We start from the raw sequence: 72,089 nt of genomic DNA on the forward strand, positions 1-72,089 counted from the left end.
AAATACACAGCCGCGCAAAAACTAAGGCATTTGTACAGCTCCTTATGGGTATCGCAATTAGTGAAGTGCTTTCCTCCGTGGTGAAACGATCAGCACTGAACTACGGAGGAAAGCGGCAGAATGTCACCTGGAGATAAAGAGAGCGGGGCTGCGTTGCTTGCATGGCTTCCTTCTGCAGGTAACGGGGAGACGCGCTCTGGCGGCGGTCTCGTTCAAGATCCGAAAATACAATTTAAATATTTTTGCACACTTATTCCACTTATTCCTAGTGTGCCGCTGGCACGCGTGCCAGGGGTTGCCGACCCCTGGTCTAAAGCATTTGTTATTTTCATTTTCCCCCTCTCATATTCAGTGTGGACGGATTGAGACAGCGTGGTGTCCAGAAAGCTGCAGAGACTTCAGGGAGAAACCTCCGTGTGATGGACGTCCCGTCTGTTGGTTTGGAGAGGACTGAGGGTCTGTGAGGAGGTCCAGGCCTGATGGAGGAGCCCATGCTGGGCCAAGCTGATACCAACTGCACAGGCCTAGTCTGTCACTTTATTTGACTAAATGTGTTTACTTATACATTTAATAGTTTTACACCTTCTGTCCATATGTGCTTTTTATTTAAAACATGTTTGATTAAGTTTTGGTTCACATTTCAATAAAATTGTATTTGCACTCCTTTTTTTTCATTATTCTTACTGAAGATTGGCCCCATTTATTTGTGACGTTGCAAACTCTGCGGTACAAGGCACAAGTGATGTGAAGTTCATAGACAGGGTATATGCAGGGATCCTGAAGTCAAATTTAATACCTTTTAAGACCCTTTCCATACGTTTTAAGACCTCATCGCAACTTCGAGTTCTAACCGGTTACATTGGCAACACACTTTACCTCACATTGACTATATTGATTGTAATATAGCACAACTAAACAGAGTGCAGACAGACTACTGAAGCCTCCTCTCCACATGAACTTCAACCTCTCTGTGAAGGTCAGGTTTAATGCAGTATGCTGCTTTGTTGCTTCTGTAGACTGTGCTCTTTCATTCCAGTAAAACTCCTCAGAAAACCAGTATTTGACCAATAAACAAAACAATTGACAAAACTTTGAACTATGAAATATATTAAACTTTGGTGAGCTTCAGCGGGGTAATGCCATCGGAGCTCCCTCACAAATACCCAGGGGTTAAATTGGGCCGGGCTGTCCGGGGCATAGGACGATGCTCTGACGTCATCACCCTCACACATTTGTCAGACGTTTAAAAAAACCGATATATATGTTAAGACTTTTCTCGTTCTTAATATAGACTATATTTAGGGTCGATATGTGTTGACTTTACTTTAAAATAGAAGATCTCTGACCGGATATAGTTTGGCTTAGTGAACATGTGTCTCTTCCTTGGAGGAGCAGCATCACCCGGACTCCGCTGCTCCTCCGCGGCTCCTCCGTGCAGAGAGCCTGCACTGCAGCGGTGTGTGTCAGCGACGTGCAGTCAGGGGAGGCACGGATTGGCCATCGGGAGAGTCGGGACTTAAACGCCGCGGCTTTCTGGCTAGCACTTAGCATGTGGGACCGGACAGCTTTGATCCTCATCGACAGACTCTCTCCCCTCCCCCCCCACAGAGCGGAGCAAGGCAACGTAACTTAAAATAAGAAGCAGCATTTTACGGCGCGCTATGCATGGGCCGCCTTGAGGGGGTTTCCGACATGTCGTTTCAGTAAATTAAAGGGTGTTTAATGTTGTCGTTGCTGTGGACCTTCTTAATACCTTGGAAAATGCCGTTTAATACTTTTTAATAGCCTTAATTTTCGCTAAATTGATTTATAAACTTTTAATACTTTTTAAGACCCCGCGGACACCCTGATAAAGCGAGGCAAATGGAAATAATCAGCTGATGGAGTGTAGATGTGGAAATCGGTGCATTCGATCAGCTGACTGTTTTTACAATAAAAGTAGTGTACTGCTCTTAAAATCTCATAGCATCAGCTTTTCATTTTCCCCTGATGTTCTTCTTGACCCTCAGAGAAGGAGAAAATGTCGTGTCTTTCAGGCATGTCCTTTCCTAACAAAAATTACAGGAAACATAAAATTGCAGAACAAGTGTGTTATTTATGAAAGCGGTGTGTTTGTGTGTTTAGGGGCTGTAGATATTATTTTGTAATTGTAATGTTTTTTGTTTATTTCAACAGTGAGCGACAAAGACAATCAGATTATGAATGAACAGTATGACATTCATCAACATTGAAATATATGTTATTATTAAAATTATATTTAACTGTTATCAAAACGTAGTGCAACTGTAGAAGCTTGCTCTGTTGTATCACTGAAAGAATAACTTTTACCACGTTTCTTTACATACAATATTGAGAGATAAATAGTAGCAGTTCTCACTATGTGTTAAATATATTTGCCTTCAATACATTAAATTAGAAAGCTGACAAAATCATATTGCTTGTTAACATCTAAATGTAACTTTTTGCACAGAAAAAACCCCTCAACTTCACTGGTGTGTAGGTGATCTAGTATTGTTTAATGGAATGTATATCAGTGTATTAAAGTCAATACTTTCTTGATTCTTTGTACAGTATGAAAAAAATATTATTTGTACCTGTGCTGAAGTTCACTGCTGTGAGGAGTCCAGTTCTGTCTCTCACTCTCTGGTCCAGCCTGTCTGCATCACCTGGATACCTGAAACAAAAAGATATGTAAAGTACCATGTGTACAAACCAGGGCAGGAATTTCACGAGGGCCACGAGGGCCGTGGCCTTCAACACCAGCATATTTTGAAGGAGGAAAAAAAATCAGCGGTGCGCTTGATTTGAGCCTGGAATGCACCGCTCGAACGGTCTATGATGACAGTTGACATCAGTCTATGACCTATCTCCGCCCACCCCCTCACGCGTCCGTGTGCGTAGGACGGTCTAGGACCAAGCTAGCTGATTCTCCGCTCAAGAAAAGGCTGAGGTGAGGTAAGGTTTTGTGATGATCCTGTTTGCCGTTAAGTTTTTCATTTGTCCAGCTTTAAGTGTAATTTTATGGATAACATTACTATTTCTTGCTCGTATGGTAATGCATAATTATAATATTTTGAAGTGTTTTTGTTACTACTTGGATAAGTTATCAGGGCTCGTACGGGTGCTTGAAATCCTTGAAAATGCTTGAATTTTTACGAGGTGTTTTCATGACTTGAAAAGTGCTTGAATTTTGGGAATGGTGCTTGGATTTGAGATAAAGTGCTTGAAATTGTAAATGCTTTACTTTTACAATAAATTGCTGTCTGACTGAATAGTTCGCTTTTTAGATTAAAAGAAAATAAAGAAGTCGGAGCGCGCTTAGTTGCTTCGCTTCTACATAAAACAGCTCCGCTCCGGCCTTCCCGCGCTATGCGCGCGACCTGCAAGTGTTTTATTTTGTGTGACCTGGGCATTCTAATGAGAGAATGACAGTATGCCAGGAGGTTGCTGTTTTAACGAGCGTTGGCTATCCGAAAAGAAATACAAGCTGTGGCTAAAACGAGGATCAACCCAACGATTCGCCTTCTGCACAGTTTGCCACAAAGAATTTCAATTATTTGCGATGGGAGAGTCTGCGCTGACGAGCAATATGAAAGGTAAGCCGTAGTAGAGCATTTTGGATTAGGCTAACGTTGCATGTTACGTTTGTTTAAGCTAGTAACGTTAGCGAACTCGATGTGGATTATTGCTTATGCAGGTGACAATAATAAAAAGGAGCGTACCTATGTCAGTATGTGCGACAGTCGCCATCCTGTGGTTTTCAGAGGATGAAGCACATAAAAGCAATGTATTTCTACTGGTAGTATTTTTCGTGCCTAAACTTGCTCCATCGAAATCAGTCACATTGACCCGAAGACACATTTTGAGTTATACACTGTTGGAAAGAGGATATTCCTAGCTTTCTAACGGAGGAAACATATTTTAGTTTGTATTAATGGTCTGGGGGAAGCTCGCGAGTGTGTGTTTGTGTATTTTTGCGTTTGTGTGTATTGTGTTAGTTTCCCGGGGAAAACACTCACGAGAAACACCGGCTGTTGTTATGCCTGCTTTGACGTAAAGTTACTCCGTTCTCCGCTTGTAATTATGCCGTTACAAGCTTCAAAGTTGTATTTATCATCTGAATTTGCCGAAACAAGTTTAATATTCTGAAAGCCAAGACTTTGTTTATTTGAAATCAGATGAAAACAAACTGTAACGGACCCTGCCGTGTTATCTATGATTACTATACGCCAGGGGTCGGCAACCCCTGGCACGCGTGCCAGCATTGGCATAACCAGTGGCACACTAGGAATAAGTGGAATAAGTGTGCAAAATATTTAAATTAATTTTCGGATCCTGAACGCGAGACCGCCGCCAGAGGTCGTCTCCCCGTTACCTGCAGAAGGAAGCCATGCACGCAACGCAGCCCCGCTCTCTTTAACTCCAGGTGACTTTCTGCCGCTTTCCTCCGTGGTGCAGTGCTGATCGTTTCACCACGGAGGAAAGCACTTCACTAATTGCAGTAACCATAAGGAGCTGTACAAATGCCGCAGATTTTGCGTGGCTGTGCATTTAGTTGAAAGCCAGTGGCGATCTGCTCATCTCTCATCGAAATAATATGCTACAAAGGGGCGGACTGGCCATCTGTGTGTTGAACTTTCCTGTCGGCTCCCAGACCGTAGTCGAGGAGGGCAGAAGCAACAAGCTTCAGGTTCAATAACCCACTTTAGCTTAAATGACTGGAGAGAGGCGAGTTCTTCTTGGGAGGACGTTGCATTTATTTAGCTGTTCTTCTGTTTCACAAAATACATCAAAGACCTCTGTTTTTCTGCTTTCCCGTTTCACTTCCAGAAACATATACACGTTCCCTTACTGTCGCTCTACCATTCACAAACACACATGCACAAGCCGCACCCCTCTCTCTCTCTCTTAAAGGGACAGCGATCTCATCTCACTCTGCATGACCCTAATATCATAACATTTGTGCTCTGGAGAATCACAGAACGGACGATCGTCCTTATTATTATGCCGTTTAAACCAACTATTTAAATGTGTTTGTTAAATTCGGCATCATGTAAGTTGCGCTGACAGGTCCACACACTGCTTCCCCGCAGCGAGGCTCCCCCGCCCTCCAGCTGATAGTTGACGAGCGTCAAGCTCCTCAACCCCCCCCCCCGTTGATAATTATCGATCGTTGGCACGCTGATAACATTTTTAAAATGGCACTTCACATCAAAAAGGTTGCCGACCCCTGCTATACGCCATACATTCATAATGTCAGCGGGAGGGAGGGGGGAGCATCGCTACGTAAAAGCATTAGTGCGAGGGAGAGCTGTCATCTTCCCTTTACAAGCTTCAAACATGTATTTTTCGGGAGATTTTGGCAATAAAAGTTTCATATTCTGCAAAAAATTCCCTGGAAACCTCCAAAACCCTTACACAGAAAGAGGATCTCTGCACACGCAGCTTTGTGTTTCAATGGTTTTGTCCTAACCTTGGAGAGCCGTATGTTTACTGCCACCCTAAAAAGGACCTCAAAAATGTTAAAAATGTTAATGAAGAATTTATTGAAAAGTTAGTTGGCTGATTGTTTTATATTGGCTCAGCCAGGTTATATGGGATGCCCAGTCTACTATATATGATATGGGTAACTCATTTTACAATATTAAACTTTGTTTTCTTATCTTTAATTTGTCATCCTTATGTAGAATGCTATTACGAAACACACATTTGGTTGTTTATAGCATAAAGAACATCGGATTTAATGTGAGGTAGGGAAATAATCATTTGAGTATAAATATGTGCATTTAAATATGTAATTTACAACAGCTGTACGCTGCTTGAAAAGCTTGAAAATGCACCTTGAAAATGCTTGAATTTGACTTTGGAAAAGGTGTAAGAACCCTGAGTTATGTTGCAGTTGTGTTCTTTTTTTATTATTATCTAGTGCTAGGCAGTTAGCGCTGTGTTGTTAGCTGTCAAAGACCTCTGTGCAGACTTATTTGACTACCGGCGATCGCAGACGGAAGTTCAAAGTTTGCTGCTCGTTTATATCGCCCAATTTTCAAAACGCGATCAAAATACCCATTCACATGTCTTGTGGCATGCCTGAACTGTCTACATACGACATTGTGCGTCACCATAGTAGGGAAACTTTCCTCCCATTATGGTCCAGATTCTTGTTGGAGAAGGGAAGAATGTACCCCAATCTGCTGCACCTAATACAAATAGTCCTAGTTTTTCCTGTCTCTACCTCTCAAGTTGAACGGCAGTTCTCAGTAATGAAGAGATTGCAGGGCGATTGACGTTTAAGCCTGCACACTTCAACAATTGAAGATCTACTCCTCATCAAATCCCAGGGTTGTGCTCCTGCTGAATATCAAAGTGATGAAGCTGTGGCAAGATGGTGGGCAGCTGGCATCAACAAAAGGAGTCCCAATATTCATCCCTATGGTCAAAGGAACCCCAAAAGTCCAAATCTCCCTGACTCGTCATCATCTCCATCTTCAAGTGACTCAGAATAAGGACGCACCTTGACGTAGGCCCACTACCACAGTCTCACAGTGAGCCAAACATGTCTGTGCTATAAGAATCCTTGGTAGTTTTAATAAAGAATTTGTTTAATTGCAATTTGGTGTCCATTGAATGCTTAATAAATATATATAAAAGTATTGTAAATGCATATACAATCGTAGTCACTTCATATCGTATGTTAAATCATTGTTTTAATTTATGGCCTTGGTGCCCTGGCTTTTGGCCTTTGTGCCCTTAAAAAATTGACAACTCAAAAGGCCAAGTGGCCTTGCCCCTAAAATGACGAAATTCCAGGCCTGGTACAAACAATATAAATGATTCTCTTCTGTTGAACATGTTGGATTGTGTATTGTCCGGGTCAGGGTCCTTTTTATTTTACTGTAACTTTGGAAGTTGTGTTACCAATGCTTGCTGTTTATTTGATACCAATTTGGTAATGCAATTCATAAAAACAACAAGGTTTGGGTTTGTTCTTCAGATGACTGTGATGTTAACGTGTAAGCTCAATAATGAACTCCAGCTCAACCAACCATATTTTAATATGCAAGTAATCATCTTGAAATATGACATTAATAATTGTAATATACACACATCTTGTTGTGAGGTTGATTTCACATACACTACTTCAACATTAGCTTGTCCACATACTTGAGCATAGCCAATTTAAATTAACCTTAGCGATGCATACATTTCCTTCCTAAATAATAATCATCTCTCTAAGTTACAAGGATGACCTTATTTTATCAACCTCAAACAGAAGCCGTTTGTTGTACAGTATTATCCCACTTAACTATTTCGTTTTAACCTTTATAAATATAGTCTATGATTTTAACTTGGAGGCTACTATTAGCATCGTTAGCACCGATGTAGCTACCACTCGCTTACACGCTAACCCAAGCCGTAACATTAATTACGTAGCTGATTAAAATCATTAACACATAAATAAGTACTCAAATTTCACTTACCGCAAAACCGCATTCATGCACCGTCTGTTTCAACCGCAGAGCGAGTCACAATAGTCCGATATATAAGCATGAACAAACAAACACGGCCGGGGGCAAGTTGTGTTCCCTGGCTGAGCTGAACAGGCAGAGTGCCCGTAGCTTCACGGAGCAGATAGCAGAGAGACAAGAAGCTAACAGCAGCAGTCACTTCACAGAGCCGTCACTCAATGTGACCACGCCCTAATTTATGCAAAAACTTTAAGACCTAATATAAATAAAAGGGTCGTGTTAGAAAACAATTCACTCACAGATCCATAACCATGAAGGTGGAATCTAACTATATTCAAAATAATATTTATTGCATCCATGGGAAGAAACATGTTTTTTTCTGCTGTAAAGTTGGGCATTTTAACATGGGGGTCTATGGAAATTGCTCCTTTCTGCAGTCAGTCCCTATCGGCCAATATATGAACTGCAGTATGTGCCACTTCCGTATTGGCGTCCCGGCTCTTCCACAGAGTTTGCTGCTTGTCCTCAACCTGTATGTATATGAGGTTTTTGTTTTCTTCCTGTAAAATCCTTGTTACTTTGTGTTTTTTCAGCATGTTGGCTGTCAATAAAAGTACCTAAGGATACATTTTTTGTGACTCTAGCCATCTTTCCTAGTTTTGTCATCGAACCTTTTTTTTTTAAAATTCCCCCAAGGGAGGGGGGGCCAGTCCATGTAAACATTTATTAAAAAAACACATACTTTTAAAAGACTTAAAATTGTCAAAACTTAAGAAATTGTGTTTTTCAATGATGGTACAGTGGTGGTATGAATAAGGCTTTCTTTCAAACACCTTGATAGCTCTCTTGTACAGCTGTTCTATCGGTTTAAGGTTTGTCGCACAAGCAAACGACCAGTTTGTAAAATAGTATTCAATGTGGGATAGAATCATACAGTCAGTGGCGTTTTTATATGTACAAAAGTGGTGGGGCACAAAAAACGTAGACGTCTATATATATATAAGCTTCTGCAGTGACGTGCAGTGAGGTTCATGGCTGGTGAGGCACTGGCACTGACTCTTCAGGTTTACAAATATTATATTTTGACCTAAATCAAAACATAATATTATTTTCAAAAGCTTTTTTTGTCTGACGTTTTGAATTAATTTTAAACAGACAGTTCAACAAAAGGATACCCAAAAAATGTAATTTAACATTTACATATTGAATTGTTCTCTCTTAATAAGATCACATTTTCGATAAAATTGCGGTCTTACCTTGACTTGAAGATGAAGTCCATTTGCCTATCCTTCTGGACTAAATTCTCTTACTTTTTTGTAAAAGTCCTCCTTATCTTCTTGTAGTTTCAAAAGTCTATCATACATCTAATCGATAGATTTATGATTTGAAAATTATAAAAGTAGGGTAGACATGTGGATATTATCCGTGTCACGGCTAGGCAAACCAGTATGGACCCAAAAGCACGACTCGACAAACAAAGTACAAATAAAAAGTCTTTACTGAAAAAATAGTGACACTGTGAGCTCTCCGTAGAGGTAACAGGTTTTGATAACAAAAAACACTCTTATGAAGAAAAGGTTAACATAGTATGAGTATCAAAAGTCAAAAAGTAAATTCCAAAACCTCGGTTCTTAGCTCTAAGCAGATAACAAGGACTTCACGCTGGCAGTCAGGCACATGGGACGAAACGAACTGGCAACAAGACAAGGGAGACAGAAACTATATATAGGCAGGCTAAGGGGGAACAGGTGCAGACAATTAGGGCGGAGTCGACAATCACAGTGGAGGGAAAACACACAAAGGGAGGAAGTGAGGTAATCTGCAACAAGAAGGAAAGGTTACTACACAATAAAACAGGATACAAGACTGAACTTAAAACATTAACTTAACAGATTTTACGAAAAATATAACAATCCGGCTGAACAAAACGTGCATTTATCTAACAGGTACGTTTCCCACAGATCTTATTTGGAGCTATTTTCTAAAATCCTATGGAGAAATCTCATTGCTTTTTTGTGGAGGGAACCCATGCACAGCTTACTTTCGGGTTTTATGACGCGTCTCAGGTCTGCTCTTCATATACCACACTTTTCACGGCACACGTGAAATGTTTACATTGTACATTAATGTAATGTATTACATACACATTACAGCCAATCAGCTCTGAATCATGTGAGATGACGTATGGTGGGGATGGCAGCTCAGTGCCCCTATGGTCATAATTGTTTTGCCACACACATTAAATCGGACAATACTCTGAGCATGCGCAGTGTAGTTTTTACAGTCACCATTCACTTAGACAGTGAGAGGGAGGGGCATGATCGGGTTTTGTCTCACATGGCTCTAAACAGCTCAATAGGCACACACTGTAGACACTAGAACACAGACTAAAACAGCAATGTACAGACGAATCAGATGATTAAACATGATCTTAAAATATATTCTATATATTTATTTTTTGCATTTTGTTTTAATCATTATTTGTAATACTTTCTGCTGACACTAGGTGGGGCTGTGCCTGTAATGACCAGTCGCCACTGCATACAGTGGAGGTATGACTTTGCAGCATTGACAGTTAAGAAAGGTCTAATTTGTTTAAAATGTTGCAAGTTGAATTTGATGGTATTTGATTCTTTCTTAATATGTTTCTTAACCTGTTAAGCCCTGAGCCTGTTTTTCAGGTCTCAGCTAGCTTTGTGTTTAAAAAAAAAAAAAGTACACCCTGTAGTGTTAGAAATTAAAATCAATGTTTTGATGGTATAATGTAGCTTAAACCTACCGTCAGTTTAAATGCTGTTTTATACTGAAAAAAACAGAAATTCTCGTGCACAACCAGTTGTTAAGCTTTTATTCTGAAAATCCTTCATCTCCGGTTAGCATTTAGCATGTGGCTAATATACTATTTCCTAAAGAGGTGAATTTAGTAGCGAAATGACATGGAGTGATGCACACCAAAACCTACTGATTTAACAGTACAACTATAGATGTCGAGATACTACCATGCTGAATATTAAATGAAGGTACAGTTTATTTGAATACATTATTGTTTACAGGCGTGGGTAGCATGTGACAACTTCCGGAACTCCACCGGAAACCAAAATGCCGTGAAGTATTTCCAGTATTTTTAAAGTATGAATTACAGTGTTTAGAATGTGTTAAATGGAAAAAGTGATGAAAGAGAATATGAGGAGAAGAGGCGTGTCAAGCATATATTGAATGTGAAATGTATCAATCCTCTGTTTAATGCAATAACGGACATTAGAGACGAGGCGAGCCGGCTCGCAGGGAGTAGCCAGAAGAGGATATATAACAGCTGGAGACGAGGAGTTCGCTCTCTGAGGATAAGGATTTAATATGAACATGTAATAACTCAACAGTAGGTGGCGATAGTGATGGCAAAATGAAGCTTTGAATGAAGCGTCGAACCACTTGGACAATTGTGTCGGAAATAGGTTCATTTCTCGAAGCTCCAGTTACAGCGACCTCTCCTGGCGAAGTGCAAGGCTGCAGTGGGTTTAACGCATCTTTGCCTTGAAAAATATTCGATACACACACACACACAAAGACTGAATATCATGTTCTATTTGCAATTACAGATTGATAATAGTGTGTATTGGGTTATTGAGAAGAGACTCGAGAGTGCTTGACGTTTTTTTGGGTGGAGAGGGCCTTTTATCAGTTATTAAAGTATTAAAGTTGAAAAGCAATGATTAAAAGTTGAACTATTCCAAGCTTTGAACCAGCGGACCAGGAGGATATCGCCGCATCCTAGCCGCCGGCTCTATCCACTGGGCTATCAATTCCTTAGACCATCAAAGTGTTTTTATTTTACTCATTGTCTTTTTGTTCACAACTTCTCCACATTTCGAAGTGTTTCACGAGCCAGAACGACCTATTTATCTTCCTGGCTTGCTCTATAATGATCCAATTAAAATACAATGCCAACAACAACTCAACAGCAACAATGCAAACTACGACAACAACCCACACATTGCGCATTGTTTAGAGCGGTTATAAAATGTTGAAGCGCTCAAATGTGAAACAGTTTCAACCTGTCAGAATCGAGACGAGGCAGTGCATTGAATCACCTGATTGGACGGCGAACCAGTGAGTTGATTCATTCAGGAAATGAAGCAGTTGCTGGTTCGGACGTCACATGTCACGTGATTTGAAGCAAGCTTCGAAGCACTGCTTCTATGGAATAGGAAGTCCAGGGTTGAAGCTCCGTTCGAAGCTTCAGTGTCAAACTGCCATCACTAGGTGGCGATATATGCTCCAAGTGGAAGCGATTCGCCATTAAGGACCAGGGTCTTGCTCTTGCTTGGTTGGAGCAGCGGACACACGTGCTGAGACTGAGTAGACGGAGATAGGAGTGAACGTTGAAGTGAGTGCGAGATTGAGAGCAGCTGGTGGAATGGCTTCTTTGAGTCCTGGAGAGGAGGATATGGAAAGTGCATCTGAAGGAGGATGGAATGAAGTAAGGAAAAAGACTTCAAGAAAGAAGATAGACATGTCAAGTGACAGTCTTAGTGAATCTGATTCACAGAATGAATTGAAGAAAGTAAAGAAAAGGATTGAGAATGAAGAGTGGAAAGTGATTGTGGAGTTTGGTGAACAATCCGCAGCTAAGCTACATCCAGTGGCCCTGACTAAAGCAATTCACAAAGAAATTGGATCGATAAAACAAGCAAGATTTCTGAGCAAAGGACGGATGTTGGTTGAGTTGATTAATGCAAGACAACAGGAAAAGTTACTGAAAATGAAGACCCTGAATGAAGTTCGAATTAAATGCCATGTTCCTGGAGCAAATCGGAAAATACTTGGAGTTATCAGTGGAGTTCCCATAGAAATAGGCATAGAAGAACTCAAGAAGGAAATTAAAGGGGGGAAAGTGACTGTAGTAAAGTGTCTTCCTACTAGGTACCAAGGTAAGATAGTGGATAGTTTGTCTGTTCTTCTTCAGTTTGAAGAAACAATACAACAGAAGATAATGATCGGTTGCATGAGCTTTCCAGTAAGAATTCATCCCTAAACCTCTGCGGTGCTTTAAGTGCCAAAGGTTTGGGCATGTGGCAGACAAGTGCAAAGCAACTAAGCCCAGGTGTCCAACATGTGCGGGGGAACATGAATATGGTAGTTGTACTGCAGGTGCTAAGGTGAAATGTTGTAACTGTGGTGGGGAACATAGTGCTGCGTATCAGGGCTGTGAAATGCAGAAAAAGGCCAAGGAGGTGCAGAGATACAAAGTGCAAAATAAAGTCTCATATGCTGAAGCAACAGAAAAGGTTTCACTAAACATAGCTACGAAATCCCAAGTAGTATCAAGAAACATGGCTGAAGACTGATTTGGACTTCATAATTGGGGGATGTACTGCTATAAGACAAGATAGAAATGATGGCCAGGGAGGGGGATGCGCAATCTTTATCAGAGAAGTCATGTCTTATAGTAAGCTAACATTTAAGAACAGTCATGATTTAGAAATAGTGGGTGTAGAAGTTTGGATTAATAAAAGGAAAATTAGTGTCCTGAATTTTTATAATCCATGTAATAAACTCAAAATAGAGGAATTAGACAGTCTTGGCCAAGGAAATAAAATAATATGGTGTGGTGATTTTAATGCACATAATACAATGTGGGGAGGGAGATCAACAGATTACAATGGACAGGTGGTGGAGGATTCAATGGAGGCAAAGGAATTAGTTTGTTTAAATAATGGGCAAGGTACAAGGATCAATTTTAGAGATGGAACAGAGTCTGCGATTGACCTAACTCTTGTAACAAGTAAATTAGCTTCTGGTAGCAGTTGGGAAGTATTGGCAAATAACAGTATTGGGAGTGATCATCTTCCGATTATAATCAAGTTTGATATAAATCATGTGGTTGAGCTAGACGGTATCATGAGATGGACTTTTTCTAAAGCAAATTGGGAGATGTTTGCTAAATTGTGCGATAATGAATTGGATCAGATTGATATGGCAGAAAGTATTGATGAAATAAATTAGCAATTTACTTCAAATATAATTAAAAGCGCTAATCAAACTACTGGGAATAAAACTGGGAAACTTAGTAAATGTGTTAAGATGGTACCGTGGTGGAATAAAGAAAGTAATGATGCAATCCGAAACAAAATCAGGCTGTTTGGAAAGCTAAGAAAGACACATTCATTACATAATTTATTAGAATATAAAAAGGCACAGGCTCACGTAAGGAACATTGTTAAAAGAGCAAAAAGGGAGTGTTGGAGAGGATTCTGTTCAAGTATTGGGAGAACTACACCATTAGATAAAGTACGGGGAATGATTAAGAAGATGAGGGGAATAAGACATCAGAGTAACCTGCCAGTATTAGAGATTGGAGGGGAAGTTGCCACTGGTGCTTTGGAGAAGGCAGAAATTGTAGCTGAAAATGTTGTCAAAGTTCATTCTTCGGAAAATTTGACAGAAGAAGGTAAGATCAGGAGGCAGAAAGTGTTAGATGAGCATCCTAATGTATATGAAGAAAGACATTCGTCGCAGTGTTGTAAATATACCTTTCTCTATTCAAGAGTTGAGAAGAGCATTAAGTAAGTGTAAATTGACTGCTCCTGGGAAAGATAATGTATGTTATATAATGTTGACCAAATTAAGTGATTTTGCATTAGGAAAGTTGCTGGAGATGTACAATAAGATCTGGGAGAAAGGGAAGCTGCCAATAATATGGAAAGAGTCAGTCATTATTCCTATTAGGAAACCTGGGAAAGATCCAACCAGTCCAGGCAGTTATAAACCTATAGCTCTGACATCACACTTGTGTAAAGTTATGGAAAGAATGATAACAGAAAGGCTAACATACTCATTGAGAAAAATGAACTAATGACTCCTTATCAGAGTGGGTTTAGAAGAGGGCGGAGTACTTTAGATCCACTGCTGTGCCTGGAGTCTGAAGTCAGGAAAGCCCAAGCGAACAAGGAGTGTGTTGTAGCTGTATTCTTTGATGTGGAAAAAGCTTACGATATGATGTGGAAGGAAGGATTATTAATAAAACTGGACATTATGGGTCTGGGAGGTAATGTATATAATTGGATTATGGATTTTTTGTTTGGCCATGCCATCAGAGTCCGAGTTGGCAAGTCATATTCTCGCAGGCATGAAGTTGAAAATGGAACCCCGCAGGGGAGTGTCATCAGTCCTCTTTTATTTTCTATCATGATCAATGATACACAAGTAGGATCTGATATTGGTAAGTCACTTTTTGCAGATGATGGAGCTATTCGGAAAAGGGGCAGAAATGTAAAATATATTGTAGCTAAGATTCAGGAAGCCATTACGGAAATTGAAAGCTGGTCTCTGACACGGGGGTTTAGATTGTCGGTGGAAAAAACTGAAACTTTATTTTTTACGAGGAAAAGGATAGGTGAGGAGGTTAGGTTAAAACTTTATGAACAAGATCTAAAGAAAGTGAAGACATTTACATTTCTGGGAATATGGTTGGACGAGAGAGTCACATGGAGAACTCACATTGATAAAGTAGTAAATAAATGTAAAAGGGTTTTAAATGTTATGAGGTGCTTGGCAGGCACTAAGTGGGGGGCTGATAAAGCTGCTTTGAGGAACGTATACACAGCCTTAATAAGATCAGCCATAGAATACGGACTAATAGTGTATGGGTCAGCTGCATATTCTTCTCTTCAAAAATTAGATAGAGTCCAGGCACAAGCACTAAGGATATGCTGTGGGGCAGTAAGATCTACACCAGTGTCGGCACTTCAGGTAGAGGTCGGAGAAGTACCTATTTCTTTGAGGAGAAAGCAGTTAATTGTTCATTACTGGGCAAATCTACAGGGTCATAAAGATACTCACCCTACTAAACAAACTGTACAAACAAGTTGGGAAAGTAACAAAATAAAAAAAGAACGTTTTTGTTTTTGTGTTTCGGAAATATGTAAGGAATTCAAAGTTAAAGAATGGAATATTAGTCCGACGGTGTTGTTATCAGCTGTTCCACCATGGTTGCTACCTCAACCTATAGTAGATTTGTCACTAGTGAAAAGGGTACATTCAATGAAAAACAAATTCAATGTTCAGGCTTATGTGAACACTGTTCTACATGAACAATATGGGCAGTTTATAAAAATATTTACTGATGGATCCAAAAATCCAGAAAATGGTCTAACTAGTTGTGCATTTTATGTTCCTGAGTTAAAAGTCAAAGTGGGAAAGCGTACAAGTGATCACATTGCAGTATATACAGTAGAGATGATGGCTATCTCTCTAGCACTTCAGTGGGTAGAGGAAATACAGCCAATGCGAGTGGTCGTGTGCTCTGACTCCAGTGCAGCTCTGGAGAGTATAAACAACTTCTCTTCAGAATGTCGTCAGGATATTTTACATGAAATTTTACTAAACATGTTTAGGTTAGTTAATCTGGGAATTGTTGTTCAATTTGTGTGGGTTCCAGCGCATGTGGGTATTAGAGGGAATGAAGTAGTGGATCAACTGGCAAAATGTGGTTTGAAAGCAAACCAGATTGATATTATGGTACCCATCAGTAGAGCAGAAGTCAAATCTTTTACAAAAGTGGTTATCAAGCAACTATGGGACAGTAACACCAAAGGAAGACATTTATATCAGATACAAAGGGAAGTAGGAACAGGAAGCACGTGGGGGAGTAGTAGAAGAGAACAGAGCATTAACAGCAGGATACAATTGGGACACTCTGGACTAAACTCATCACTGCATCTGATTGGAAAACAACCAAATGGCAATTGTGATGGTTGCCAACAACCAGAGACAATACATCATGTATTTTTTAGCTGCCCGGATTATAACAGACAAAGATTCATTCTGAAAACTGCACTGGAACAACTCAACATCAAGGACATGGATTTCAAGGCAATATATGAAAGTAAATCAAGAAATGAAGCAAACAAGCTGATCTTCAAATTCCTCAAAAGCACTGGTCTGAGGATAAGGATTTAATATGAACATGTAATAACTCAACAGTAGGTGGCGATATATGCTCCAAGTGGAAGCGATTCGCCATTAAAGAAAAGAAGAAGAAGAAGAAGAAGTTCGCTCTCTCTTCTTCGCTCACGAGGACCAGAACACAGCTGTTTTTCTGACTGAACAATATCCTGCTTGTAACATACCCGCGCCTTTTTTAATTAAAGTACCCAATTGAACCTTTTCAGAGACTCCATTTAGTCTCTTTTTTAAAGCTTCTCTCCTGGACGGGAGAAAAACGAACACAGTTTACAATCTGGTGTTTCCCTGACTTGATCTTCATTGGACCGGGAGAGACTAACAACCAGCTGTTTTCCGGGGACGCGGCATCCGTTCGACACAGAAGCGAGCTCGGATAACTTCGGTAAGAGAAAACCTGTTATATCGAATTCCTCATAGTTTATGTAGGACAATGTTAGATTTGGGTGTTTGACGGCTGCCGGCGGATCCTGAAAATAGCTGTGCATTTAATCTCAGAACAACCAAATGTATAACAATTCTATAAAACGTGGCGCTGCTCTGTTGCAGGCAGGGTGAGTTCACACTTTATTTTGTTCTTCTATTTAACCCTGCATGCTATTAACCAAGTGTGTGTGTTGTATTTTAAATATAAATGTTTGTGGACAATGTACTTCGGATAGGTGTCTTCACGTAGGTGTCTCTTGTTACGTTAGTAGTTAGTTAGCCTATGACGTAAGGGTATATATGCCCATTTGACGATTTTTGTTAAGATCTGAAGACATAGCGAGTCGGTTGAGCACAGAGTAAGTGAAAACCAACAAGGCATAGAGCTCCTGCGGATGATGTCACATATGCTGGTCACGTGACGAGAAACGAAGGGGGCAGCCATTTTGGCAGTAATCGCGTCAGTAAATTCATTGGCAGGCACTGGCAGACTGTCGAGGATGGTGGATAACTGCTGTGCACCAGGTTGCACAAATAGGCGTGGGAAGAAGAAAGGTGTATCTTATTATCGCATTCCAAAAGACGCGGAGAGGAGGGAAAAGTGGATCGCAGCGATTAAAAGAGCCAGGAGCCGTCTGAACAAGACTGAAAGATGGGACCCCCCGGCCGTTTGCTTTCGCTTATGCAGTGATCACTTCATATCAGGTGGGTGAAGGAATACAGTACAATGCTACAAAAAGTTTCTGGTCAGTTTAATTTTTACCGAAGTAGAATCTAGCACCCAGTTATTATAGCTAACGGACTCTGTGATGTCCCTTTTTAACTCAACAAGTGTGGCTCTGGTGCAGCCTAGCCAGTTAGCTTGTAGCAAGCTAGTGGTAAACAAACCCGTGTTGAAAATATTCCTCGGGACTCGGGGAGAGCAGCTCTCCCCGAGTCCCGCTGTGCAGTTGCAGTGGGCTCCCAGCACAACCCCGTCGTTCCTGACCACCACCCATGGCTTTAGTTGACTTTCATTAAGCCTTTGGGAGTGATTAACCTATATATGAAATTCAAAAATAGATAAATAAAGGTTAAAAACGCCAGCCACTTTGGTTGAGTACGTTCAAAAATAAAAACTAGTTTCAGACGCACTGCAGTAGCTATCCAAGCTAATAAACAAACATGCTAACGTGACACTGCCGTAGCTAGACAAGCTAATAAACAAACAATGCTAACGTGACACTGCCTATCAAACTGGAATAATTTAATACTTACCCTTGCAGTGATGATGCTGAAGTTTTTGGATGTAAGACTCCACAGTTGAATGTTGTTTACGAAGCCGGACTGACACCATTTGTAAGCCTCCAAGCTTTTGTAAGCTCTGAGGGAGTCTCCTGAGTACACTGATGGAAAGCTTACAAGATAGCTGTGGATGTCCGCGTAGCGCAAGTCGGGTACATCGTCTTCAGAGCAGGAGGTTATGCTCTTGAAAAGCACACCGGGTGCATTATATGGGTCGCTTATATTTAATCTTTCTAATTTTGTACTATAAAGCCGAATTTCACTTGAATTAAAATGAGATGTATACTCGCACGGTAGGAAAACGCTGGCGCCGGTCGTCATGTTTACTGCCAAAATGGTGGCTGATAACCAAAAGTCACGTGACCGCAGGAGCTCTATAGCGAGTTAACTCAGGGTTAAGTAACTGAAGTCAGTGCTAGTCGAAAACAGTTGAGAACTGTTTTAGAAAAAGTCCTTTTAGAGGAAAAGGCTTGGTTAAGGTCTAAGCCTTTATCAGTGGTTAAACTGTTCTTTTTTCAACCAAGATATTGCAGGTGGGTTACGGTAATCGGAGTTACAACAGCAGTGCATTAATATGACGACGGTCTGTTAATAGTTGCTGACAGGTCTCCATATTGGTCCCATCTAACGTGTCTAAATAGCAACAGTTAACCAATAGTGGATTATAAAGTCAAATATTACGTAGATAGGTTTATTGCTTATGCGTAAGGGTTCCTAACTCCAAGTGATGATATCAATAAGATAAAGCTCATTTTTTTTGTAATCTAGATAGAAATGTTATTATTTTAAACCAAGTGTTGTTCTGGCTTGTATTTCAGGTTTTATAATACCACACCAGTGGTTTACTTTGTTGGTTTGTTTAAAGATCAACTCGCCATTGTTTAAACTCCTCTCTGAGAGCCACATGGGCTATTTTCAAATCTCTTTGTCTACAGGTCAGAGTTCGAAATAAACGGGTGCCATCTTGTTTACACCTCACATGTTGATTAACAAACACAGGGCAGTCGCCATTTTGTGAAATGCAAATTCAAAGAACTCCTTTGTTTGTGCTTATGCAGTTGGTGGCAGGAGATGAGGCATTTTACTAGGCATACCATTTTGTAAAGAACAGCATACTTCTTGTCAGAGTTGAAACTAGAAAATAGTCAGGCTACCTTACTGTTGGAAGTTTGGTAATTGGAGGGAAGGAATATTGTATCTGATTTTGGAAGTATTTCTGCTTGCAAGTGTGTATTGGCGGTTTTTGAGATATTCTTGTTTGCAACTGTGTATTGGCGGTTTTTTTAATATTCTTGTTTGCAAATGTGTTTTGGCGGTTATGTGCTGTGTTGTTTAACACAGTGTGCTGTGTAATTTTCTTCCCATTTTTAAGATATTTTTAAGGAAAATAAGATTCTTCTTGTTAAAAAAAAAGTCAGTTTTGCAACATCTATTCCCTAGTGGATTGAACTGGAAATTACAACAGCATACTCTGCTGGTAATACAGAATTATTACACAGATAGAGGGAACACCTCCTAGGGAAAGATACATTAACATTCTGAAGTTTAATTCTAAAGTGTATAAACAAACAGGTATTGCCAGAATAGAATTGCAAAGTGGTTTCTAATTATAAGATGAGAAACTTTACATAAATAACATAACCTAGACTGTAGAATATTCAAACACCACTTTATTGAAGCTAACACAAGTTGAGACATTAGCATAATTTCATACAGTTCACAGGAAATATTGTTGAGTATTTTTTCCAGAGTAATTACTAGGGCCGGGACTTTAACGCGTTAATTAAGATTAATTAATTACACAAAAATTAACGCATTTTAATCGCACTTATTTTTGCACCGCGGAACGTTTCTCACTGGATGAGTTTCAGGGGTACCGATTATACTGGAGCACCAACTAACGTTCATGACTTCAAACAACAACAAACCACAGTGAACAATAGTCAAACATGAACGAACAAGCTGATGAGACCGCTTTGGTTGGCCCCGTGGATGGGACATTTTGTTTTACAAAACGGACGGATGGAAGCATCCATAAGAGCACGGTTGTTTGCAAATTATGCAAAAAGGAATTTGCATATCACCGCAGCACATCAAGCCTCAAGTATCACCTCAATGCAAAACCTATAGCAGCTAGCGTGGAAGCTAGCGTGGACGTTAGCCCGACTCGGAGTACAAGGACCCACACCCAATTCGCGTTGATCAAACAGTGGCCTATGCAACAGAGACATTTTATTTTTCATCAGGATATTGGAAGAATAGGAGGGATTGAGGTCAATCACTGGCACTTTTTTATTTTATTTTAAATGGTACAGTACACTTTATGTTGAACTAATTATTATGTTGTTGGTGCAACTGGCACTTTATGTTGAACTGTTTATTGTTTTGGCCAAGGTTATTGAGAGAGTTGGACTGAAATGTATTAGATTTTTTTAAATCAACTGTTGGTAAATCAACAAAGTCTGTTATGGCCTCTGAAGCAACAGAGAGATGTTTTCTAATAGTCAGGGTTTCCAATGTTCTGAATGTACTTGAAAGTATTGTGTTATACTTAAAAAACAAAGTGTTATAGTTTACAGAAGGTCTACCTACCTATAGGCTACCTGAATCTCTGAAATGTACTATATTCCTAAATATGCTATTGCTACACTTTTTGGCAAAAATTGCACTTTTCTGTTGGTCTTGGTTAAGGACCACCTTGAAAAAAATAAACAATGTTTTGTTGCTTAAGCTTATGTATTCAGTCATTATTCAATGGTATACTAAAATCCATGTGAAAAAAATTGCTTCTCACTGTTCTCAGGTCAAATATTTATATGTGATTAAAAATGCAATTAATTGCGATTAATTAATTACAAAGCCTGTAATTAATTAGATACATTTTTTTAATCGAGTCCCGGCCCTAATAATTACTATTTTGTTCTGAAATAGTGATATTTAATCATTTTGGAGTGTATTTATTACTCATAGGTTCTAGAGTGCGATTAAAAATGCAGAGACAATTCTATAGAGAACCGCAGTGACGCGTCATAAAACCCGGAAGTAAACTTCTTCCGGTTCCTTTGTCAAAAACCAATGCAAATTCTCCATAGAATTTTGGAAAATAGCTCGAAATAAGGTCTGTGGTTGACACACATTTAAGAGAGGGATCACGTTTTGTTCAGCCGGATAATCTCCACATGTCAACCCTACTTTTATAATTTTGGAATCATAAATCTAATCGCCAGAAGCAAAATGCTAACGTTATGCTATAAACTAACTACAAGCCAGTACAGCAGCAGGATCGCACGACTTCAACGTCACGCCAACTTAAGATCGTTTCAACTGACTTGCACTGAAACTGCACTTTGAACACTTTAAATATATTAACATTTTAAACTGTATACCCTGGTTATCTAGACCCTTTTTGTTTTGTTTAATGTGTACCACGTTTATCTAGGCCCTTTTTGTTTTGTTTTATGTATACATGTCACACTGTGGGAAACGATATTTCGAGATATCTGGATGTATAACACATGTCGAATTTTTGACAATAAAGCTGAATTTGACTTTCGCGTGCTTGCATATTTTAACAAAGCTTTTCATTTTAGCCACACTGAATTTAACTAGAAGTCATGGCTGTGTCAATTACCAGTCTGATATCGTTTTACAAAGATGACAAGAAGATCTTAAAATCTCAGATCTGCTCTAGTCCAGCAGCTGTAACTCAGGTCTCAGTGAGTCACGCCCCTCAAGTGTGCATTCCAAGAGGTTGGAAGACTCTGCTGATTGCGTGAAGTGCATAACGCTTCCCAGCCGAAAAACATTTTAAATAGCGCATTTCAAATCAGAATAACTGAGTGTGCATCCAGACTCGGTGAGGATACTATCGATACTGACTCAGCAATCACTGTAAGTTATATTCTTGTTTAAATAGACTTCTCTGTTTCATTTATTCTACTCTGTATAATTGTTCTGTAGTTATTGTAGCTAAAACGGCGATTTCTGAGAGATTTTAAAATCTCAGATCTGCTCTAGTCCAGCAGCTGTAACTCAGGTCTCAGTGAGTCACGCCCCTCAAGTGTGCATTCCAAGAGGTTGGAAGACTCTGCTGTCGCCCATCAGCAGAAAATAGTTAACTAATTACAGCGGCGTGCCCCCAAAGCTGTGAGAACTGAGCAATCAGGTATCCATCTTAGGTTGCGTTTTCCTGCAGCGTCAGCTTCAGCGTCAGCCAGACGAAGACTGACAAAGACATTAAGAGTCCTGTGGGAGTAAGACTGACAAAGACATTAAGAGTCCTGTGGGAGTCACGTGGGAGGCAAAGAGGAGGCAAATCCTACTCTGATTGCGCCAAGTATCGCTGGTGTTATTTAGTTTTATTCAATTCTCTTGGGTTCTCTAGCCCCTCATGCTATAATCATGTGTATTTTCTGCATTCCTGTTCATGTGTCTTCTCGCAATTATCACTGGCCCCGTGTTTCTCCTAATCGATTTCACCGGCCTGCTCTCGTCTATCCCACATGCTCCACTGAGATCCAACATCTCGTTTCAGGGGGCCTGTGGAACTGCCAGTCAGCTGTCCCTAAGGCTGACTTCATCTCTGGCTACGCTTCCCTGCAGTCTCTGGATTTCCTTGCTCTCACGGAGACCTGGATCACTCCATCCAACACATCCACCCCAGCAGCTCTCTCCACAGCATATTCCTTCTCCCATACACCCAGACCCTCTGGCAGAGGAGGTGGCACTGGTCTCCTGCTCTCTCCCAAATGGAGCTTTTCCCTCTTCAAGCTACCTATTTTCACTCCTTCCACCTTTGAATTCCATGCCGTCACAGTAACCCATCCTATACAATTAACCATTGTTGTTCTCTACCGTCCACCAGGCGCCTTGGGGGACTTCTTGGAGGAGTTAGATAATCTCCTCTCACACATCCCTGAAACTGGCCCTCCCGCTGTACTTCTCGGAGATTTCAACCTCCAGACAGGGAAGATATCTGAACTAACATCTCTGTTAACCACCTTTGCTTTCTCACTGTCTCCATCCCCACCAACTCATAAAGCTGGCAATGTCCTTGATCTCATATTCTCAAGGAACTGCTCTACTTCTAACCTCTCTGTAAACCCGCTCCACACATCCGATCACTTCTTCATTTCATTCTCTCTACCCCTTTCCAAACATAACAACCTAATCTCTTCTAACTCTGCTCCTGTCCGCCGTAACCTCCGTTCCCTCTCCCCCTCTACCTTTGCCTCATCGGTGCTCTCAGCCCTCCCTTCCTCTGACTCATTCCAACTCCTGCCTCCAAACGCTGCTGCAAAAACTCTCCTCTCTACTCTCTCATCCTCTCTGGACTCTCTCTGTCCTCTCACATCGCGGCCGGCTCGTCAGTCCCCTCCTGCTCCCTGGCTAAATGACGCACTGCGTGCTAATAGAACCATCCTTCGGGCAGCAGAGCGGAAATGGTGGAAATCCAAACACCATGACGACCTCCTAACCTATCAGGCTCTCCTCTCCTCTTTCTCTGCTTCCATCTCTCAGGCAAAAAGCACTTTCTTTCAAGATAAGATCCAATCTTCCTATTCCAATCCCAAAAAACTATTTTCTATCTTCTCCACCCTCTTGGACCCTCCCAAAGCACCTCCCCCCTCCTCCCTTCTGTCAAGCGACTTTGTTAACCACTTTGAAAAAAAGGTTGATGATATTCGCTCTTCCTTTTCTGACTCACCTTTACTCACCGCTGGGTCACCAGACCCTCCCTTCACCCACACACTGACCTCCTTCTCCCCTCTCTCTCCAAGTGAGGTTCTTACCCTCGTTACCTCTGCCCGTCCTACCACCTGTTCTCTGGACCCTATCCCCTCAAACCTCCTTCAGACTATCGCTCCTGATATTCTACCATTTCTCACCCATTTCATCAACACTTCTCTAACTTCTGGTCACTTTCCAAACAGTCTCAAGGAGGCAAGAGTAAACCCTCTCCTTAAGAAACCCACTCTCAATCCGTCTGATGTTATTAACTACAGGCCCGTCTCTCTCCTCCCGTTCCTGTCTAAAACACTTGAACGCGCTGTCTTTAAACAACTCTCCTGTTATCTCCATCAGAACAACCTTCTGGATCCGCACCAGTCTGGTTTCAAGGCAGGTCACTCAACAGAAACTGCTCTCCTTGCTGTCTCTGATGAACTGCACACTGCTAAAGCAGCCTCCCTCTCCTCTGTCATCATCCTTCTGGACCTGTCTGCTGCATTCGACACAGTGAACCATCGGATCCTCCTTCGCACTCTCCAAGAACTTGGAGTTTCAGGCACTGCACTTTCCCTCCTCACCTCATACCTCAACGACCGCACCTACAGGGTTACTTGGAGAGGGTCCGAGTCCGACCCTTGTCAATTAACTACAGGGGTCCCTCAGGGCTCGGTTCTTGGTCCCCTCCTCTTCTCCCTGTACACAAACTCGCTCGGGTCTGTCATTAGCCCGCATGGTTTTTCATACCACTGCTACGCTGACGACACCCAACTAATTCTGTCCTTTCCCCGCTCAGAGACCCAGGTCGTCGCACGCATCTCTGCTTGCCTAGCAGACATCTCTCGGTGGATGTCTGCTCATCACCTCAAGCTCAACCTTGACAAGACTGAACTGCTCTTCCTTCCGGGAAAAGATTGTCCCACTCTTGACCTAACAATCAACATCGGCACCTCTGTTGTTTCCCCGACTCAGACTGCAAGGAATCTGGGTGTGGTCCTAGATAACAAATTGTCCTTCACTGCAAACATCGCTGCTACAACCCGCTGCTGCAGATACACGCTTTACAACATCAGGAGGATACGTCCCCAGCTGACCCAGACATCAGCGCAGATTCTGGTCCAGGCTCTCGTCATCTCACGCCTAGACTACTGCAACTCCCTCCTGGCTGGTCTACCTGCATGTGCCATCCGACCTCTGCAGCTCATCCAGAATGCAGCGGCTCGTCTGGTCTTCAACCTTCCCAAATTCTCCCACACCACACCGCTCCTCCGCTCCCTTCACTGGCTTCCTGTAACTGCTAGAATCCACTTCAAGACACTGGTACTTGCGTACCATGCTGTGAATGGATCTGGCCCTTCCTACATCCAGGACATGGTTAAACCGTACACCCCAGCACGTGCACTCCGCTCTGCGTCAGCCAAACAGCTCGCTGCACCCGCACTGCGAGGGGGACCCAAGTTCCCGTCAGCAAAAACACGTGGGTTTGCTATCCTGGCTCCAAAATGGTGGAATGAGCTCCCCATTGAAATCAGGACAGCAGATAGCTTACACATCTTCCGACGCAAACTGAAAACTCATCTCTTTAGACTCCACTTCGAGCGATAGAATTACTAACAAAGCACTTATATACTAATAAAGGGCTGGCTTTCTAAATGCCAGTTGAGTAGCACTTGAAATGTTTGGCTCTATGAAACCTGATGTACTTATATGATTCTGTTTTCTTAAAGGTTGTATCTTCCTGGTCGAATGCACTTATTGTAAGTCGCTTTGGATAAAAGCGTCAGCTAAATGCAATGTAATGTAATGTAATGTAAAGAGTGTAGATAGAGGAGAGAACCACTACAAGTCAGGACACGTAACAGTGCAGCCTAGATGAAGGTGTGCTTACCGGTGTTGTCAGGGCTAGCATGAGGGACAAGGTTTATAGTGTCGGTGAGTAGTGAAAGCAAGAGTACCGTTAACCTAGAGTTAATTTATTCACATTAATTCCCATCAACAAATCAATTGTATGTGTCACATGAAATCTTTATTAGGCAAGGCAAGTTTATTTATATAGCACTTTTCAACACAAGGCAATTCAAAGTGCTTTACAAAACATGAAAGAAATTAAGAAAATGGCATTTAAAATCAATCATTAAAAAGAAAAGCTAATAAAAGAAACATTAAAAGAAAAAATACATGGATAAAAGCTACATTGCGGTCTAAGATATGAATAGTTCAATTAAAAGCAGCGACAAAAAGAAAAGTCCTCAGCCTGGATTTAAAAGTAGTAAGAGTTTTAGCGGACCTGCAAGTTTCTGGGAGTTTGTAACAGATATTTGGAGCATAATAACTGAACACTGCTTCTCCATGTTTAGTTCTGACTCTGGGGACAGAAAGCTGACCCGTCCCTGAAGACCTGAGAGACTTGGATGGTTCATAATTTAGCAGGAGGTCAGAAATGTATTTTGGGCCTAAACCATTCAGTCCTTTATAAACAGCAGCAGTATTTTGAAATCTATTCTTTGACACACAGGAAGCCAGTGTAAAGACTTCAGAACAGGAGTGATGTGATCCTCTTTCTTAGTGTTAGTGAGGACTCGAGCAGCGGTGTTCTGAATCAGCTGCAGCTTTCTAATAGATTTTTTAGTGAGACCTGTGAAGACACCATTGCAGTAGTCCAGTCTACTGAAGATAAAAGCATGGACACGTTTTTCCAAATCCTGCTGTGACATTAGTCTTTTAATCCTAGATATGTTCTTTAGGTGATAGTAGGCTGATTTAGTAACTGTTTTAATGTGACTGTTGAAACCAATAACTAATTTATCCCGCTCACAAGAGAGCCCACCTCCGAAGATCGTGACTGGCTGAGGGACAGACTCGGGGGCAGGTTTTCAGGAATTTCTTGGCTTCTCTCCCCCGAGCCAGAAGAGGAACACTGCAGCTTTGAAACACTTACTGTTCCTGAAATTATCAAATATGTTGGGCATCAGGGACCTGAGGCAATTGTGGCAAGCATGGCATTGTGAGAGGAGCAACAGAGGGCAATTCAGGTGGCTACCACTGGTCAGCGAACCAACCCAAACTGGCATTTGTTCAGGAAAGGAAGGTTGACTGCCAGCAACTTTGGAGCTGTCCTGAGGTCAAAGCGTGTGACTGCTTCCTTTATTGCCAGGGTGCTAGGGCAACAACAGGCCCTTGATTGTGTTTTGTCTGTACAGTGGGGGACTATGAATGAATGTGAGGGCGTCAGGGCATTCACCACTGCAACCCAGATGCAGGTCCATGAGTCAGATTTGTGGCTCTCCCTATCAGGATTGTTGGGGGCATCTCCAGATGGTCTGGTAGGGTCTTCCGCTGTGCTGGAGGTAAAGTGTCCCTACAGAGCCAGGGAAATGACAATTAGTGAAGCATTGCAAATCAAGGGCTTCTGTGTCAGTAAGGAAGGAGAAACATTCAGCCTGCGTGAGGAACATCCTTACTGGCACCAAGTGCAAGGTCAGCTTCACCTCACTGCAAGAAAGAAGAAGAAATAAAAAAATTGTGAATTTTTTTTTATTTACATTTACTCGCCTTTGCAATGTTGTGGTTGTTAGAGTGTTAGGTTTTCTGTCAGCTCGTCTGTTGGGAAGATATCAAATATTAGTTTCATGTAAGTCACACCGTCACATATAAGAGCATTAGGACATACAGTACATAGGCTAAAACAAAACATCTAAAGATATAACCTTGCACTTCGATAAGTCTCGGGAACATTTTCACTATTTTGAAATTTGTATTGATGAAAATTGAACTAAAGAAATAAATGGTAGATTAATCCATATTGAAAATAGGTGTCAGCCGCTACACTAATTATAATAGTTATATTTCTTAATTAATTAAGATAAGATATTACTGTATTGATCCCAATTTGGGAAATGTTTGTGTTGCAGCAGCATAACAAGAAAAACAAAATATAAGTTATTATATATACAAAAGTATGTGAGGGATGGGATATTAAATTGAATATAAATGTAAAATGTACATGTGATTTTACATCCAAGAGAAGCTATGGAGCAGAGAGTTCTCTGCCAGCCAGAGGTGATTTGTTATTAGTTCAATATGTCAAACTGATTTCCCTGACTACAATCTTTAGTTACATGGTGAAACGTTATGCTGCTTGTACTAATAAGCCAAATAATATAAGCCACACAGGTTTTAATAGGATGTATTCATTATCTTTACTTGTGTTGCGGTCTTTTCAGCAGCGCCATCTCTATAACGGCGATACAGTCACTACCCATTATTTACATTTCACCGTGACATGGACAAAAATGTAACGTCAGCTTACCTCATGACACGAATCCATACTCTCCTTTGGAAAACATCGGCCGGGAAATGATAGAACAAGCACGTTTCATGCGAAGACCTGTGGCTGCAACCCGGAGCAAAGCAACAAACCATTGCGTAGCTAACTAGTAGCGCTAGCTTTAGCTAACGTTAGCTAACGAAACAAACTGCCGAGTAAAATTGGAAAACACTGGCAATTAATTATTCTATAATTTGTAAAACTACGGTGTTAAAAACGACAATTTCAAAAATACAGATTCTAATGGTCAGATATAGATATACATATACTAAAGATAGGCAGGTACTTGCTTTCAAGAAGAACACAGGGGAAAACAAACTTAGCGGGAGTGTTTACGTGTTCTGCGTAATGACGTAAAATGGCCTCGACAATTTCTGTAGTCCTATTCAGCCACTCGGCAACAACCATCGTTTTTCAGACATGTAAACTCTTCAAAAATCCCCAGTGGGGTCACTGCTGATGTATTTAATGTCGTAGAACAAAACGTGATTTATCTCTTAAATTTGTGTTAACCACAGACCTTATTTCGAGCTATTTTCCGAAACCCTTTGGAAAAAAATGCATTGCTTTTTGAGGAAGGAACCGGAAGTGCTAAAAATGTTAACTTACTTCCGGGTTTTACGACGCGTCACTGCGGTTCTCTATTGGAGTTAAACCATGACCACGCCCACTCATGTTTCACTTCTGCCGCCATTACAAGTCTCTCGCACAGACGCACTGTTGAAAGCAGACGGAAGAAGAGTAGAATAAATTCATGCCAGGTAAGCTTATTTTACAGGTTAAATTAATGTTAGAAAAGGTAAAGATATTGAGAAAGAACACAGCTAGCTACAATAAAAAAAAAAAGAGGCTTACTGCACAATTCGTTTAGTCAGATGCTAGCATTAGCTTTTAGCTGATTAACATTAGCACAGTAGCCTACAGCACTTTCAGCGGTTTATGGACAATATTAATCCCACGTGTAATGGTAGATAATACTTGCATATCATTACTGTTTAGCTAAATGTGTGCAAGGCAAAACAATTGAGAAACAATAAGGCTTGCTACCATTTTAAAGTAAGCTCACTTTAAAATTGCTTTGTCAGATGCTAGCTTTTAGCTGTGAACATTACAGTATACAGCACTGTTAGCGGTTTAAGGACAGTATTAATGTATAGTGAATCAGTGAAATAACTATTTAATCATTAACTGAGCAGTGTTGGCTACCATCACTTTCCATCGGATTTTACAGAGAGAAGGTGCACTAAAAAGCTTTAGCTGCTAATGCTACAGCACCACGTGTGTTTTACTCTGACAAGAGCAGAAACTGTTTCATGGTCAGTTTTCAGCTGGTGCTAAGTTGCAGCACCACGTGTGTTTTACTCTGATAAGAGCTGAAATTGTTTTGCGCGGTAATTTTTTAGCTAGGCTAGGTCATAGCACTGTGTGTGTAGGTAGACACCTTTTAGCAATCTAGTTTCTTTGAAGTTGTTTTGACCTATTGAATTGAATCCTTGATTCAATTTGTTTGCATACTATTCAACTATTAATGTTGGTAGTTACAGTGAAAATGTGAATTGTATTGTTTTTTACTGTATAGCTTGTAATTGTTTAAACGTTTAACTTGCCGTGTAATGATTGTAATAATGCTATTCAAATTAACTATGTTTTCTTGTCATCAAGGATGCAAGCTGTAAGGGTGAAGTACAAGGATCATCAGAAGTACATTTGCTATGAGGGTCAACTGACCTTCAAATTCTTTTTGGATTGTGGTGAGTGAAAATTAAACATATTTCACACTAACCTATTGAACACACTTGGGATGTCAGTTTATGAGTGGCACACTTGATTTGTGGTCACAGGCCGTAAAAGGTAGAATTAATGGCACCTACACACACAATAGGGATGGGTACCGAGCCCCGGTATTTAACGGGCCCGGGGCTGAATTATTAAAGACCGTTGTACCATTAAGCTTCAACATTATCGGTACTGGAGACATGTACAAAATATATGTCTTATGTATTATTGCTACACAAACATTATATTGCAGTTTTAGTGTCGCCAACTCCGTTTCTAAAATGCAAAAAGACTGCAAAATGCGTTTATGATTATTTTTAGTATTTTCGATCTTTCCAATCCAGACGAGAGATCTCTCTCCCCTGTTTGTGTGCAAGGGGGCGGGGAAGTTTACACACACGTGGCTGCTACATGCAGCAACACACACACACACACACACACACACACACACACACACACACGGAGGAGATGGCGGAGAGAACGCGCTCCGAGGTGTGGTTAAACTTTACCCGTCTCGATGTGGACAATGCTCGTTACCAAGATTGCCATAAGGGTTTAGCATGTAAGGGCGCTAACACGAGCAATTTGTCTAAACATTAGTGCTGTAGCGATGCGTCGACGATGTCGACGCGTCGACTTCAAAATATCGTCGACGACATATTTCCTCGTTGACGCATCGCCACACACACGTGGGTCACCCAAAACAACAACAAGCAGTTCGCAATCACACTTTAAACACTATGGAGACTGAAACGGCTACCACCTCCTCCTCACAGGTTTGCGCACGAAGCCCTGCAAAAATCCCCCAAACAAAAACATCTCGCCCTAGGTCTTTCAAATTGAATTTATTGAAATCTCCAATATCAACGTAAGAGCTTGTTCGGGGGGTGCTAACACTTAACCATAAACTTTATCGTTTACTTTCTCCGTCTTTATATGTAGATATTACTTTTCTCCGTTAATCTCCGTCACGTTGTTTCGATAGCAACAACAACTTCCTGTCAACAGCGCTACCTCTCCTTCAAACTAAAAGCATATTCATAAATAGGAACAGCCCCAGTGTTGGGCATCTTGAGTTCTGTGCACTTCGGTAGTGCTAACTATCTTATAGCTCTCCGTGCGGTTTGTTCGTGCTTGGTTCGTTATTAGTTAATGTTAGCTACCTAGCTAGCGGCGCCAGCTGTGTGTTAGTTAACGTTTGTCATCATTTAATGTTGGATGGAATGGTAGCTAGTTTACGTCTGCAGAACACCGCTATCTAGCCGCTACTAACCCGGAACGAACAAACTGCACAGAGAGCTAACTCATGTTGTGGTCGTTTACGAGTCAAACATAACATTAGACTAACGTTAGTCAGCTTATAGCAGGGGTCGGCAACCCCTGGCACGCGTGCCAGCATTGGCACGCGGCACCGTAACCAGTGGCACACTAGGAATAAGTGGAATAAGTGTGCAAAAATATTTAAATTGTATTTTCGGATCCTGAACGAGACCGCCGCCAGAGCGCGTCTCCCCGTTACCTGCCATAAACGCAACGAAGCCCCGTTCTCTTTATCTCCAGGTGACTTTCTGCCGCTTTCCTCCGTGGTGCAGTGCTGATCGTTTCACCACGGAGGAAAGCACTTCACTAATTGCAGTACCCATAAGGAGCTGTACAAATGCCGCAGTTTTTGCGTGGCTGTGTATTTAGTTGAAAGCCCAGTGGCGATCTGCTCATCTCTCATCGAAATAATATGCTACAAAGGGGCGGACTGGCCATCTGTGTGTTGAACTTTTTGTCGGCTCCCAGACCGTAGTCGAGGAGGGAAGAAGCAACAAGCTTCAGGTTCAATAACCCACTTTAGTTTAAATGACTGGAGAGAGGCGAGCTCTTCTTAGGAGGCCGTTGCATTTATTCAGCTGTTCTTATGTTTCACAAAATACCTAACAGACCTCTGTTTTTCTGCTGCCTCGTTTCACTTCCAGAAACAAACACACGTTCCCTCACTGTCGCTCTACCATCCACAAACACACATGCACAAGCCACACCCCTCTTTCTCTCTCTCTTAAAGGGACAGCGATCTCATCTCACTCTGCATGACCCTAATATCATAACATGTGTGTTCTGGAGAATCACAGAACGGACGATCGTCCTTATTATTATGCCGTTTAAACCAATTATTTAAATGTGTTTGTTAAATTCGACATCAATTAAGTTGCGCTGACAGGTCCACACACTGCTTCCCCGCAGCGAGGCTCCCCCCGCCCTCCTGCTGATAGTTCGCTGCTCTACCCCCCCCCCCCCCCCCCCCCCGTTGATAATTCTCGATCGTTGGCACGCTGATATTTTTTTTTTTTTTAAATGGCACTTCATATCAAAAAAGTTGCCGGCCCCTGGCTTATAGTATCAATGTATGTCAACTAACGGAGCCAAGCAATGTCCAGGCCAGGGCTGCACGTAAGCTGGTGCGCAGTTGTCATGAATGAAGTAATGTTTTTTGGTATTTATTTGAGATACATTATGTTTTTTATAAATCGAACAACAGAAAAATAATCGTTAGATTAGTCGACTAATCGATGAAATAATCGCCCGATTAATCGTTTTCAAAATAATTGTTTCCCCCCAGCACTACTAAACATTTAGCAAAAGTGCTCCACAATTATACAAACATGGGTTAATGATTAGAGGTAACCGGGTTATTTTGTTTGTTAAAGTTTCAGCTATTCTGTTTACAATTCTGTCATCAGTCATCTGTCATTTAATACGATTTGTTCACACATTGTTGTTTGTTTTGATGTGAAATATTATTTTATTTTATTTAAATAAAAAGCAATGTTAGTTTTGTTCACAATTTGTTTAGTTAGTTTACCTTATTTTTTTCTTCAAAATAACCAATAAGAGTACCGGATCGATAAGCGGTATCGATAAAAGTAGTAGTACCATTAAAACCTTTACGATACACACACCCATCCCTACGCGCACACACGCACACACACACACACGCGCTCTTCTGTTACAATAAAACACTTTCAATGCAAATCCTTATGGCTCATTTGGCTTGATTCTAAGTGAACGGGTCGGGAATGTAATTCTTTTTTTAAATAATGTTATGTTATATAAAATACTTTAGTTTTGCATAACATAAGATTATTTCAATATCAACTTTTTCCAATGAAAAAATACATTTTAAAAATGTGTTTGAATGTAAATGTTTTGTGAAAAACAAGTGACTTATTCTAATGGGACCATGATTTGTGAGAGGTGAATAACACAATTGCACTAAATATTGATTTCATTGATAGTAATAAAAGGTACAAACTATGTACAAACAAAAAATCTGGATTTTGGGGTTTCAGTGTTGAATAATTAAACATGCACTGGGTCAAATTTACCCAGAAATATTATTGCTGTTACAGAAAAACTAATACAACAGGAGGGTTAAAATAAAGTAATTGGTTCTCTATTTTTAGGGAACCCAGCCTTCCTATGCATCATTATTCATTGCATAAAATAATAATGATATTGCTGTATTACTCAGGCTGCTGTGCAGTCAGTTTTGGGGTAAACATTTTGAAGTAAAGATGGACTTGATTTCAGTTTTCTGGCTTTTCTTTACAAATATACAAAATACTCTATTTCATCACAACTCTTATTTTGTCTTCACAGTTGCCAATAAATTTGACATTCCCACCTTGGATTTAAAAGTCTTTGATGTAACAAAGACTGAAGTTGATGAGGAGCTGTTTGAGTTTCTAATACAGAGACAAGACCTTTGTGTCCTGGAGATTTGTTTGCCTCAAGATCCAAATGGTGAGTTTTTTTCCATCTTGGAGCCCCATATTTATCCATAACACTCAAATGTATCTGCTGATTTGTTGATTCTCCTTATTACAATCATATTCAAACAATTCCTTAACTTAAATCAGTAGTGGGGCTTGTCTTATGTGAATATTTTGCATTCCATGTATAATTAACAACAACTCTTTGAGTAATAATAGACATTTCCACTTAAATTGTGTTGTGGTTATTGTCAATCACACCAGATTTCTGTTAACATGATTTCCAGATTCGTTAAGCTCCTCTGCAAGCGCCTCCGTTACAGGCTACAGCGATGTGGACTCTGATGACACCATCATACTGCAGCGTAGTCCTGCTTCTCCAAAGAGAGAAGAGGATAGCCGTTTAGCCAAAGTAAGCTCTGCAGATTTCATTACAGCCTTTGTCTGAAAGTTTAAACAAACTTGAAAATGTAGTGATAAATGACAGATGAATGAAAGTTGTGAAATCATGATTATTAGTGGTTTTTTACACTTGATATTTTATGACTGTTTTAAACGTTTCAGTGTGTTCTTTTTATTATTACTTCCACTAAGATGATTGAAGACATTCTGAAGAACAAACCTGGTGGAGAGAGGATCATGAATGAGTATGCTCAGACTAAAAGTCTAACAGATGCCAGGAGACGCGATATGGTCAAGATATTGGTTGCACAAATGACAAGTGATCATGGGTATGTTCTCGTAAAATCATAACATACCTACACACCAAGGACACTTTTATTGACTTGATATGGTGAAGTACAACACCCTTCTTTTACAGAAGTTGTGCGTTTGTGTCTCACGCTGTGTGTGTGTGTGTCTGTGTCTGTAGGACAAGTCCTTCAAGGCGTGTTAAAGAGGAATACGCAAAGCGCATCACTTCCTTGTTCCCAAACCTGGCCGATCCTAGGAGCAAGTTTGGCTTTGTAAGTACATTAGAAACTAGGTGTCACACAATTCTCTGGGACTTTTGCTTTCCGTCCTCAAAATGTAAATGTGGAAATTATTACACTGTTGTGTGATGTTTCCAGTTCAGCTAAAGAGTATGGAGGTTATTCCCTATCTTTATTCAAGAGCGTGCTCTTTCAATTTGAGAGCATCATTTCTTGATTTCACGTTCAGATTTTGTATTTCTTTCCCTCAAACCCTGTCCTCCGCACTCCAAATAGCGCCTGCTTGCACTTAGATTTGCTCTGCTCCTGCTCAAACACTTGCACTGAAATCAATAAATTATACTCTCAAATTGAAAGACCACACTCTTGAATAAAGATAGGGAATAACCTCCATAAAAAAGCTATTAACATTTCTGTATGCCCACCATATCTGTCATCTCTCCTAAAGCTTTCCTTAAATGGTATTAATGCCCAGTTCAGTGTGTAGTTTTAAGGAAATGACAACTATATTTAACCTGCTCATCAAACTGAATTACACCCTTTTACTTTAGGAGCATTTCTACAATGCGGAAGATGGTAGTGGGTACCTGGCATGGAGACTGGAATTTGTTCAAAAGGGAGCATCAGAGGGACAAAAGAAGACCCTGCGTCAGTCACTAACAGGTATGTGATTGGTATTGTACGTGGATAGTAAATCTAATTTATAACACATGATTGGAGAATAATTTAATGTATAATCTTGTTTTTCTAAACATTGTACTCTTTTGTAGTTTATATTTATTCTGTTTCTGTATCAAATTAATCTACTTTCATCGGATGACATAACTTAAAACAAAATGTCATATGTATGTAAAGAGTAGTCAAACACAGTATTCAGTAAACATTCCACCTCTGTTACAGGTGGTCCAAAAGCTGATAGAGGCCCTTTCACAGAGACAAACTGTCTAACCACTGAAAGCCTGTGTTGCGAGGCTATCGCACTAATGAAGCACTCAGCTGATGAAGCAATTGTCAAGGAGAAGATGAAGCAGACCTTCACATATCGCCAAAAGATGCTTCATGACCCAGTCAAGTCTTCTGAAATATTCACTGCGTTTCCAAGATTCCTAGACATACCAGGAATGGTATGTGGATCTTTGACTGCTTTATTACTGTTCTACAAAAGCCTGGTTAGGGATGTTAAATCTTTCATGACCCTTATGTCTACTTTTCCGCTTATTCCATCTTGTCTGCAGATTGAACAGGACTTTAATCTTCTGTTTGGTGATGTCCCCTCTGCAAAGTTCCTGGAAAAGTGGCCAACTGTATGCAAGAAGAAAGTCCTTGACCAAAGCTGTGGCCTCACACAGACAGGCGACCTTCAAGACCAGGTTCAAAATGCTGGATCCACAACAGAAGTGGAAAATTTTACAATGGAATAAAATATTTGTTCTCATTGAACGGATAATTAGTTTTAAGGCCAAATGGAATGACTGTTTACACATTTGTACCGTAATTTTCGGACCATAAGAATGAATATAAGCCGCAGCAGCTACATTGAATGATGTGTACATATATAAGCCGCACTGGACTATAAGCCGCAGGTGTTTTTAATGTTTAATTACCGGGAAAGGGATGGCTGTTTGAGGAAGCTCCCATTTATTAACATTTCAACAAACAAGTTACATATTTGCATAACGTATTCAAGTGTTACCATTTATTGCAATAGTAGCTACAGAACATGTATTGTGCTGTGTAAACTGTACTGTATAACATAGCCTTTCAGACACACAAACTTTTCAACTTTCAAACTTAAACGGTGCGCTCCCAGCGCACGTACCGGCAGTGATCTACAGCAGTGGTTTTCAACCAGTGGTACGGGGACAAACTGTCTCGCTCTCGTAATGTCTGTCTGTCTGTCTGTCTTGCTCTCGTTCTGTCTCTCGTACCACTCTCGGTTCCACTTTTGCTTTTGCGCGCTACCTGTCTCAATCTTTTCCGGCCTCCAGCTTTTCCTGCTGGAGCCCGCCGCTTAAAGGTGGGGCGCGCGGCCATAAAGCCCATAGAGTTAAAGGTGGTGGACTGTAACCTGTAAAATCCATAGATTTAGGAGGTCCCCTAGTGGCCGTTAGCTGTAAAAATCCATAGATTAGCTGCACCATTATATAAACCGCAGGGTCGAAAAATGGGAAAAAAGGCGCGGCTTATAGTCCGAAAATTACGGTACTTGTTTTTTCAGGATGGGACAGCGATATGTCATCCCTTATGGTCCTTGTGCACCTTCTGCCACCGTCAACTCAGGGCCGCAAGAGACCAGGAAAGCTCTCAGCCAGACAAGCCAGTGAGCATCTTGTGAAGTTTCTCAAGGCGAGGTAACAGTTCAATGAAATTAAAAGAAAGTTTACTGTTTAGTCCACATTCATAATCCTGAGAATTTTTTTAAAGTTCATAAATCAAGGTAAGATAAGGTATTTGTTTAATTTTAAATGCATCTTCTGAAACAGTTTGTGAATCGTTTATTATTTTAATAAGGCTAACTAAGTTATTCTGTCACAGACTGGGACCAGCATTCAGGGGCATCTGGACAGCGGCAACCCTATCTGCTTGCTGTGGGGACCCAGAGGAGTGTGTTTCACAAGTACTTCATTGTGATTGACAAACAAGCAATACCATGTAAGTCACCAGACTGTCTTGCCTGTATTGATGAGCTTTTCAAAGCTCATTTCGTCTTTTGTACCTCCTACAACCAGGATCTGGTGAATGTGTACAATTCTTGCAAACCACGATTTATGAAATCGATGTGGAAAACACTAAGGTGAATCCTACACTCACAGAAATATTTAACCCTAACTTTTAAGATTTATGTAAAATAATTACATGACAAATTTCCATTTAATTTGTTTAATATTTTGAACATAAACCTACCTAATAAACTTTACATTATGCATAGTGTAATAAAGCCTATTCGTTTGAAATGCATATTCACCAGGTTTATGTATTCAGTATTAATATAATTTATTGAATTTAAATGCATATTAATCCGATTATGTATTCAGAATACATTAAGTATGTTTGTTTGAATTACATAGTAATGAGGTTACCTATTCAAGATGAATAATGTGTATGTGTTTGAAATACATAACAATTAAGCTTAAATGCAATCAAAATGCATTAGATTTATGTATTTTTGTGATTAATATCCAACTAATCTTTCTATTTTCCATTCAACAATATCTCAATGATTCATACAATCAGACCACCTTGTTGATTCAACACATTTATTAACATTAAAGCAAACCTCTTCTCTTCACACAGACACAGACACAGTTCAGCAGGTAGTGTAGCTCTTCAACCAAGTCATCTACTGCTGTAGATGGAACATGTAAAATGTTTTCTAACTTTAATAGAACAGAGGCAAGTTAGGAAGGTTAAACAAAGTGTTGACTGAGCACCTGCCGTTTCTAGCTTTCTGTGTGTTCGATATGTGTGAATCACCTGAGCAATTTGAGTTTCAGTGCTTGTACTTTGGGGGAAAGCTTGGACGATTCCAGGTCCATCAGGATCTTCTGGTAAACTTTGAATGTATTCTTCAAGCTTTTTGGATAGCTTAGATTAAGTGCGTAGATCAACCCATAAAGCATCACGCATGCATGGTTGATACTCTGGAGGTTGTGGAGAACTTCGACCCCTTCCAGGACCACACCGACATCTGCAAAGCGTCCACCAGGACCATCAGGATCATCACTCTCAGCTCGAACGGTGTAGATTGCTATGGTCGTCCCTGCGACGTCTACCTCGGCCTCACGGCATTCGATGTCCTGAAAGATGGAGGGAACACAGAACAATGAGCTGTGTCAGTCTAACCTTGACCTTTGATCACCAAATTCTAAGCAGCTTATCAATGAGGCCAAGTGCGTGTTAATTTGAAGAAATTCCCTTAAGGCACGGTAGATATAGCGTTCATGAAAATGAGATGGACACAAGTTCAAGGTCACAATGACCTCAAGATCTTTTGACTCCCTAAAAGTCTGGAAAACAAAACAAAAAGTTACATTATGTATAAATGGAGTTGTACATTCAATGATCATCAACTATTTAAATATGATAAAAAGTGTTGTTTGAGCATTGTTGATCACAATGAGGGTCGCGTTAAAGAATCTTGATACCATTTTTTACCGTGTTTGTGGGTACGTGCCATAAAGAACAGCATGTTGTGTCTCATTGCTTAAAATTAATACTCTTAATCCTTTAATTTAGTGCATTTGTAATGGTGCACATGAAACATAAGATAGTAACTTACATGTTCATAGGTTAGTCCTCCCCTGAGGTTAAGGTTTACTCCTCCCTCCTATCCAACCCTCTCCAAACCTCTCTTGTGCTGTCCTCCCTCTCTACTAACCTAATTATGTTTCCTGTTAGGAAATAGAAGGAACTAACCTTTCCCTATCCTGATCTTCTCTCCCCTAACCCATCAACCCTTGAAAATGCCCCCTTCTACTAAATAGAATCAGTCCCAACAGCCAAAACAAAACAAAGTATCCTTACTACTACACTGTTTTATGACTTACCTCTTGACATCCGGCTTTGGCTTTACTGACTGCCTCAGATCCTCAGCTGCCTTTTGACAGAGAAAAACAATAATTATCCCATTATTTCTCTCCATGGATATCAGCCCTAAATACACTACAAGGTATGGTAAAGGAGGAAGACAGGAATGGCATTATCTTTGTAAACTACATTGTAGAAAAAAATCGAGAATTAACCCATTTAGCCCTACGCTTTATGCTCTATAATAAACCGTTTCGGAGATATTCACAGATATGTAAAACTTTAGACTTTTTGTCTAAATCTAAAAAAGGGTCTAAAAAAATGCACCCCTACCCGAAAAGCTTTGAATGAAATGCATTTCAATTCGCCAATCATTGATTATTTTCCTACTCAGCATAGAGCACCAAGTTTAGTGAATTGCTAGCTAACGTTAGCTAGCGAGCGCCGGTACACAACACGTAGTAGGACTAAAGATACAACTGCTTACAATCATCACAAACTACGTAGATTTGATCATCAATGAATTGATATTAATGTTATATGATAAAAACTGCACAAATAATACACAGATGGATGTAAGTAGACAAAGGATGACTCGGATTACTCACCATTAAGCCTGAGGTACCACATGTGGTCCAACGGAGAATAAGGATGTCATTTCCTGTTTCCCGATTTCACTTCCCCCAAGTTGTATGTAAACCAATCACATACATTTTAAATAAAATAATCTTGTTTGTTTCACAGCTTTGATTATTTAAACCATGTTAATATGTATTAAGTAATTACATTCAATATATTTTAGAATTGACAGGAATTATACAAATTATAATTAATTTCAATACATACATTAAAAAAATATGTGATATATATGAGTATTTAAATAAAATCAATGCTTAAAAATAAACTCTACCATGATTCATTTCTGTGAGTGTAGGGTTGCAGAGTTGAGGGCTTGGATGCTGAATTGAGTTGATACTAAGATTGTTTTGAGGGCTCTAATATTGTATTGAGCTAACACTGAAATGTTATGTTTTATTTGCAAAAGCTCCCAGGCAAATTATAATTCCCTGATAAAAGACTTGAAGCTAATCCACGGACATTGGTCAGGTAAATCACTTCGCCTTAAATGCGGTCAGGCTGGTTGTTCTCAAGTTTATGGCACTTTTTCCGGGTTTTGAAAGCATCTCAATAAAACACACACACCTTGTTCTGATCCTGGTGAAGGCCCCTCTACAGCTGAAGATTTGGCATCAAGTCATTTTGATGATATGCCATCAATAACTACCCCTTCTGACTCAGTCCTTCTTGATAAGAGTCTCGCAGACAGCTGCACAGCAACAGTTGCTGAACTTAAAGTGGCAGGTGTAGGTGAAACCACCATTAATTCTTTGGTCATTTCCATGGAAGAGATTGTTTATGATATCCACAATCAAGCAAAAGAGTCTGTAAAAAAGTGTCTATCTTTACAAGAGCCTCACAAAAGTGACATTGAGTGTAAAATCGATCAGTGTTTTGAAAAAATGGGAAATCCTTTTGGTGTATTAAATTCAGAAAGTAGAAGGGTAGACCCAGTGGAATATGTTCTTGGGACAATATTTGATACCCTGCGCAATCGGACTACTGGAGGTTATGAACAGGTTGTTGTTACTGATGTATTTGTTTACATCCCAATTTTGAAAACATTACAGTTCATTTACAAACACCCTAATATAAAGGAGATGCTGCAGACTGAAACCATTTCAAAAGAAGATGTCCTTCATAATTTTTGTGATGGAGATTTTTTTAAGAGTCATGCTCTTTTTCAAAACAGAAACATGCATTTCAGATTCAGCTTTTCAATGACGATTTTGAAACTGCAAATCCTCTAGGATCAAAACGGGGAATACATAAATTGGGAGCAATTTATTTTACGCTGCAAAATATTTCTCCAAAATACAACTCAATTCATTTGGTCGCTTTGTTTCATGCCCAAGACATAAAAACGTATGGCTTTTCTAAAATCCTTGATCCACTTGTGCAAGATATTCAAATACTTGAGAGGGATGGAATTATGGTTCAATATTTGATAACTTAATAATTTCATTCGAATTGGAAGAGAACATGCCACCTAAAGAAACTAAGTTGAGACCAGACGCAGAGCCAGGCTCAACTGCAGATATCAAGGGAGGGATAAAAATCAGATCAGATGCTACAACAGTTCCAAATCTTAGACAGAAGAAATGGAACCAAATTGAGAAACTGTTGGAACAGTGGCAAATGAGAGGACTGTTTCCAGCTGATGATAAGCCTGGACCAACAGAAGCCCATGGCCATGTAATAGCAGTGTTTGACTGTGAACATGAAGAACACCTACAACAGCAAAGCGCAAGAGTGAAAGCTGACCAAAGGAAATCAAGAGTCATAGGTCTGTTACATAATCTAAAATATGTCAGTATTGGACCGGCAGACAGCATGGATGTGTTCCAAGAAGCAGACCTGCCAATGAGGGAAGACATAGCAGGAATAACAGAAGCCGCTCCAGTTATCCAAACTCCAAGGCAGTATCCAAGCCTGACCGAAGACTCTCCTCCTGACACGCCAGAGATTCAGGTGCAGAATCAACAAAGAGGGGGAGGAGGTTTCCGAGGAAGACAAGGTGGCAGAGGAAGAAGACGTTTCCAAGGACATAATCGACCAACAGGACAAGGTTTCCAAGGTGGAGGTTGCTCTATATGTGGTCAGTTCTCACATTGGGCCATATATTGTCCGCAACACAAGATGCTGCAAGTACCAGAATATCTTCCCACACAATTTCGGCAACAGCAAACGACTGCATATCCACCTACCCAAGTACAGCCGCAAGCACAGGTATACACTCCCATACAACATCAACAAAAGGGAAAATGGAGAAGAGAGCAACAATCAAGACGAAGAAGAGATGAAGGCTGCTACAAATGTGGTCGGCTGACACATTGGTCCAGAGAGTGTCCGCAGAACATTGCACCAAACAACGGCCCTCCATGCAGTTACCCCAGGGGAGGTTTCCATGACTACGACAGAGGAGTGGGATCCCAGGGATATCAAAGAGGAACAGGATTTCCAAACATGAACCAAATGCCACTGACAGCTTGATATCAACCACAACAATGAGGAAGCTCAGAGGGCCAGACCACCAGGTGATGCATCTTCAGCACTAGAGTATTTTGAAATCCAGCTATATAGAGCCACATATGTCACCACAGGAGGTAGACGTTGAATGTTATTTAAAAGATAGTGAGTAGAATATTGCATTTACACATAAAGCATCCACAGATTAGAAGTAGCAGAGTAGAACATTTAGCAGACTATTTTTGTAATTATGAGAAGGATACAGATTACAAGTGATGTTGTTCCCCCACAAAGAAAACTATTGTGTCGACACAGCTAGTGAGGTCAAGACGATGGGCTTCCACCCAAAATATGCAAGGGGCGGCGATACACCTGACGTGAAGCTGTCCAGACCTGAAAACAGAAACTCGATTCTGCTGTGGTGAAGTCTGGCTACAAAGGGAGGTGTTCCAATAGGGTCGCTTGTCTCAAACCAGTGAAGAAGTCAACAAGAACCCAGCAGAACTAGAGAGTGACTGTTAGCGGGAGAACAGTGACGGAGCGACAGAGACTGGCCCAACATTTTCCAGCCAGTACATAGATCGACCCCGTCAGAAGACCGGGGCTGTGTTTAAAGGGGAACTTCATTTACTGTTAGTAGAAGTGTAATTTTTAGTCAAACAATTATGTGATTTATGGAGTCAGATTACATTTTTCTCTAAACACAATTTTATAATCGGTCTGAAGTATCTGTTTTAAGGCATGAGCCGCAGATTAAATAACATAACACTGATTGAGAGCTTGGAGGAAGAAGTTGTAGGGTTTTTACAACAGTTTCAAGAATCAGTTTTTATTTATTTATTCTTGAGTAACTTTACTGATTTATAGTGTAGTGCGTAAGGCAATATCTCATTTTGAGTGAGGGGCACCAGCCCTTCATGCATGTCACCCTCTGTTAGAATAGTTAGTATTTTTCCCTCCAGTTTGGAGAAATATTATTTTTATCATATGTTAGTTCAGCAGTGTCAACCAATCCTCTAATCCTAGAATTATTGAGAGACATTAGCGACACCAGGGGTATTATTTTTCGCAGCAACGATGATGCATAATACCAAGACAAAAGACATTATTGAAACAAGTAAACTATTAGAAGTCCTAATGGCAGATTTTTAGTGAATATGCATTTATGCCATCAGAAAGTCATACAGTACATCTTACGATATTTTTGTACGCCTTGTGGGTACACGGAGAAGTTATATTTACTTAATGCAACGTTATGGGTTTTCATGTCCTGTTCATAATAGGGTAATCATTGCAATATTAATTGAGCATTTTATGCTCAAAGGAGGGAGTGTCATGATTATACAGATATGTTGATTTCAGTGACGTTGTAATTAATAAATAATAACATGTAGTTAACAATAGGTCTCATAACAACAAGAGGTATGCCAAAGCTTGGGCCTTCTCCAAGGAGGGAGTGGTCGAGTTTTAGATATTAGACAAATAGAAGTGGATGAATATGTCAGAACTCTGAGTAATATTATGCAAGTTTTGTCTACACAGGCTAGGAAAACTACAGAGATACCAGACGAGACACCAGAAGATACTCTTGTTCGGCCAGGTGATTGGGTGAGGGTGAAAGTTCACAAAAGACAGTGGGCTCATCCCCGGTGGACGGAAGTGTGAGAAGTTGTAACAAACTTCACACGCGCTCCGGTTTAAAGGTAAAGAAAAAGGAGCAAATTGACAACACCTCACACATTGTCACCCTTCACTGGCAACTTCTAGAAAATTATTGGGAGTTAGGACTGATTTGGCAGAGCTGGAACAAAACAATAAATAGAAATAAGATAAAGATAGAAACAGCTCAAAAGATGAATTGTCTATAGATTTTTATAGATTGTAAATTAATGTGAAAACCTATTTTTTTGTTTTACATCTGAAAAAGGTTCCAATTTTATTATATGTTATTTTAGTACTCATTATTTAAATTCTGTAACTGACACATCCAGGGATAAAATAGAGATGATGTCAAGAACAAAGCCAAACCAATTGTGGGGTCCCCTAGGGATAAGAGGAAGAATAGCATTGTTGATTGTGCTCAGGACACTTGGCACCTTTCTGGTTGGATGGGGAGTACAATATCAAGTTAGACATGGAACCATTAGTTCACTCATAGAGAATGCCCACATCACTAACAAAACTCCAGCTGTGTTTCAGAGACTTTCACTTATCCCCAGAGCCAAAAGATCAGCTGAGCAACCAGAGGAGGAGTTAGAAATACTCATTCCCAAAGGTTAGGCGGTTATAATCAAGATGATTCACCCCCCCTATATGCAGTTCTTGTATCAAATAATAAGATGGGTTTAAGTGATCGGGATATGTAAGTGATGGGGATTAACAGATTAGGGGAATCTCTAAATACACTGGATCCATGTTTTAGTCTGTACCAGAAACATCCCCAGTTAAGTTTATGAACAACCGACCGGTGACCTGAGCAAAATTATTGAAAATGATTACAGTTGAAACAGGCTACTAACCCACAAGTACAGCTTTGTACGTACAAACTCTATGAACAAAATTTCCCAGCAGATAGTGGCGACATTGCAGATATGTCCAGTCACAAAAGTTACTTATGTTCTAAATAACAGTGAGATTTAAAATGATGGAGAAAAATATGGGGACGTTCTTTTATAGTGTGTGAAATATGTGGTGCTTGAAACATGTAGGTATTTAAATGTATAGAAGAAAATGGTTTCCTGAAAGAGTTAATTGGGGTAAACATGTTACAGTGGGTGAAAACAATGTTTAGGGATATGGTAAAATTATTAGAAGACATTAACTGGGCTTAGATGACATTTAACATCGAAGAAAGATAGTATGGTTAGGAAAATAGAGTGGGAAAGATTGGATTTATTTTACCTCAGTGTGTTAGAATTAACTATAGGTAAGCCATCCCGAGATCTCTCTCACTCTCTATCTCTCCGCCTGTCAGACCGCTACGACCCCATCTTCCAAGCAGACAAAAGACCTCACCACAGGAGATTCCTCCTTCTCCATCGAACAGACAGAGAACCAGAGCTGAACCAACAACTCCAACACTGCATCCAGAACCATCTCCACCTGAGGCATCCAGAACTACAGGTGACATAAAAGGCACACTCTCATCGGTCCCCCACAGGACATGAAGTTCCAAGCTGAGCCACGGGATTTGGCACAAGAGCAGAGTGTGGGACATGAGAGCAGAATATGCCCTCCATGCAACCAGTACAGACTGTAAAGGAGGAGATGAAATGCAAAGCAGATGGGACACTGAAAAGAGTTACAGCGGAAGGATCCAAAAGCGGATGGACTGAGGAGAAGGTGGACTGAGGAGAAGGTGGACGGAGAAGAGGACAGGACGGAGGAGTTAGCATGGTCCGGCAGAACGTGAGGGGGTCGTGGCTTGACAACCAGAGGGGGAGAGAAGGAAAACGGGAGTGAGTGAGTTTACACATAAACACACTTATTCACCAACGAGAATACGTGAAGAAAAATATTTATTAGCTATGAATTAATCAATTGGTGAATTTATAAAGAAAGAAAGAGGAAACTATTAAATAACCCTAAAAACACACTGAGGGTAGAACATATTATTCAATCTTTTCATCATATGAACAAATTATTCTTTAAGAGATTTTTATTCATGTGTGAAGTTGGGGAAGATTTAATTTGTTACAATATAAATCTACAGTTTTTTTTAGGAACCACTCTATAAGAGTAGACAAATCTTTATTTGTATGAAAAATGTTAAAGGTAGAGCTAGTACCAAGCCAAAGATAGTATTCCAATCTAGAGTATTGATTTCACCATTGTAGCATGGTTATTACCTCAGGATAACTGTTAAGGTGGAAATAACATTTGTTTGTCGTCCAAGATGTAGAGTTTTAAAAAGACACTGGGCAAAGAGAGATTGCACATTTTAATTTAAAAAAAAACTAATATAATTGGGAGCAATACATACTTGGTTCACTCATTGTGATGGTGCATATTTGTTACAACAAATATCGTTCAGGGAGAAGGGGTCGCTCAACCCACCCTGCAGATGTTTTAAATCTTACTTGCAGCTTCACAGGGAGCGCACGGCACCAGAGTATGAGTTTTAAAAGACAAGCGCCACCAGCTCCATTTAATCAGGGATGACCTGACATTTAGAGATGTTATTTAAAGGAGAAACATATCTGCCATATGTGTAAATTCTTGAATTGAACTAGAAACCATTAATGAAATGACTTCTGTTTTTAAAATCCTTGTTAAAGGAGAGAGTAATTATCACATGCTCGGGCACCCAAGGTTCCACACACTGTTAAAGGGGTTAGCATAGCTATTTAAGTAGACCAGAATTGAAAATAAATTAGTATAATGAGTTATTGATATTCCACCGGTTTTCACACCATTTCAGGGACTTTATCACTGCATTAGAACAGACCACCCAAAGGTACTGAGTAAGAACTTTTAAGTGATGAAATTCTACAACTGTTGTAACTGACCAAAATCTTCTCCCAGAAATGACTGTCTAGAATACCGTACCCCAGAGTAGAACGTACAGATTGATCACGACGGCCTCTTCTAAAGAACATATTCCTTTCATACCTTAAATGGTATGAAAGGAGGGAGGGTAAATTTCTCATGAGGAGACAGTTACAAATGCAAGCAGAAAAAGACGACCCACCCCCGTATACAGACGTTGATGAAAATGATGAGTTAGTTTGAATGATGTAGAATGATATGGATGTTCGGAGATGAGATTGATCAATGAATGTCCAGCCGATGTGATTCTTTAAATTATGAAATCATGTGAAGAAGTGAGCAAAATAAAATGCTAAAATTGAGTGAATCCATTTCAATTTACTTTACACTATTCCAAGATAGTTTATTTTTATTTTTCAATTTACTTTGCCAATCCAAGATATTTTATTTTATTCTTTATTACTTTATACTATTCTAATATGGTGGATCTCATGTTTTATAAATCACTGCTATTCTAAAAAGGTTTGTTTCTTTTCACTTTGTAAAAAAACAAGTGCCTTAACACTGAGCGTGGTATGGGAACGGTTTCTGTGAAAGGAGGGAGGAAGAAATGTTCTAATACCAAGCCATTGCTGCAATATTTGAAGAATGTAAACACTAGAAGTTATGCACAAGGGAAAACTTTTATGTTTGAGCACAGTCAAAGTATTTTTTTGTATTTTTGTAAAGTCAAGGCTATTGAACCATTTCATTTTGATTTTATGTTTGTAACATGAGTTATGTACTATGCAAAGTTCAGATGAAGAAATCATTATATGTCAGTATTAGATACACACCTTTTAGGTGTGTAAGGAGGGACTGTTAGAAATTAAAATCAATGTTTTGATGGTATAATGTAGCTTAAACCTACCGTCAGTTTAAATGCTGTTTTATACTGAAAAAAACAGAAATTCTCGTGCACAACCAGTTGATAAGCTTTTATTCTGAAAATCCTTCATCTCCTTTTAGCATTTAGCATGTGGCTAATATACTATTTCCTAAAGAGGTGAATTTAGTAGCGAAATGACATGGAGTGATGCACACCGAAGCCTACTGATTTAACAGTACAACTATAGATGTCGAGATACTACCATGCTGAATATTAAATGAAGGTACAGTTTATTTGAATACATTATTGTTTACAGACGTGGGTAGCATGTGACAACATCCGGATCTCCACCGGAAACCAAAATGCCGTGAAGTATTTCCAGTATTTTTTAAATTATTTAAAGTATGAATTACAGCGTTTAGAGTGTGTTAAATGAAAACTGATGAAAGAGAATATGAGGAGAAGAGGCGTGTTAAGCATATATTGAATGTGAAATGTACCAATCCTCTGTTTTGCAACAACGGACAATAGAGACAAGGCGAGCCGGCTCGCAGGGAGGAGCCAGCAGAGGATATATAACAGCCGGAGACGAGGGGTTCGCTCTCTCTTCTTCGCTCACGAGGACCAGAACACAGCTGTTTTTCTGACTGAACAATATCCTGCTTGTAACATACCCGCGCCTTTTTTAATTAAAGTACCCAATTGAACCTTTTCAGAGACTCTATTTAGTCTCCTTTTAAAGCTTCTCTCCTGGACGGTAGAAAAACGAACACAGTTTACAGTAGCGAGTAAAACTTTAACACAGTCTATGCTGCCCCAAAACGCCTCGTTGGAGATTTCTCATTTCCCATTGTTTACTTCCTGGGTACTGTGACGTGTGAATACCCAGAGGCTACACCCTCTGCCAGCATTTCACGAAAAAAAGCTTCACAAACCTTTCAGCGATTCATGCCGGATATGTACAGCGTAGGGCACTGAAGAACAATGCTGTTCCTATACTTTGTTTGGACCAGCGGGAGATTCGGGTAGACAACCTGTAAGTATTCATTGTTGTTTGTGTATTTATGATGTTTAAAACAAACAAGGTATCTACCACGACTGTTTAAATGGGTAAGCGTTTTTCGGGCTGCTATACGTTGGGATGGCGGAGAAATGCTCTCCGCAGACCCATGCTTACAGCGTTATAAACCTTTTTCTTACTCATTGTAAGTGGCTGTGAGTGTTTGTGTGTGCTCAGGATGAGTTTTGCTTGTTCTCGCTGTATCGCTGACCCGGAAGCCTGTCCGCTCCTCCTCCTACACTCCTCCTTTGACCAAACCCCTCTCCTACAACAAATACATCAAACAGATCACCAAGACAGCCCTCTTCCACCTCAAAAACATTGCCCGTCTACTTCCATCCCTCTCCCCCACTGCCGCAGAAACCCTCATCCACGCCTTCATCACCTCCCGTCTGGACTATTGCAACAGCCTCCTCTATGGTTCACCTGCAAAAATCCTCCACAAACTTCAATACATCCAGAACTCCGCCGCCCATCTACTCAACCACACCCGAATCCGTGAACACATTACACCCGTCCTCATCAAGCGCCACTGGCTCCCCATCCCCCAGATAATTCAGTACAAAATCCTCCTAATGACATAAAAAAGCCATCCATAACCTGGCCCCATCCTACCCAACTGACCTCCTCCACAGACACACTCCCACTCGCTCCCTCCGCTCTGCTACTGCCAACCTCCTGTCCCTCCCCACCCAGACCAACCTCAAGTCCTGGGGCGGCAGAGCCTTCTCCGTTGCTGCACCCACCCTCTGGAACTCATTACCCCAATCCATCAGAGATTCTTCCTCCCTCAAAGCATTCAAAACATCACTCAAAACCCATCTGTTCAACACTGCATTCAACCACTGACCCCCCCCCCCCCCCCTATTTTCTGTTTTCTTTATCTCTTGTTGTATTTTTCTTTGTTTTTTTTGTTATTTTTTTTAATTCTCTGTCAAAGCGTCTTTGAGTTTCCTGAAAAGCGCTATACAATTCTCATGTATTATTATTAAGATGCTCCCCGTCTGCAAACTGCCATCGCCTTTTAAGTTTCTAAGGTAAGCGGACTTGAAACTATTCAGCAAAACTATAAATAATAAATCTAAGTTATTGAGTTTTTAGCATAATACTTCAGAATCATAAAATCCCTTAACGTTTGTATGCAATTGTGCTAAATTCAACACTGGAATCAAGCAAATATTAATATGTTTGCATGACATTAGTTATTTATATTTTGCCATCACATAATCATAGGTTTAATACATTTAAGTCAAGCTAAGGTACATGTGATGGTAGCTAGTTAGTGCTCTTACCTGTGAGGCCTCCTCCAAACAGCATAATAATCAGACTGTATCATTAAAACTAAGTACCAGTTCTAGAACCTTGACTTTAGACAAACAATTCAAAAGACAAAATGTATTTAAAGACTAATCTTTATTTGAATGTGCCTCTTAACCTGAGATATTAGTTATACAGTAATAGTATTGACAATCTAAAACAACTGAGCAACTCAACAGTCAACTTTATGTTTCTTATTGTCTAAAGCAGGGGTCGGCAACCTTTTTGATATGAAGTGCCATTTACATTTTTTTTGTTATCAGCGTGCCAACGATCGAGAATTATCAACGGGGGGGGAGCCTCGCTGGAAGCAGTGTGTGGACCTGATGCCGAATTTAACAAACACATTTAAATAATTGGTTTAAACGGCATAATAATAAGGACGATCGTCCGTTCTGTGATTCTCCAGAGCACACATGTTATGATATTAGGGTCATGCAGAGTGAGATGAGATCGCTGTCCCTTTAAGAGAGAGAGAGAGAGGGGTGTGGCTTGTGCATGTGTGTTTGTGGATGGTAGAGCGACAGTGAGGGAATGTGTGTATGTTTCTGGAAGTGAAACGAAGAAGCAGAAAAACAGAGGTCTGTGATGTATTTTGTGAAACAGAAGAACAGCTAAATAAATGCAACGGCCTCCCAAGAAGAGCTCGCCTCTCTCCAGTCATTTAAGCTAAAGTGGGTTATTGAACCTGAAGCTTGTTGCTTCTTCCCTCCTCGACTACGGTCTGGGAGCCGACAGGAAATGTCAACACACAGATGGCCAGTCCGCCCCTTTGTAGCATATTATTTCGAAGAGAGATGAGCAGATCGCCACTGGGCTTTCAACTAAATACACAGCCACGCAAAAACTGCAGCATTTGTACAGCTCATTATGGGTAGGCCTAATGCAATTAGTGAAGTGCTTTCCTCCGTGGTGAAACGATCAGCACTGCACCACGGAGGAAAGCGGCAGAAAGTCGCCTGGAGTAAAGAGAGCGGGGCTGCGTTGCGTGCATGGCTTCCTTCTGCAGGTAACGGGGAGACGCTCTCTGGCGGCGGTCTCGTTCAGGATCCGAAAATACAATTTAAATACTTTGCATACTTATTCCACTTATTCCTAGTGTGCCACTGGTTACGGTGCCGCGTGCCAATGCTGGTACGCGTGCCAGGGGTTGCCGACCCCTTGTCTAAAGCATTTATTATTATTTTTTTAACCCCTCTCATATTCAGTGTGGACGGATTGAGACAGCGTGGTGTCCAGAGAGCTGCAGAGACTTCAGAGAGAAACCTCCGTGTGATGGACGTCCTGTCTGTTGGTTTGGCCGGAGAGGACTGAGGGTCTTTCCTCAGCGAGGAGGACCAGGCCTGATGGAGGAGCCCATGCTGCATAGCTGATACCAACTGCACAGGCCTAGTCTGTCACTTTATTTGACTAAATGTGTTTACTTATACATTTAATAGGTTTACACCTTCTATCCATATGTGCTTTTTATTTAAAACATTTTTGATTAACTTTTGGTTCACATTTCAATAAATTGTATTTGTATTTGCACTCCTTTTGTCCATTATTCTTCCTGAAAATGTTATATTACACATTCCCATCTGACTGAAGAATGGCCCCATTTATTTGTGACATTGCAAACTCTGTGGTACAAGGCACAAGTGATGTGAAGCTCATAAAGTGAGGCAAATAGAAATAATCAGCTGATGGAGTGTAGATGTGGAAATAGGTGCATTCGATCAGCTAACTGTGTTTTCACAATAAAAGTAGTTTCTTAGTGTACTGGTCTTAAAATCTCAGCATCAGCTTTTAATATTCCTCTTGGATGTTCTTCTTGACCCTCAGAGAAGGAGAAAATGTTGTGTCTTTCAGGCATGTCCTTTCCTAACAAAAATTACAGGAAACATAAAACATATTATTGCTGAACAAGTGTGTTATTTATGAAAGCGGTGTGTTTGTGTGTTTAGGGGCTGTAGATATAATTATTTTGTAATTGTAATGTTTGTTTGGTTTTTCAACAGTGAGCTACAAAGACAATCAGATTATGAATGAACAGTATGACATTCATCAACATTGAAATATATTTTATTATCAAAATAATATTTAACTGTTATCAAAACGTAGTGCAACTGTAGAAGCTTGCTCTGTTGTCTCACAGAAAGAATAACTTTTACCACGTTTTTTACAGACAATATTGAGATATAAATAGTAGCAGTTCTCACTATGTGTTAAATATCTTTGCTTTCAATACATTAAATTAGAAAGCTGACAAAGTCATATTGCTTGTTAACATCTAAATGTGACTTTTCGCATGGAAAAACCCCTCAACTTCAGTGATGTGTAGGTGAACTAGTATTTAGTATTGTTTAATGGAATGTATATCAGTGTATTAAAGTAAATACTTCATTTATTTAAACCAATATCTTTCTTGATTCTTTGTACAGTATGAAAAAAGAGTATTCGTACCTGTGCTGAAGTTCACTGCTGTGATGAGTCCAGTTCTGTCTCTGACTTTCTGGTCCAGCCTGTCTGCATCACCTGGATACCTTAAACAAACAGATATATATGTAAAGTTCCATGTGTACAAACAATATAACTGATTATCTTCTGTTGAACATGTTGGATTTCATTGTCCGAGTCAGGGTCCTTTTTATTTCACTAACTTTGGAAGAACAAATGAAATGCAATGAATAAGCTTAATTTTAACTGAAGCACACATAACGTCTGATCTAATATTTTTAACAAATCATCCCTAAAGCATTGAATAGGCTATTCATCGTCGGTTTCACAAGTGTAATGAAAATCAAATAAATAGTAAGCATTGGTATTACAATACTTACTATTTATTTGATACCAATTTGGTAATACAATAAATAAAAACAACAACGTTTGGGTTCGTTCTTCAGATTTGACTCTGACGTTAACGTGTAAGCTCAATAATGAACTCCAGCTCAACCAACCATATTGTAATATCTAAGTAATCATCTTGAAATATGACATTAATAATCGTAATAAACACACATCTTATTGTGAGGTTGATTTCACATACACTACGCTGCTATTCAACACTACTTTGACGTTAACATGTCTACATACTCGAGCATAGCGAATTTAAATTAACCTTAGCGATGCATACATTTACCTACAGATGTAGCGCTTCATTTCAGATGCCTACCCGTGCGGGTCCGTGATCTGCACGGGGTGCGCCCCTGCTGAAAAGGAAAACCCCCCCGCAGGACTTGATACGCCCCCTTGATAAATAAATGTAATTATAATGAAACCAGCTGCAATGGATCATGGATCCACCAGGAGGAGCCGTGATGAAAAGCTGCCACAGTGGAACTCATGTGAAATAAACCGCTGATAGATCTACAGGTATCTGATATAGCGGATATTTGTTAAGATCCATATGTCACGGATAGGATCATATTCTGTGCTAAATAAGAGACATGTAATCATTTACAAAACACCACCATGTTTTTATTTAACAAAATAATGTTATTTAATTCATGTTGGCGTAAGTACAAAACCATCGCTATGTTTTTTCATCAGGAAGTGCAGCCCGGCTCAAACAAACGATTTTCAATCATCATCCTCACGATCATTTAATGGATCATAAGGTTCGCGAATTGAAATGAATACACTAATACATGTAGTTTAATCCACGTGAGTTTAGAACAACACAAATAATCGCTTTGTTTTTATATCACATCTGACCGGAGGAAAATGCAGCACGGGTCTCCCGATAATCCTAATCCCACGGGCAAACAAACAATAATATGTACAGTGTTAATAGTTTACTGTATTATTAATGTCTAATATTACTTCTATAACAATCACACATTGAGTTGTTCAAATCAGACCGTTGTTTTTTTTTAAAACAGTCTGAATGAAACGGCAACTCTCAGGTGACCAGCTGTGTGTTTACACAATAAAATATGCATAGTAATTTAATAAATCCTTCTAACACACATTGTAAGAACAGTTCTGTTTCATATGAGTGTTGAGAGCTGTATCCACAAATCTCTTAATTTTGCCCTCAAAGTGCACCAGATTGATGCATTTAACCTTTTGGAGTCGACCGTTACGCCGGCGTGATCAGATCACATGACCTGTTCAAGCCGGTGCGGCATAAAAACAACAGTCCGGACAACATTGCCGTGTGTTTCTATCGAAAGTAGTTCATGCAAAAATACCCAGTAAACACGGAGATACGATGATATAAAGTTAATACATTTCAAAAGTATGAAAAATGGAAGCACATATTTGAATATCTTCGCCGTATTTTATCATTTTACGAAACGGAAAATACTGATCAGATTTTTGTACATAATGTGTGTATATGTATTTGTATTATATTTATAATAACACTTTTGCCTTATCAGAATGAAATCCCATGTACATTATTTAAGCTTTTAAAAGTTGTGTTGTGTCTACTGTGTCACTGTTGACAGAACTTGAGAAATGAGGAAAAAAAGCCTATGGATACACCTGTTGTATCGGCTTCATATTGCAATATATTCCCGAAGTCTGAAATGCAAAAATGTCCCACATTAGGGCAATTCACCCTACATTTAATAATTCAAACAAAATCATATTTGCTGCTCTAAACAAAGTCAAAAATCGTACATCCAAACGGAATAAATATAATTAATTATTATTAATACGTCGTCTTGTTCATTGTTTTTCACTTTTATTAAATGTTTGATATTTTTGAGAGCTGTGGAATGTGACCAATCCCCCCTGGGAGACTTCCTCCACACGTTCCGATGGCCAATTCGTTTTAAACAAAGAGTTCCCAACAGCATAGGCAACATGGGGGGTGGGGGCTGGTGAACGGTATTGTCCTAAGGATGTCTTCTAATCAAACCAAAAGAGAAAATGCAGATATCATTCTCTCTCTCGACTCGCTGGTATCTCGAGCTGAGCGCTCATTGGTGGTTTTTACCCTGTGCTGCTGATGAAACTCTCCATTGACTCGGCAAAAGTTTGTTGTTGTTTTGTGTCAGTTTTACGTCGCCACTTCCATTCACATTTTTCATCATTGTTCCACAATGTTTATCATCATGAAATTAATATCTATGTATTTTATACTATACTTGCACTGCTTACCGTTTTCATACTTTATATATCTTAGCATATTCATACACACTGTTCATACTGCTCACAGGCTGGGCTGCTGTGTATATCTAGTGTATTCATACCCCTCCTCACTGTTTATTCATCATTCAATTCATTCTATATTTTATTCTGTAAATTGTGTACATTACTTTTCACTGCTTGTTGCACTCCTGGTTAGAAGCTAAACTGCATTTAGTTGTCTCAGTACCTGTAACTATAACAATAAAGTTGAATCTAATCTTGAGCAGGAACAAATGTATTTACTTAGTATATCTGACATTAACGATTAAACACATTTGTGCATTCTTTATGAATGCAAACCGAGTCAAGCCGACTCCGGAGGAAATCATATTTCGCTTAAATGTGTTCATCCATTCAATGTGGCATCTGCTATAATGGGGTTAATGTATGATATGACTTAATAATACAATACATTATAATATATTATATGATAATTACATTTTAGCTTTACTCATCTTATTTCATAGCTTCTCCTTACTATTATTATTTGTATCGCTCATCTTATTTTTGATTGTATTAATCTGTGTGAATCTGTGCTAGCCTGTTTTTCCCTCTTACCCTGTTGCTGTTTGAACTACTGCATTTCCCCACGGGGATTAATAAAGGTCCATCTTATCTTATCTTATCTTAATGTATAAATTGATTTACTTCAATCTACTGTACTGTGTAAAAACACCCCAACAATATTACAAAAAATATACTGCATAAAGCAAACTATATACTTTATTTGATCTAAAATATTGATGTTTTTTCATTATAGTAGCCTGTGAAAACCATAACAAATAAGTGATTAAATGCTACAGTATTCAGCTGCAATAATTGCAAACAGAATAAGTTCTACAACACCCAGTTGTCTTTGTATATTTGTGAATGAAGCGCCATCTCATGGTTAAATCCTGTAATTGAACACATGGGGAAATTGGGCAACGCCCTCTAGCAATTTGGCAACACCCCCAGCCTCTGGGATCCGCTGGGCTTTTGACTGGGAAACACCCATGTGAGTCCTATCTGGAGTGCTACATCTGTACATAATCAAATATCTCTCTGATTTACAAGGATGACCTTATTTTACCAACCTCAAACAGAAGCCGTTTGTTTTACAGTATTATCCCACTTAACGCTTAACACTTCTCTATTTTGTTTTAACTTGGAGGCTACAATTAGCATCGATAGCACAGATGTAGCTAGCCTTACACGCTAACCCAAGCCTTAACATTCATTACGTAGCTGATTAAAATCCAAAACACATAAATAAAGTACTCAAATTTCCCTTAGCGCAAAACCGCATTCATGCACCGTCTGTTTTAACCGCAGAGCGAGTCGCAATAGTCCGATATAAGAATGAAGAACAAACTAACACGTTCAAGTTGTGTCCCTCGGATGAACTGAGCAGGCAGAGTGCCTGTAGCATCACGGAGCTGCTAGCAGAGACAAGAAGCTAGCAGCAGCAGTCACTTGACAGAGCTGTCACTCAATGTGAACACGCCCTAATTTATGCATAACTTTAAGACTGAATATTAATTAAACAGATGTGTTAAGAAATAATTCACCCCCCAATCCATAGTCAAGAAGGGGGAATCTAACTATACAGAGTATATGGTTTTTTGAACCACGATGTAAATATGTTTATTTCTGGTGTAAAGTTTGGCATTTTAACATGGGGGACTATGGAAATTGCTCCCTTCTGCAGACTGCTCCTACTGGCCACTAGATGAACTGCAGTTTGAGGCACTTCCTTATTGTCCTCCAGGCTCTGCCCCAGAGTTTGCCGCTTGGTCCGTCCACACGGGACCGTTCGACCCGCTGGAGACGCTGTAGTACATATGCCAGGCCTGTAAGTGGCACTGTACTTCCGCCAAAAAATACACCAAAAGCAGCAAAGAAGACTTCACGAGCATGCATGGTTGCCAGGGTTTCCATTCTGTTTATTCTCCGCGGTGGATTTAGCAGCAGAGGTGGGGAGAGGCAAGGGCCAGGGCTCTGGCTCTTTTTCTCCCTCCCCGAGGCAAGCGTGTGCTCCTGCTGTAAATCTCCCGGTAGTCCACCAGCAAAGGAAAAATACCCACCTCTCCGCCTCTTCCAAGGGACGAGGGAACCGTGCGGCAGAGTTTCCGTTAGAATTTTTTGTCACTGGTCAACATGTCCGTAAAAGTTGAAATCTTCCGGACAAAATTATAAAAGTGCCGGTCAGAGGTCTTCTTTGTTATTTATTGAGCTTTAAAACAAATGAATAACGACTCTATATAATAATATAAGAATAATATACGGAGTCTCTCGTTTCCTCCCCCTCTCCTGACATCCCGTCAGTATTTTCGTTATCAGGAAATGATCGTATAGGGCGTAATCACGGAGCTGTTTGCCCCCCCAGAGCGTTGGGTCCGCAGATCTACCCACCTTGGGACCCGTTATCGTTATCTGCGGCCTTGTGTGGCCGAACCGTCAATATGATAGAGAACTGTAGCGGATACGACCCGTTTCGTTTCACTGTGTGGCTAGGGCATTAGAGACACAGGGGAGGATGCTGATTGGTCTATAATTGGACATCATTGCCTTATCCCCAGATTTAAAGATCGGTGTCACCGTGGCCACCTTCCAGGATGATGGAATTTCACTCGTGCTGATAGATTGATTCACTAGCATAGTAATTGGTTTTATTAGACCGTCGATATGTGTCTTTATAAAAATGGTGAGCCTAGCCTTAGAACCTCTTAAACCTGAGATTATATTTTTACCTCAACCTCTGTGATTTCCTCCAGGTCAAAAACGGGGTGTGTATCCACTGTCTGGCTAGGTGAGACCTCAGATGGCGGGAAGAGCTTTGTAATGTCCAAAGCACTATTTAAGAAACTCATTGAGAGAGCTGGCCAACACTGCAGGGTCTTTTATTACATTACATTACATGTCATTTGTTAGACGCTTTTATCCAAAGCGACTTACATACATTCAGTACTGTGTACCCACAGGAGCAATTTGGGGTGAAGTGTCTTGCCCAGGGACACAACGACATGCTGACTGCAGTGGGACTCAAACTTGCTACCCCCTGATTCAAAGTCCATCATACTAACCACTGAGCCACAGCCTCCCATCAGGGCATCATTGATTTTTAATTCTAGTACATTATTTTTCTGTTTGGTATGTTTACCTAATAGTGTATTTAGGATTTGCCAAATGTTTTTACTGTTTTCGCACCTTCAATTACGTTCATGAACAAGTTTACTTTGGCCTGTCTTAGTGTTTGTGTTACCTTGTTACCAGCATGAGTGAATTTCTATCTATCAGTGGATAGTCCGGATTTCAAGCTCTGCTTTAATAGTTGGTCTCTAGATTGCATTATATTCCTGCATTGTAGATTCAGCCGGGGAAGATGATGTTCCTTCCTGGCACCCTCTCCTTGAGAAGGAAGACATTTTATCATTAATTGTAGATATAAACAGATTACTGTTTTCACCAATGTCTTCAGAGGACAGAGTGTTCCCCCAATCAATCATTTTCACTGCATCCATAAAACGTTGTTGCAGATTTTTGGGGATGAAGCGAGAACCCAAGGCAGGGGTTTTAGGTGTGGCCATGAACCTTTTTTTAACTATTCTGTCAGCTTTGTTAGTAAATAATAAATCTATCATAGTCTTAGAGGTTTCGGTTATTCTAGTCGGTTGATCCATTAGCTGTATTAAGTTTTGATTATCCGTGATCCGTTTTAAGCTATTTCTATTTTGTTTGTCAATCCAGTTTATGTTAACGTCTCCTAAAATGATTAGCTCTTTGTTGGAGTCACAGGAATTCAGCATGAGTTTTACCTGGTCATAGAAAATCCACCTTAGCGGTATAGGCAAATCATGGTGAGGGACATTTACTCAGATAGTGTGATTTCCACACCAACCATTCAAACTCAATATTAGCTGGAAGAGCAATCTCCCTACAAGTAAAGGTATCCCTCACATAAAGCAACATACCCCCTCCTTTTCCCTTCAGTCTGTCAGTCAGTCAGTCCGCTTTTAGTTTCCCAGACGGTGCTTGTCAGGACTCTTTTCACTTCTGGCGGCGGGGGGATATTTCCTTCTTCTTCCTCCACATTGAGGGGTAACGGTGAAAACTCTTCTTTGATCTCGCTTTTTGTTTGCGTTTCTTTGCTTTTTGTTGCACATATCTTGTACACCGCTGGTTCCACAGTGTTTTCTTGATGCACTACTTCTTCCGATACAATGGTTGCGTGGAGATCTCTGGAAGACACCAGAGTTAACACAGCCCAATCTGTTGAGGTCAACGTTGCTTTATCACTGTGGGTCCATACGTTTCTCCATTCTTCAGATTGTAGAAATGCAGTTCATTCGCCATATAGTTGAATACGTATCCCCAAACATGTTCATTTTCCAGAAGCCATTTCTCTTCAAGATCTTCGACCGGAGGTGTTTGAACCCGGCACAGATACTGCATCCGTTTCTTGATTGGCGCTCCGGACGGATGGCGGTAAGTTGTCACAGGCGTCTCGCTGATTAAACCCATATCGAGGCGTCTCTTGGCCATTTTTTCTTTTTGGAAAGATGACTTGATGATTGGAAATGACTGGCTTTTTATCTGCACGGGGTTCTTTTTTTTTTATCTCACTCCACCCCTTCGGTCTTCTGACATCACATAATTGGGGCGGGCCCTTCTGTCACTTTTATGCATACTAATGTGATGGAAGCGGTATTTTGTTTTAATATACTTGGGGGCGGGCCCACCTGTCACTTTTTATGCATACTAATGTGATTGAAACATTTGTTATGATACACCATAAGGCGCAACAGTGGGGGCTTTTCACACCTATGAATACACATCACCCCCCTCCTATCGACGGATCTCACACCTACTTGGGATATCACACCTACTTGAGATCTCACGCCTCGAACAAAGGGGAGGCGGGACTTAGCTCATTAGCATAAGTAGGGAGAGGTGTGACCTGTCACAGCACCTGTCACTTTATATGCATACTAATGTGATGGAAGCGGGATGAAAAATACTACTCATTTCCGGGCGGCACACGGCATATGGGGATGCAAAACGTTTTCCAACTACCTGGAGAAAGAATATACCAAAATGGATAGCGAGCTCAAGAAAACATTTGAGGGGCTGGAATACATCTCGACCACCGCAGACATTTGGTCTGTCCACAACAGAAGCTTCCTCGGGATAACATCTCACTGGATAAACCCCATCACTTTACAACGCCAGAAAGCTGCGTTGGCCTGTAAAAGGATAAAGGGTAGGCACACGTACGATCTTATTGCTAGTGAGATTGACCACATTCACTCTTTGTATGGAGTGTCAACAAAAGTTACCTCCACGGTTCCTGATAACGGCTCTAACTTTGTGAAAGCCTTTGCCATGTATCAACCGGAATCGCTCTCTGACGACGATGATGAAGAAGAGGTTATCTTCACTGACGTTGCAGACGTGCTTAACACCGCCGCAGAGGAAGGGATTGTTTTACCTCCGCACCAAAGATGTGCATCTCACACACTAAACTTAATTTCATGCGCTGACGTGCTGAAGTGGCTCCTTTCAAATCCTGGGACTAAAGGAATCTACAGAAGCTCTACAGCTAAGTGCACAGCACTGTGGAATAAGGCAAGCAGGTCCACAGTGGCCTCAGAGATAGTGAGCAACGTGTTCACCAAAAAGCTGCTTCTGCCATGCACTAAAAGATGGAATTCATTTTATGATGCTGTGGCAAGAATTGTTGAAATGCCTATGATTGACTTGAGTGCCATCTCTGATCGTTTACAGCTAAAATCTATTAGCGACAGGGAACTTCATTTTCTGAAGGAATATTGTGCCATAATGAAGCCACTCACAGTTGCTCTGGACATCCTGCAAGGAGAGGACAACTGTTACTTTGGCACCCTCCTGCCCACTCTAGAAACATTAATGTCAAAGACCCTGGAGGTGAAAGACAGTCTGACTGTAGCAACTGGCCTACCTGAAGCCATAGTTCAGGTAAGAAACATTCATCAACACTTTTGTAATTATCTGGTTTTCCCTCTTCACTGTAGAGAAAGACTGCATGTAATCAGCACCAGCAACACCACTCATTTTTATTACAGCACACGTGGTATAATTGTTAACTATAGAATAGATGTCATTAATATTGTTAGCTGAAAGAGAGCACTAATATAGCCAAAGAAAATTGATGAAATGTGCAAAAAGTAGTTTTCAATGCATTCTATTTAAGGGACACAATAAGTCTTGAACATATTGATAAACTGACTGAAATGTATAAACTCTACTCCAGGGTGCAACAGAAATAAATAGTAATACTTTTTTTGGCTAAATAAAGTTTTAGTTTTAAATTATTTAATAACTCATAACTATAGTTCAAAATCACCTGGCGGTGTGCAGCTTTCATGGAAATGTACACAAATAAAATGAATAAATAAAAGGGAATCTCACTTATTCTAATGTCTGTGTCACTGTGTGTATGTTTTAAAGGCTATCAAAAAACGATTTGCATCCGTCTTGGAAAGCAACGATGCAATGCTGGCAGCCGTCACACTTCCCAAGTTTAAGTTACGGTGGGTGAGAGACCAGAGGAAGAAAGAGATGGTCAAGGAAATCCTGGCAGTAGAGTGTCACACGTTTCTCCCTGGCCCTGAGCAGCAACCAGCCAGGAATCCTGTGTCTCCAACAACTCCACCAGACTCAGGCTCCTCCAAAGACAAAGAGCAGGACTTTTTTTGCTTTGAGGATGACGATGAAACCTTCAGCACTGTGGAAACTGAGGTAATGGCCTACTTGAAAACAGCTGAAACAGGCATGGAGATTCTCAAAATATTTCCCACAATAAAGGCAATTTGTCTGAAGCTAAATGCAGCTACCCCATCCAGTGCACCAGTTGAGAGACTCTTCAGTCTGAGAAGTGTGGTACTGTCTCCAAAGAGGAACAGGCTGTCTGACCAAAGGTTTGAGAAGCTGCTTCTCATGAGGTACAACCACTGGTTCGAAAGCTAAACCTCCACTCAAACATTAATTCAGGTCTTTGCCAATAAGCACTTTTTGTTGTTTTGATTAACTAGGCCCACATTTGTTATCTGTCTGTGTGTGCCACAGTGACACAACAGCACTTTAATTTCTGTTATATATATTCCACAACACTTATTGTATGCTTGCTGGACTTCATACTTGAACTAAAGGAAAAACACTGACGTTTTCTTATACTTATTTTGTTGGACTACAACAGCAGTTGCCTCTATATGGTGCTGAAAGCACTTTCATTTTTGCACTTTGATTCTGAACAATATATTAAGCTTACTCTCCATTAGTTTCAGAAAAGCCGGCATACAACTCTTATTTTATGGTATTGCTCGTAGATTTCATTTTTGAGGAGCTGATGTTTTTTGTTTTAATGCATTTATGGTTGTGTTGTCTGTACCAGCATTTGGTGTGAAAGTACATTCATTTTTTCCAACTTGATTCTGAATAATATATTCAGATTGTATTTGATCTTGGGAATGTTAGTGTTTGTATTGTTGAGTGTGTTCAGACCCACCATAACAGGTTTACAGCTATGTTGTGTTAATTATGGCAGACTAGACCTGTAGATTGCAGGCAACTAAAGTTTTGTCAGTTTGTTCTGGCCTGAAATAAATTGGCACTTTGAAACATATCTTTGTGTTTGTGTTTGTATAGACCACATTGCTTAGCAGAGTTCAGTGATGCAAATGCATGTCAAGTTGATCAACAGATTGTGTTATTCTCCAATGCAATAACAGTACTTAAATGAAGGCTATAAGGGCATTAATGGGAGCTTTTTTTTTTTGGGAGCCCTTTTTTTAAGTAACTAAAACGTTAATTTTCACAGTAACGCATTACTTTTTGGTGTAAGTAATCAGTAAAGTAACTGAGTTACTTTTGAAATGAAGTAACTAGTAATGTAACTAGTTACTGGTTTTCAGTAACTGGCACAACACTGCCTCTCACTACTACTACCAGTCATTATTTTTGGACAGTCATTATTTTTATGTCAGTGTGTGTGTTCTGTGAGTGTGTCTTCTCAGGCCTGACCCGTTGGAGGTGGTCCAAGGTTGAGGTGCAGCCAGAGTTCACCGGCTCCTGCCACCAGCAGCACCCTGGGAGCCTTCCTTCCATGTGTCACTCTCATGTGGCCAGAGATGCAGCGCTGCTCACTCCAACCTCCTGTAGGACCAGGCCAGACGCCGGCTCTGACAGCAACGGAAGGGGTGTGTGTGCTCTGGACATACAGTATGTTGTACACAACACGATTTTGCAGTGCATGTAACTTGAATCTGAAAGCTTAGAGAGTAATGTGCTACTCTGTGCTAACAAGTTTATTACAATTATTTAGTATTTTTATTTTAGGGAACTCCATTCTAGAGCATAGAAAAAAAGCCTGTAATTGTGACTTGACTGATAGACACTCTACTACACTGAAGCAACAGAGCGTGTCAAAATCTTTCAGTTGAGTCAGATAGAAATTCGACAAGTAGATTGATAATAAAGCTTTACAGAAATATTTAATCTTCTGAAGTTCAAAGGGAACAAAAAGAGTATAAATGTAGTCCTTTGAAATATAAAATCTTCAAATGTTCCGAAGCCATATCCAGATGGTATCGGTTGAGGTGTTGTTGGTATACTTTTTATTTCACATTTGAGAATGGATGGCTTTTATTCTCATTATCTGTCCATAACTGCAGCCTGGCTCATACTGTCATGTTAGCTCTTCTGCATTGCAGATTAAAGATTTTCCTGATAAATACATTATTTGACAATTTTCCCTTTTCCTCCACATATTCCCAGTGCATTGCCGGATTGTATTTAAACACAACATTCCACAGCAAAAAATGTGAGATTTTGTGTGACTGTGGTCTGCCTGTCGGCCACGTGCCTCATCGCTCAATCTCTGAAGTTGCGTTCCATTTTCTCCCTAATCAAAAGGACATTTCCGAGGAATAAAATAAAATAAAAACTTGAACAAATACAAATTAAGAGTATCTCAATCATGTTTATTAAACTGTTCAGTTTCTCTGATATAATGAGGAGGACATTTGGTCCCACACCACTGTCAACCATGGCACAAGAATGTCCAACATGTTTCTTCATTATTGTAAAGGCAGAGTGGAAAAATGCAGGGGATAAAGAAAAACTAGTTATTTGTCATTAGGTCAGGTCATTAAGGTCTCAAAGTCTCCACCAATGCACATGAACACAACGTTCTCTGCCTGGGTGTCGCTGGTAGAGATGACCAGCGGTGACCTTGAATGGGGTCAGATCATTCTCAAAAATAAATAAATGAGCACAAATGTAATTCCGGATTTATATATAACTAAACACACAAAAACCTATCATTTTATAAATGTAAAAAAGTTTCACAAATATATTTCTGATCCACACACAAATACTTACACCAAAAACATATTTGGGTGTTGCTACATTTATATAAAAACGCTTTCTGTGTGTGAATCTCTCAGCATTTGGGTGTGGATTTTTGAGACTCCCCTGACGTCGCTAGATTCACACATACATTTTTTTAAGAGGCGAGTGTCTTCGGCCAATCAGATGTCTGTTTCATTTTAACCTGTTAAGCCTGTTTTTCAGGTCTCAGGCTCGAAAATGACATTTCCAGAACAAATGACTATAACTTCATTTCTAAAAGGTGAAAATTAATAATCTTTTTTCTCAAAGTAATGATAAACCTGTGAGTTGGATGTAGAAAAGTCAGAATCAATGTAGATGTTTTTATTTTTAAAATAAATTCAGATTGAACATAGTAAAAAAAAAATGTAAATTATAGTTTCCGTCCATTAATTAAAGTGAAAACCACCCTTGAATGATGGGATAGTAGACAAAAAGCTTTAGGAATCCAAACTATAACATATAATAAGTACCCTGTATCAAGATTGATGCAAAACAAAATGACATTTGACCGTTTTAGAGAGGTTTAGAAAAAACAAACACTTCTGGGGTCATTCGGGTGTATTTCTGGAACCCATCGGTCGACCCATCGGTCGAATTTGGTGACTGACACCACTTTGAACCGTTAGAGCCAATAGAATCGAGGGGAAGTTCCTAAATCCATCCAAACATTAGCATTGGGGAGTGAGAGTGATGCGCAGCCAGCATGCCCAAAACCGGTAGCTGGGTTACAGCTCTCATACACTATATGAAAACTCACTTTTTGACAAAAATGTTATGATGGATTATCAGTAATCATCTCAAAGTGACACAGAGACATTGGATTAACCTTCATCATGGTTTTTATGCGTTTTAATGCCATTGAACACAACTTTTGATCAGAAAACAGCAAGTAAGCAGTAAGCAGTAAGACGTATTTGCCGTTTTGGCTCTGCAAAGCTAAGTTGTGTGTTGTCTGGTTTTGCCTTCGCTGCCGCAAGTTTTTGTCGTGGAGTGATTATGCTTATACCATTGGAATCTGTGGAATCCCAGCTTTCATATTATATCTTGTTTGTGCAGATCCGATGAAGTATAAAATATTTCTACCCCGAGTTATGTGCTAAGTGTGTTAGCACTCTTTTAGTTAGTGCTAATTCAGACGCTTGGCGTTAGAGTTGTGTTTTGTTTCGCTAAAAATGGTTCATATAGTCCAGGGGTGTCAAACGTACGGCCCGCGGGCCGGATCAGGCCCGTGAACAAGTTTAATCCGGCCCGCGAGATGATTTTGGAAAGTATAAAAAATAAAAAGAGCTGCAATTTTTCAATGAAAGAAACTGCTGTTCTAAATGTGTCCACTGGGTGTCGCAATAGCAATTATGTGAAGCGAGCAAACTATGTATAACGGGGCTGAGGAAGTAATCCTGTGTTTACAGTCTATCGTGCTTGGCTTCCTCACTCCCCAAAATGTCGCTATCAAAAAAGAGAAAAGTGGACACAGAGTGCAGAGTTTTCCAAGAAAAATGGTCATCCTCCTATTTATTCACGGAAGTGAATGGGAAACCCGTGTGTTTGGTTTGTTCGCAGCACGTTTCAGTGCTGAAAGAATATAACCTTCGTCGCCACTATGAGACTCAACATGCCGACAAATATGATAACTTGAAAGGAAAACAGAGAAGCGAAAAGGTGAAGGAATTGCTGGCGGGTCTGAAAAAACAGCAGTCTGTGTTTACTCATAGCCGAGAAATCGGCGATGCTGCAGTGAAAGCCAGCTACCTTATTGCTAATGAAATTGCAGTGGCTTCAAAACCATTTAGCGAGGGTGAATGTGTGAAGACATGCATGCTGACAGCTGCAGAGATTGTGTGCCCTGAAAAGCGTCAAGCTTTTGAAAATATCAGCCTGACAAGAAACACAGTTGCACACAGGATTTCTGATCTTTCGGAGGATTTGGACAGCCAATTGAAGCGCAAAGTTAAGTCGTTTATTGCGTTTTCAGTTGCAATTGATGAAAGCACGGACATTACAGATGTTGCGCAACTGGCCATATTCATCCGCGGAGTTGATGATACTTTGACCGTAACCGAGGAGTTTGTGGAGTTGGTGCCGATGACGGATACCACGACAGCGGCTGATATTTTCAACACACTCGAGGGTGCCCTGGACAGAGTCGGAGTGGACTGGTCACGCGCTGTCAGCGTGGCTACAGACGGTGCGCCTTCAATGATCGGGAAAAAAGCAGGTGTTGTGACGAAATTCAGGGAAAAAGTGCAGACTGCAAATGGAGGACGTGATTTTTGGACTTTTCACTGTATTTTGCACCAGGAGGCATTGTGTTGCAAGTCATTAAAGATGGATAACGTCATGAAGGTGGTCGTCCAAACTGTTAATTTCATCCGATCAAGAGGCTTGAATCACCGTCAGTTTGACAACCTTCTCAGAGATAAAGACCACAACTACGGCCTGCCTTACCACACCGAGGTAAGATGGTTAAGCCGAGGCATTGTGCTGAGGCGTTTCTTTGATTTACGAGAGGAAATTGAACAATTCATGAAACAAAAAGGCAGACCAGTGTTAGAATTTAAGTCCAAAGAATGGATGCAGGATCTTGCGTTCATGGTGGATGTTACAGAGCACTTGAATAACTTGAACACAATGCTGCAGGGGCGCAACAAAGTTGTAACGCAGTATTATGACAGCGTATGTGCGTTCAAGTTGAAGCTGTCATTGTGGGAGACGCAGCTCGCGGGAGGTGATGCAGCGCACTTTCCTTGTCTGAAAAATGTGTGCGATACCCAACATGTCGCAGACATGAAGCGGTTCAAAGATAAACTAATAGGACTATTGCGGGAGTTTGAGCAACGCTTTCAGATTTTTGGTGAACTGGAGAAAGACTTCAAAGTTTTCTGCTCGCCATTCACCGCGAATGCCTCTGATCTGCCCGTCAACATTCAACTTGAAATAATAGACTTGCAGTGTGACTCAGATTTGAAGGGGAAATTTGCTGCAGCTGGCTTAGACACATTTTATCAGTATCTTTTGCCAGGTTACCCCAACTTGACAGCCCTTGCTGCAAAAGTGTTGTGCATGTTTGGAACCACGTATATTTGTGAGCAAGTTTTCTCTGTAATGAGCATCAATAAAACAAAGCTGCGCTCAAGGCTCACGCACAAGCACTTAAATGACATCCTGAAATTGGCTGCCACTCAGGCTTTGACCCCTGATATTGATGCACTTGTGAAAGCTAAAAGATGCCAGGTTTCAGGAGCAAAAACAACAGTGGGTAACCCAACTTAAAATGCTGCATAAGACACTGCACCCTGATATAGTTATCTAAAAAATGATTGTCTTCTGTGCAGATTGAAAGAAAGTGAACAGTGTGTGATTTACTGTAATAATGACAGTAACTTCAGTTCATAAGTTAGGTTTGTTGAAATTGTTCATGCATTGCACAGCTTTTATTTATCAATAAGTAATGTAGCCTACAAGGCAGGAAGTAAGTAACTCAACCCTCTTGAAAAGTTTCTACCTCAATTTGTCTCAATCATTTGGTGAGTTAGTACAGGATTAATATGTTAAAATGACAAATTAGTTATTTGAGAAGAGTTTTTGTATTTTGTTCATTCCCAGTATATGACTTAATGTTGTTGTATGGCTTTTTGTTGATACGCCAAGTCTAAATGTGCTTGTACTGTTATTGCACTAAAGTTCACTAAACTTAAACAAAGAAAACAATCTGAAGTTGTCGTCATTTTTTTGTTATTATGCTATGATTTTACCGCTCCGGCCCACTTGGGAATAGATTTTCCTCCATGTGGCCCCTGAGCTAAAATGAGTTTGACACCCCTGATATAGTCAGTTAGCTGAGTTTCTTCCCGTTAAGTGGGTATGACACATTAATAGGTTGTTAAATGTTAAGAAGCCCTGAGACAGTTTTGTGAATATTGTTTTGTTTTGGGGGCATGGGGTTTAACAGGTTAAGCCAATCACATGCGTATGTCCCCACGAGGGTGTGCTTAACATCTAAGCGGTTTGCAGAGTCTGGGGGTGTGACAGAGTCCGGGAGGGGTGACATTTCAGAGTTCATCTCCAACAACATGGCCTCTGGAAGTGGTGCATCCGCTACTACACATCTTGTCGTTAGTCATGCAATAAACTCAAATTATAAATCATTACTTTTGCTTAATTATGAAGGTAGCTCAGTTAGTTGTAGGATATTTTGAAAACTGTTCGGTAGGTATAATTGTGTTGTAGCTAATATAAGCTAACATAAGCTAGCGCTGCTAAGTCTGTCTAAAGTTTATGTATGCTAATTTGGTTGTTGCTATCAAGTATTATCTTAAATGGGAAACCCTAGATGTTTGAGCACCCTCTATGAAACGTCAAGCTACTCCACAGCACCCCCAAAATAAATCTCTGGCGCCGCCACTGAGCCTGACTTGTGTTGGGGGGGCCCAACTTTTTTTTTTCTCCAAAGGGGGGCCTGACAGTTTGGGAACCACTGCCCTAGACATTAGGGCAAAGGCTTGCAGTGATGCATCCCTGAGGCCCAGCAAAGAAGGCTCAGCCGGAGCCTGCTGCAGAGAGGTAGAGACAGCCAGTATCAGATGGGAGAGGGAGTTCCCGTGCCGCTGTGTCGTAGGCCCTACAGAGCAGCTCATTTGTGACCCTCCACTGAGGCCAAGGGCACCTGGCATCAGGAGCCAGAATCGGGGAGGTGATGGCAGGCTCAATGGATGGCAAGCGACCCAGCCCCACCCTCTCCGGATCCTGCATGGCAGCAGAGTGGGAGAGGGCCCTGGAAGGAGGAACAGTGGGAGTGAAAAGGGGCAGGGTTATGCCTGAAGAAGGCGTTAGCCTGAGCCGAGTCGGCCTGTGGAACTTGAAGCTGCAAGCGTTCCAAGGCAGCACGAATAATGGCCGCCATTGAGTAGTCCTCCGTGCCCTGCAGAGAGCTTTGAGCAGAGGAGTGGGAAGCCTCCTCTGGGGTGAGCGGGGCCCCGTCCCCCCCCTTCATAGAAGAGGTTTAGCCGGAGCCGCTAGCGACATGACATCCTCATGCAGAGGTGTGGCAACCGAAGGAGGGCCAGGCGGGAAGCTAGTAGCCCCCACACCGGCCCCTGGCTGAATGGCCAACAGGAGCGACTTCGTCTGCTCCATGACGGCAGCTAACCGACCCACCTTAGAGGACAGCCTGTTTCTAGTCCTCTACTTGGGGGGTGAACCCATAGCCATCACTCCATCAAGTCGCCGGGAACGGCCAGACTGAGCTGGAGGAAGTTGTGACGAGGAGAGGTACCACCTCTGCGACTCTAGCCACTCTGAGCGCCCGAGGCATGAAGCTACAGCTCATGCAGGCGCTTTGCATGAGACCCTCCCTCAAATGCTCGAGGCCAAAGCAAAGGGGGGGCAGCGGTCATGGCCGTCCTCGGGCTCAAGAGAACAGGCGCTACATGAATGAGCCAGTCTGTAGGTAGCCAGATGCAACGTAGCCGGGAGCGGGTGCGAGAACACAGCCTTCCCCAGCTACCTGCTGAACGGAAAGAGTAGAGCAGTGCTCCTACTCGCCGAACAGAAAGAGGGATGTAACTACACCCACGTTACCGGCAGAGGGAGCGGGAGCGAAAGCACTGCCTTCACCTAGCTGGATTAAATAAAGACATTTAACAGGACAGCTGCTAGAATCAAGCAACACGTCTACCAGGAGCGGGGGCGAGAACACTGCCTTCACTGGTTGAGTTCATAACGGACGCCAGGTGCAGCGTACCCGGGAGCGGGTGCGAGAACACAGCCTTCCCCAGCTACCTGCTGAACGGAAAGAGTAGAGCAGTGCTCCTACTCGCATAACACAGAGAGGGATGTTAATGACCTACACCCAAGTTATCGGCAGAGGGAGCGAGAGCACTGCCTTCACCTAGCTGGATTAAATAAAGAAGCTTAACGGGGCAGTTTAACCGGGCGGCTGCTGCCAAGAATCAAGCAGCACGTCTACCAGGAGCGGGGGCAAAAAACACTGCCTTCACTGGATGAGTTAAACAATGAAGCTCTACAGAACACGCCAGATGTTAGCCAAGCGGCCGCTGCTAACAATCAGAGCAATACGTTAAAGGGAGCGGGAGCGAGAACATTGCCTTCACCAGGTGAGTTAAATAATTAAGCGAGAAGCTGCATTCATCCAGCGGCTGCTGCCAACAATCAAGCAACCAAGTCAAAACACAAATGTTAAGATCAGATAATTAGCTTCTAAGAAAGAGAACAGCCCGCATAGAACCGTAGGCCATGGTAACAGTAGTAACCGTGGCCAGTGATTACATGGTATAGGACCGTAGTTACAGTAGTAAACATGGCCGGTGCTAAAAAGTGTCAGCCAAACGGCTGCACACTAGATAATATAATATTGGGAGGATGAAATCCTCTTCAATGGCCACACATGCAGAGCATACAGCACACACAGTGAAGATTGTTCTCTGCATCTACTCATCTTAGTGCTAGGAGTCTAGTACTAGGAGCATTAAATACAACGATATAGCGCTACTGCAATCAAAACCATACGTTACCGGGAGCGGGAGCGAGAGCACTGCCCTCACCGGCTGAGTTAGATTATTACGCTTAACAGTATATGCAAGGTGTTAGCCAAGCGGCTGCTGCTAATCAATCAATCAATCAATCAATGTTTATTTATATAGCCCAATATCACAAATGTTACATTTGTCTCAGTGGACTTCACAGTTTGTACAGAATATCAGTATGACAATACGACACCCTCTGTCCTTAGACCCTCACATCGTACAAGGAAAAACTTCCAGAGAAAACCCAGTTTAAAGGGAAAAATGGGAGAAACCTCAGGGAGAGCAACAGAGGAGGGATCCCTCTCCCAGGACGGACAGACGTCCAATAGATGCCGTGTGCCAACAATCAAGCGACCAAGTCAAAACACAAATGTTAAGACCAGATAATTAGCTTCTATGGAATAGAACAGCCCGCATAGAACCGTAGGCCATGGTCACAGTAGTAACCATGGCCAGTTCTTACATGGCCTAGGACCGTAGTTACAGTAGTAACTATGGCCAGTACTTACCTTACTCTCTGCATCTAAACTAAAAACGGGCAAATTCTGGCACCCTGGGCTTTCCATACTAAATTTAATGAGAGACGCAGATAAAGCTGGGAACTCAAATGCTAATGATAGCTCGGGCACAACGCCACAAACAGAACTTTCAAAAAGAGCATAATAAGGGCAACTTTATGGGAGAGGAAGCGGGAACACTGTCGTCACCAGAAAGTCAAGCCAAACAATAAATAAGACAGCAATCAGGACAACTTAGCGGGGACACAACCATCACCAGCAACAAGTTGACGCAAACCTGTCCGTCGAGGCTCTGCACAGTGCACAGCCGGCCACAGCTCCTGGAGGACGTGTTAACAACCCGTAGCTCTGACTGTCAGTCGCGAAGCTGCACGAGGCCAGCTGCTTGCAGAGAAATCCCTCAGATCAAACGTTCAAACCTGAACGCTGTAGGCTACAAGAATGTAGCTGCGGTACTCTCGCGAAGCGGGAAGTTGAAAAGGAGCCGATCCGC

General features: G+C 40.8%; 2 protein-coding genes and 1 long non-coding RNA gene across 3 annotated transcripts; 2 read left to right on the top strand and 1 right to left on the bottom strand.

Annotated features, from left to right (window-relative positions):
• Positions 1 to 281: 281 nt before the first annotated feature.
• Positions 282 to 7,976, bottom strand: LOC307027881. The gene is made up of 3 exons (XR_013804789.1): positions 7,479 to 7,976; positions 2,595 to 2,674; positions 282 to 2,048 (listed from the first exon to the last, which is right to left on the bottom strand). It is a non-coding gene; the product is annotated as an uncharacterized lncRNA (long non-coding RNA).
• A 9,156-nt stretch (positions 7,977 to 17,132) lies between these two features.
• LOC307028320 (uncharacterized protein) lies at positions 17,133 to 27,844 on the top strand. Its single transcript, XM_079663247.1, has 2 exons — positions 17,133 to 17,558; positions 22,672 to 27,844. The coding sequence occupies exons 1-2, from the start codon at positions 17,354 to 17,356 to the stop codon at positions 25,467 to 25,469; spliced, it is 3,003 nt and encodes a 1,000-aa protein (XP_079519373.1). The 5' UTR covers positions 17,133 to 17,353; the 3' UTR covers positions 25,470 to 27,844.
• Positions 27,845 to 29,413: 1,569 nt separating this feature from the next.
• Positions 29,414 to 39,922, top strand: LOC307028321 (uncharacterized protein). The gene is made up of 11 exons (XM_079663248.1): positions 29,414 to 29,429; positions 29,854 to 29,942; positions 33,613 to 33,756; positions 34,013 to 34,137; positions 34,320 to 34,456; positions 34,597 to 34,690; positions 35,209 to 35,320; positions 35,558 to 35,781; positions 35,893 to 36,027; positions 36,938 to 37,008; positions 37,193 to 39,922. The coding sequence occupies exons 2-11, from the start codon at positions 29,855 to 29,857 to the stop codon at positions 37,290 to 37,292; spliced, it is 1,230 nt and encodes a 409-aa protein (XP_079519374.1). The 5' UTR covers positions 29,414 to 29,429; position 29,854; the 3' UTR covers positions 37,293 to 39,922.
• The last annotated feature ends 32,167 nt before the right edge of the window (positions 39,923 to 72,089 follow it).

This window comes from Notothenia rossii (assembly GCF_949606895.1).
Source record: "Notothenia rossii genome assembly, chromosome: 2".
Taxonomy (NCBI): Eukaryota; Metazoa; Chordata; class Actinopteri; order Perciformes; family Nototheniidae; genus Notothenia; species Notothenia rossii.

Excerpts from the sequence above, each read along its gene's own strand:
- LOC307028320 (XM_079663247.1), top strand. The coding sequence starts at position 17,354 with ATGGTGGATAACTGCTGTGCACCAGGTTGCACAAATAGGCGTGGGAAG. Across the intron at positions 17,559-22,671 it reads CAGTGATCACTTCATATCAG|GGGGCCTGTGGAACTGCCAG; the intron begins GTGGGTGAAGGA and ends ATCTCGTTTCAG.
- LOC307028321 (XM_079663248.1), top strand. The coding sequence starts at position 29,855 with ATGCAAGCTGTAAGGGTGAAGTACAAGGATCATCAGAAGTACATTTGC. Across the intron at positions 34,138-34,319 it reads AGGATAGCCGTTTAGCCAAA|ATGATTGAAGACATTCTGAA; the intron begins GTAAGCTCTGCA and ends ACTTCCACTAAG. Across the intron at positions 36,028-36,937 it reads CAGGCGACCTTCAAGACCAG|GGCCGCAAGAGACCAGGAAA; the intron begins GTTCAAAATGCT and ends CCGTCAACTCAG.